The sequence below is a fragment of the Henckelia pumila genome, chromosome 4 (assembly GCF_033568475.1).
Source record: "Henckelia pumila isolate YLH828 chromosome 4, ASM3356847v2, whole genome shotgun sequence".
In the NCBI taxonomy this organism is placed as follows: domain Eukaryota; kingdom Viridiplantae; phylum Streptophyta; class Magnoliopsida; order Lamiales; family Gesneriaceae; genus Henckelia; species Henckelia pumila.
In genome coordinates this window covers 220,574,046-220,646,134 of record NC_133123.1, presented here as the reverse complement: position 1 = coordinate 220,646,134, position 72,089 = coordinate 220,574,046, and the positions used below count along the sequence as shown (strand labels likewise).

Below are 72,089 nucleotides of genomic sequence, written 5' to 3'. Positions count from 1 at the left end.
TTGCAGATAACCAATTATGAGAACAAAATCGGAATCATGCAAACCATACGTGACAAAAGAAGAATCCATAGCTTCATTGAGAAGGTAGTAATCTTTTTAATTTCTATCATTTCATTTACCTTTGTTGTATAAAATAATTCATCATACTGCATGCAGAAAGAGCAGTGGTTTTTCAAGAGGTGGGTCAAAGTACAGAGGAGTTGCTAGGTATATATAATATGGTAAACTTTACAGGATATTATTTAATTTCATACATGCAGACACCATCACAATGTAAGATTGGAAGCTAGGATTGGTAGAGTTTTGGGAAATAAGTGCCTCTACCTTGGCACTTACAGTAAGTATATGTTCTAAAACAAAATTCTCAAATTCATGAATAAAAAGAGGTGAACAAACAAGCAAATCAATCATAATTTTTTTTTCGAATGCAGACCCCTTCTTTTCTTGGGATTACTACTGCGGAATCATTTTCCACTGAAGATAATCAGATCCCGGCTTAATTCGGTTTCACTTTGTGTAGACACAATATTTTCTTAACTTATTTATAGCATTTGAAAGAAAGCTATCCAAAAGCAAATTAATATTTGTGTCTTGCAAAATAAAAAAGAACGAGAAAATTGAAACTTGTGTACCTGAAGGAGAGTTATGTAGTTTCTTAGCACGATCATTGCAACTACCCAATAGTGCAAGAGGTAGACCTTTTTTCTATATCACTCGATCCTCTTCTTCAATTACTTCAAACACACTAGCTCTCAGCTCAGCCTAACAACAAATAACAGCAGAACATTCAAAGCTTGCCTGAAAACAACCACAGTGACACTCTTTCGCCATCTCAGTAAATGCAAATTTATTTTCATGGTGCCTTTTTATTAACACTACATGTCTACAAACAGAAATTCTAGCAGCTTCAAAATTCTTTTGAGAATCTTAGGTTTATCACGCACTTATCTGCAAATTTTAGTTAATATTAATCACATTAGAAAAAAAACATAAAATTTGCAAAGCTAAGTATAATTCGAACTCATCCTGAGTTCATCCATCAAATTGGAAGCTAACATTCGAGCATGAGAACAAGAAAAACCCAAATTTCAGATAGTAAAATCACAAATCGAACATCTAGTCCACTCTCAAGGATCAAGTGCGTAAATGTAACACACTGTTGAACCAAATTATTATATATCACTATCACTTGGCCTTATTTGCTTTGACTAGTATTCTCTTCTTCCCATTCCTTCATCTCCAACGCCTTCTTCCTCCATTTCTCTCCAAAACGTGAGTTTGAAGCTTTTAAATTTCTCGGTTTGTTCGATTCGTCCGGTAGATTTCAGATTTTATCGTATATTTGCGATCACGGCTGAGAGAGCTCTGTTATACCGTAAGTTTTCCTTCGATCAACTATACTTCATTTTTGGGATGTTATTGGAATCGAATGATTTTTGGATATGTTGTTCTTGAGCTAGCATATATCGTATATTCGAAATCGGATCGGGAAAAGAACGTCGTTTGGATTTGTTATGATTTTTGGAAGCAAATTCGTAATAGGGGTTTTTAAGATGTTGTTGGATTTGAATTTTTTTGATGGATTATTGGTGTTAGAATTCGAATTGTATTGATATATTTATGTCTGTGGTTTTTCGGTTGGCCGTTTTATAGCCGTTATTCCGCCGGTTTGAGATTTTAGAATTTAGGAGTTTGATTGAGTTTTTGGGCTTGATTTGAATTGGATTGTTGATATTGAGCTCTTTGGTATCTCCGTACAGATTTGGTTGAAGATTGTTGAGTTCAGAGTTCGTGGAATCCGAATCGTCAAAGAGTTGATCGAGAATTGCTTGTCCAGATTGAAGCTTCATCGAATCAAAGAAAAGTTAATAGACGACATCGAATCGAAAAGGGACGAATATTCGAGTTTAGACTGATTCACGAGTCCCTAAATCACATACATGCATGATTACCTGTTATGATTGATTAAATGCATTGAATTGAATTACTTGAATGTATTACGATTTCATTTGGATTCATACTGAGCCAGAACGATTGATTTAAAAGGGCCGAGTCGCTCAGTCTTAATTAGACGTTTGGGGGACTATAATCGAGTGGCATTGGTCGTCGAGTTCTCCATTAGCCCGAGGCTCCTTATAGTTGCTCCAGATTCTAGAGGATTGAGATATGCATCATCCACCTCAATCGGGAGAGTCGGTGAGTTGTTGTGATATCTTGACCTCGGGATCCAAAAAGAAGAAACAAGATTATTTGATTATTCGAGTCGATAATCTTGTTTTAAAGACATGCATTGCATTTTATTGCATTTTGAATTGAGTTGTTGATATTTCAGGTTGTTGGTATACTACTTGAATTTCTTGTCTTGTTGTTACGAATATCATGAATTGATATATTACGTGGATTTACTTGTTATGTCTCTTTTACTGGGAATTATATTCTCACCTGAGTGATCTGGCTGTTGTCTTGTTTTGTATGTGTACTTGGCAACAGGAGTAGCAGGTTCGAGTCGGAGGCAGCATGAATAGATCAAGTTGGGAATGATAGAAGTGAGGACTTGGTTTAGAAGTCGATATTTGTATTGTGGAACTTGTTTGTATCATGTATTGTATTTTGAATTGTAGAACCTAGAGTTGTTGCATGTTCTACCTAGTTGATTTTCGACTTTATTATTTCATGTATTGTATCGTATTAGATTGTTTATGAAATGCATGTTTTATTTTGAGATTTGAGGATTTTGAGGTTGGATTTTGATTGCATGTTCTGCTGCCTGTGTTTTATTTTCAGAAAATTTGCAGGGCACTGACCCCGTGCATACGTTCGTGCAAGGGTTCGTGTACCTTCGCATTTTGTAAAGGTTGAAATTTGTTCATGCACGGACCCCGGACATGCCTCCGTGCATGGGTCCGTGTGAACATTGGTCGAGGCAGAGAGTTGAGTTTTTGTGAATTTTGTGCACGGACCCACTCACGGAGGTGTGCACGGGGTCCATGTATTTGTAGCCTTCGAGCTTTGGATACAGATTAATGCATGGAACCGGGCACAGAGGGTGCACGAGGTCCGTGCATGCTTTTTTTAAAATAAAATTCTTTATTAATCCCTTGACTCTCTGTCGTTGATTGTATGATTTATTCTTGATTAGATGTCTAGAACCGAGGTCCTCACAACGGCCATCTGAGTGGCTGAAAAATTTGAGTAAGCGACACCCAAACCTTTCAAGTAAAGATATATCTTATCTGTATCGTCAACAAGACATCCAATAGCGGACAATTGGTCACAAACCAGTTTAAAAGCGCGGCCAAAATCGGCAACAGACCGGTCACCTTTCTAGAGCGATTGGAGTTTGTCTTTGATACGAAATTCACGAGCCTTAGATTGGTGACTGAAATGATTCTCCAAGGCAAGCCAAACTGATTTAGCAGTGGTGCATCCAACAATGATAGACATTTCTTCTTCAGTGAGAGAGGAAAAAAAGAAGACTAACGAGCCTTTGATTGTCAACGAGCCAGGAGCGATATGCCAGATTTGGCACTGATTTTCCATTCGTGGTGATATCTGTGGGTGGTTCCGAACGAGTTCCGTCAATGAGGTTCATGAGTCGTTGACCGATTAGGAGAGGGTAAACTTGGCTTCGCCAAAGAAGATAATTGGACAAAAAAGTCTTGATGGTAAGAATGTGGATTAAGGTGGCGAAGGAAAGAGTGTTAGTGTTAGTAGATGACGATGTAGAAATTGATGCAGCCATGGAGAGGGTCGGACCGAACGTGAAAGGGGAGTGAAGAGAATTTTAAGGATTTCAGTTGCTAAGGATGATACCATGTGAATGTAAATATGATATTTTTATTTAAGATTTACACGATACAGAGTGTGATTTATACAATTTTGACTATTCTAGATAAGGAATAAACCAATTAGAGAATATATAGAATCCCTTAATTATAGGTAAATCAAAACTTAAAAGAGTAAATTATATTATGTTATCATCTAGTTTATGATTAAAACTACTTTTTGAATATTGTTCTTGTTTATTGAGTAGTTTTGTCTTCAACCATGACCATGAGATTTTGTCGAAACTAGTTTATGTTTGAGACGTGGTTTCATGTTTGATTAAATTTTGAATATTTTTAGCTATTGATTGATGTTAGATTAATATTTCATGTGAATAGCTTGATCATTTGTTTACATGTGTGTTGATTAGTCACGAATCGAAAAAGTATTGATTAAAAATAGCTTCAAATATATCATTCAACATATGGTTAAACCGACTAGAAATAATATTCGGTTTCTGTAGTGATCCGTATCCATAATTAACGATTAATGAGTATATTAATCGTGTGATCATGTTTTCAATTATTAATACGTGATTAAGTAAGTTTCTGTTGGATTAACGGACTTTAGGAATGGATTCAGAATGATCGAAAATGGCCTGAAGGGTGACCAGGAACGGAAGCAACGTTCATGGATCGGAAGCAACGTTCTGGCAGATGATGTCATCCATGATGTCAGAAAGATGACATCATTGCTTACGCACTTGATGGGACATCGGACACAATGATGGGGAGAACGGACACAACGATCGGGAACGGACACAACGATGAAAAACGGACGTTCCGTTTCGTGCCTATAAATAGAGGGTCCAAGAGATCATTTCTCGCACCTCTTTCCTCTCTTCTCTCTCGATTCCTAGGCCTTCTAACTCAGATCTAGGGAGATCTAGGCATCCTATCGGAATTTCGGAAGTGGCGCAGCGATCTAGATGTCGTAGCGGAGCTATGGCCTAGTTTTGAGGCTATCGACAGCAAAGGGCTAACGACGGAGGCAGGTATAGCTTTGGCTTCCTAAAAATATTTATGAGTATAGAATAGTTTAGTTAAGGCTTTCAGAACATAATTATTGATGCATGGGTAATTGCATTGTAGTCGCAGTAGACTGGACTAGTAGGCTTGTAGTCTAGACCAGCGGAGGTAGGTTTTGACCAGTAGTGTTAGAGGTACGTAAGTACTGATCGAGATAGCCGGCATGATATATTTGCATGTATGTTGCATGAGTATGTGCTATATGTTTTATCATGTTTTAGCATATTTTAACGCCTTAGCACATGCATGATTTTACGTGTGACTGCATCCTGAGAGATGTGAGTCATTGACAGTCTCCATAGGGAACAGTGATCTCATGTTGGACTCGAGTCAGGTATGAAAGTTTTTGTATGGGACTTGTATCCTGTTTTAGATTTGGGTCAGGATGGGGTTGGCTCAGCCCTGATATAGAATATACGTGTATCCCGCGGAGTCGCTCTCTAGCCGGTACTGTATATTCTTGGCGCCATGAGCAAGTGTTTTACCTGGGATTTTAAATCATCTGTGTGCGCATATTTGTACATATATAATTGCTTATGTATTGAGCGTTATCGCTCACGCCCCTATGTTTGGGTATTATGGTATACCTTGTGGCGAGGCTATTGGAACAGGGTCGTTCTTCGGATCGAAAAAGAAAGTGATACCCGTTGCAGCGAAAGTTTTAAAATTTTATATGGAACAATTCCATATCATGGGTATCAAATTCCTACGATTAAAATTGATAACATAAAATTTAAACAATGTATATTTTACCTTAAAATCTCGAAGCGAGATTATGAACACCAACAGATTAATCTGCTCTTGTTGTATATCTCAGGAATTGATGAACGAACATTTCTTCAATCAGGTCCACGAACGGAGATTTAATCCCTCTGATAGACTGCACTAGAAAGTCTATCAGAAGTTTCTACGAAGAGAAATTAATAGATTTGATCTGTTAAACCAGACTGCAATTTCGAAAATTACAGGCTGGATTTTCGATGATAGAGAGGGAGAGGGGCGGCGGCCACCTTGAGAGAGAACCCTAGGGTTTTCGAAAATTTTATACCTTATTGTATCAATTTTTGTACTGCAATAACTTATTTATAATGTGGGCTGCTAACAGTTTAGGGCCCATTAGTCATAAGTTCAAGCCTGACAAGCAAAGCCCGCATGTTCAGAAATTAATATAAAATTCATCGTGACTCGGATTGATAAACCAATTTCACCAATGTGCACAGAAACCATTTCTGCATCTTTTAAAGTCAAGAAAAATTTTCTGAATCCGAATTCAGTGGTTTCCAAAAATGTGCATCAATATGTCATTTTAGGAAATCTTACTCCCTCTACTTTTAAATAAAAAGTCCTACTTCTTTATCCACTAAATTTAACTCTTTAAATTTAATTATCTCAACGGGGATTAGAAATCCATTACTTGTGTGACCCTCAATGGTTCAGGGATACAGCTAGCCGTGGGCTCACAACTCCTTGTGACTCGGAACAACAATTTCCGACTTGCCCATCGAATCATGGTAAGAGCGTCTAGCAACATCGCCCCATGATTCCCTAGGTATTACTGATAGTGCCTGCAAGAACCAGTAGATTTTGGTTAGCGTACAGTACGGTCCCTTCATCCATATATCCCGATCGAATCAATAACCATTGGTACATCGAGAGTCATTCGAGATTCGATAACTATGCAATGAATCTTGAAGATCAAATAGTGACATCGCATGTGCTACTAGGAAACCAAGTAACCTAAAACACATCATGTACTCTGGCCAGAGATTCGTCACACTAATATCTCCTCAGATTGCATAGGATATCCACACTCGCAAGTGTGCGGTGAATCCTTGACAACAAAGCATCGAATCCTATATGTGTCGTAACTGTGCCCAATCCCGACACCTGATGACCCTAATAGAGTCGGTAAATGAGTCAAAGCACAGTACTAGCATATAGAGTCTCAATGATGTTTCAAGTAATAAGGACTAATGGTGTACAACCAAAACCGCGGACTATATCCACTCGATAAGTGATAACCACTTGGAAAGTCCGAATAGGGTAGTTCGATCATTCATCATATGAATATCCATTTGCATGTTTTGAACATCTCTATGTTTCATACCAATGAAACATGGTACTCGGCATCGCAAATGCTAGTCTCAATCTCGAGCGATCCTTATCCTTATTTGTGAACGGCTCAATTGACTAGGAACTGTTTAGAATATACAGTGAACATAAGATGTGTTTCATGACAGTGATCTCTCTATATTCACTATCTCATCTTACTTTAGTATATTCAAGGTCTTTATCAAAATAGAATAGTATATCAATATATAATAATAAGATAAAGTGAACGCCATTTAAAGAACGTATATTATATTAAACAAATATTGTTTACAAAAAAAGACTCTCAAAGCCCTTAGCCACAAGTTGGCTAACGGGGCATCAACTCTTTCAATCTCTCACTTGCCCTAAAGCCAACTAGTCATACTACGTAGTCCCATTGCTTCGCGATGTTTGTCAAATAATGGTCCTGACAAGGGCTTAGTAAGTGGATCAGCGATATTGTCTGCAGAGGCCACTCTCTCGACAGTGATGTCTCCTCTTTCCACGATCTCCCGGATGATGTGGTATTTCCTCAGTACGTGTTTGGATCGTTGATGAGACCTTGGTTCCTTTGCCTGAGCAACGGCACCCGTGTTGTCACAGTACACCGGGACTGGACCAACAGCTTCAGGAATAACGCCCAACTCTTGGACGAAATTCCTCATCCAAACGGCCTCTTTAGCAGCAGCTGATGCCGCAATGTATTCTACCTCAGTGGTGGAATCCACTGTGGTGTCCTGCTTGGAACTCTTCCAAGAGACAGCACCGCCATTGAGCATGAACACAAATCTAGAGGTTGACTTCGAGTCATCCACGTCACTTAGGAAGCTAGAGTCGGTATAGCCTTCCAATTTCAGATCTCTTCTTCCATAAACAATGAATACATTCTTTGTTCTTCTCAAGTACTTAAGAATATCCTTCACGGCTTTCCAATGCATTTGACCGGGATTGGCTTGATATCTGCTCGTGACACTCAGAGCAAATGCCACATCCGATCTTAGATATCATCTCATACATGATACTCCCTATGGCTGACGCATATGGTATGTGTGTCATTTTCTCTATCTCTTCGTCAGTCTTGGGACACATAGACTTGGATAGAGAGACTCCATGACACATAGGTAGATGTCCTCTCTTGGACTCATCCATTGAAAACCTTTTCAATATAGTGTCGATGTAGGTAGCTTGAGTAAGTCCTATCATTCTCTTAGATCTATCTCTATAGATCTATATCCCTAGAATATAGGACGCCTCACCCAAATCCTTCATCGAGAATCTACCTGACAGCCATATCTTTTTTGACTGCAACATCCCTACATCATTCCCAATGAGTAAGATGTCATCAACATAAAGTACTAAGAATGTCACAGCATCCTTAACTACTTTCTTGTACACGCACGGTTCCTTCGGGTTCTTGATGAAACCAAAGTCCTTTATTGTTTCATCAAATTTCTGGTTCCAACTTCTTGATGCCTGTTTGAGACCATAGATCGATCTCTGAAGCTTACATACCTTATGCTCACTTCCCATGGATGTGAATCCCTCGGGCTGCATCATATAGATTTCTTCCTTAATGTTTCCATTAAAAAATGCAGTCTTCACATCCATTTGCCATATCTCGTAGTCATACCAAGCTGCTATGGCAATAAGGATTCTTATGGACTTGAACATTGCGACTGGTGAAAAGGTTTCATCATAGTCAACTCCTTGTCTTTGAGTATAACTTTTTGCAACCAATCGTGCCTTGTAGGTCAGTACCTTACCATCAGGCCCAAACTTTCTCTTGTAGATCCATTTACACCCTATTGGAACTATTCCATCGGGAGGATCTACTAAAGACCAAACTTGGTTTGCATGCATCGTGTCTATTTCCGACTGCATAGCTTCAAGCCATAAGTTCGAATAAGCATAAAAAATCGCTTCCTTGAAGTTTTTTGAATCACATCCAATGTCGGGTTCACTTTGATCCCCTTCAAGAAGAAAACCATATCTAATAGGAGGCCTAGAAGTCCTCTCGGATCTTCTAGTAATAGGCGTGTCTTGTGATGATTCTTGAGGTATAGGATCGTTATTTTGTATCTTGGTTTCTTCTCGAATTTCTTCGAGTTCCATCATCTTGCCTTTCTTATCCAATAAGAACTCCTTCTTCAAGAAGGTGGCATTCCTTGAAACAAACACTTTTGTTTCAGTAGGATGATAGAAATAATATCCGATTGAATTCTTCGGATACCCTACAAAATAACATAAGGTGGATCGACTATCTAACTTATCTCCCACTGTCTGCTTCACGTAAGCAGGACATCCCCAAATCCTCAAGTACAAATACTTAGGAGCTTTGCCATTCCATAACTCGTATGGTTTATTGTCCACTGCTTTAGTGTGGACGTTGTTCAACAACAATACCGCCGTTTCAAGAGCATAGCCCCAAAACGAAGGTGGGAGCTCAGTGAAGCTCATCATAGATTGAACCATGTCCAACAAGGTTCGATTGCGACGCTCCAAAACACCATTCAGCTGAGGTGTCATAGGAGGAGTCCACTGAGATAGAATCTCATTCTCTTTTAGATAATCCAAGAACTCGGTACTTAAGTATTCTCCACCTCGATCTGATCGAAGTGCTTTAATACTCTTACCTAGTTTGTTTTCTACTTCAGCCTTGAATTCTTTGAACTTTTCAAATGATTCAGACTTATATTTCATCAAATATAAGTACCCATACCTAGAATAATCATCAGTAAAGGTAATGAAGTAGGTGTGACCAAATTTTGTACCAATACTAAATGGTCCGCAAACATCTGTATGGATCAAATCCAATAGATTTTGACTACGCTCAAGTTTTCCTTTGAAAGGAGATTTAGTCATTTTTCCTTTCAGGCAGGACTCATAAGTAGGTAGAGAGTTAATATCAGACATATCAAACATGCCCTCTCCCACTAGCTTGTTCATCCTCCTTGAGGAAACATGACCTAGCCTAGCATGCCAAAGGTTTGCCGGGTTTTGATTATCAATTTTCCTTTTATTTGTTGTTACCGGTTTATCAACATAATTAATTGGAACGTCTTTTAATTTTAAGTTATATAGATCGTTTTCAAGTTGTCCACATCCAATTAAACATTCATTCTTGTAAATATTGCAAATCCCATTCACAAAATTGCAAGAAAAACCATCTCTATCAAGCATAGAAATAGAAATAATGTTTTTAACCAAATCTGGCACATATAAAACATCTCTAAAAATAACTTAAAATCATTCTGCAAAATTAAACAAATGTCTCCCACAGCTTTGGCTTCAACTCGAGAACCATTTCCGAGCCTCAGCTGGGTCTCACCCATCCTAAGCTTGCGACTTCTTGTCATCACCTACAAATCATTGCAAATGTGAGATCCACATCTGGTATCCAATACCCAAGAAGTAGTATTAAGTGAAACATTTATTTCAATATAAAACATACCCTTCGCAGTTCGCAACTGCTCGAGATATTCCTTGCAGTTACGTTTCCAATAATCGGGTTTCTTGCAGTGATGGCAAACATCCTTGGATTTTTCCACGTTTGAAGCCTTTGTCTTGTTTTTCTTCTCAGGTCCGGTTTTCTTGGATAGGGCAGAACGTTTCTTACCCTTTGTACTTGGCCCCTTCTTAGCAGAAGAAGAGGAGCCCACCAAGAGAACTAGTTTATCCTTCTTTAAAGTGGCTTCATAAGTTACAAGTATATTGACCATCTCTTCAAGGGAGGCCTCTATCTTGTTCATATTGAAATTCACCACAAAACCGTCAAACGATGAAGGAAGAGAGAGAAGTAATAAGTCCACATTGAGTTCATGCTCCAATACCAATTCAAGCGTTACCAACTTCTGAATGAGCCAAATCACGCGTACCCCATGATCACGGACCGAAGTCCCTTCACGCATGCGACACGTCATTAACTCTTTTACAGTAGCGAACCTTTCAGCTCTCGATTGAGCCCCAAAAAGTTCCTTGAGTTGTACGTGAATGTCAGCAGCATTCACGGTATCCTCAAATCGCCTCTGGAGTTCATCAGACATCGAAGCTTGCATATAGCATTTGGCCTTGATATCATGGTCCCACCATTTATCAAGTTTGGCCAACTCTTCCGGACTTATATCAGCTGGTGCTTCCTTCGGAGGAGATTTTTCTAACACGTAGAACATCTTCTCCGAGTTCAAGACAATCTTCAACTTACGGAACCATTCCGTATAGTTTGCGCCAGTCAGTTTGTTTTGTTTGAGAATAGAGAATAGTGGATTGCGCAAATTCATCTTAATGAAATACTGAAAAGAAACAGACAATAATCAGTGATTGTTTAATTAATTTACTAAGACATAAAATAAGGCGAGTTTAATTTTATGAATTACACTCCCACTATTTTAACGATTCCACCACCCTCTAGTGAAAACGAGAGAATTATTTTCTTTAGTGGGAACATGGAGCCCAATTGACAAAACATGGTCCCGAATAATATCAGCCAACCATGCTCTTCAAAAGGTAGAGCCCAATTGTTTCCAAAACAATCCCCATGTTATTTACCTCATGTCCAATAAGGGCCTAATAATATGACGCCGTTTATTGTGACATGTCAAGATGACCCATCAATATTAAGTTGTGATGGACGGTCGCCATGTGGATCCCCAATAATATGAGCCAATCCCATGGGAGTTCCACCCAACTTACAACATGTGTCGATCCAATGTACAGCTTTCCGACGAACGAGCCCCCCAATAATATGAGCCGGACCATGCCCGCGGGTAGCATCTCATACATTAATCGTTGATGGAAGGAAGGAACATTTAAACAATATTTAAATTCCTTTTTGTTAATCTTGATATCAATTTTAAATAAAATTTAAAATGAGGGATTTTAATTTTGAAAAGGTTTGTCTCATCATTCAAAATTTTGTATGCTTGCGGGATTCATACAATTTAGTCTAAACATGCATACAACAATAATATCATATATTATATTTTAGGATGATCGATTCCATTACTAATCAACCCGTGGTTTCCAATCACGAGTCTAAGTCCAATCCTATGTGATATGCAAGTATGCAATGAAATCCTATTACATTGTGCTTCCAATTTACATTTCTTCAGTCTTTATCATTGCTTGCTGGGCCCACCTCCATCTTCAAAATCTCCCACTATTTCTAGTGAATTTACAATAAATTACTATGACAAATAAAGGGATACATTATAGGGGTGGGAACGGGCCATAAACCAGGCCCATTTTTATTACAAATGATAAAATCAAATTGGGCCATAAACCAGGCCTATTAATAAAACCCAACAATCAATAATAAAGCCAAATGTAAACAACCTAACATACACCTATAACATTGGTCATGGCAATCGATCATCCTTATCCAATATTTAATTCAAAATTAATTCATTGGATAACATGCAATGACAATAAATTTAAATAGATAAAATCATATTTCATACATAAAATCTTATTTTATATATAAAATCATATTTTATTATCAATTGTACCAAAATAATTAATTTAAAGATTTAATTTATTGGATTAAATTTATAATTTCCAAAATTCAAAATTTATCCAAAAATTAATTTTTTTAAAATTTTGGGCTCAAACAATTTTGACTCATTGCCTCATGTACTAATCCAAACAATTTTCAATTGGTTAAAAATTATAATTTTGAAAATTATAAAATAAAAAAAAATTTAATATAATTTTGGGGCTGCCCCGGGACAATCCTGGGCAGCCCGCCCTGCCCTGCTAGGCTGGGCCATAGCCCAGCCCAGCTTACGGCCCAGCCGAGCGCTGGGCTAGGGCAATAGTTGCCCTAGCCCAGCTGCTGGGCCACTGGGCCCTCACCTGCAGCTCAGTTGCGCGCTGGGCCGCGTAGTGATGGGCTAGGGCAACGGTTGCCCTAGCCCATCATGCTGGGCTGCCGAGTGCAGCCCAGTGCGCGCCGGGCGGCGGGCAGCCGGCAGCGCCCCCCCCCCCCACCCCCTCCCCCCCCCAAAATTTGTTTTTTTTTCAATTTTGAAAATTGAGGCATGGTACAATTTTGATAAAATTTTAATCGTATGATCCGAGAGCAACCTGGCTTTGATACCACTATTGGAACAGGGTCGTTCTCCGGATCGACAAAAAAAATGATACCCGTTGCAGCGGAAGTTTTAAAATTTTATATGGAACAATTCCATATCATGGGTATCAAATTCCTACGATTAAAATTGATAACATAAAATTTAAACAATGTAAATTTTACCTTAAAATCTCGAAGCGAGATTATGGATACCAACAGATTAATCTGCTCTTGTTGTATATCCCAGGAACTGATGAACAAACATTTCTTCAATCAGGTCTATCAGAAGTTCTACGAAGAGAAATTAACATATTTGATCTGTTAAACCAGACTGCAATTTCGAAAATTACAGGCTGGATTTTCGATGACAGAGAGGGAGAGGGGGGGCGGCCACCTAGAGAGAGAACCCTAGGGTTTTCGAAAATTTTATACCTTATTGTTTCAATTTCTGTACTGCAATAACTTATTTATAATGTGGGCTGCTAACAGCTTAGGGCCCATTAGTCATAAGTTCAAGCCTGACAAGCAAAGCCCGCATGTTTAGAAATTAATATAAAATTCATCATGACTCAGATTGATAAACCAATTTCACCAATGTGCACAGAAACCATTTCTGCATCTTTTAAAGTCAAGACAAATTTTCTGAATCCGAATTCAGTGGTTTCCAAAAATGTCCATCAATATGTCATTTTAGAAAATCTTATTCCCTCTACTTTTAAATAAGAATTCCTACTTCTTTATCCACTAAATTTAACTCTTTAAATTTAATTATCTCAACGGGGATTAGAAATCCATTATTTGTGTGACCCTCAATGGTTCAGGGATACAGCTAGCCGTGGGCTCACAACTCCTTGTGACTCGGAACAACAATTTCCGACTTGCCCATCGAATCATGGTAAGAGCATCTAGCAACATCGCCCCATGATTCCCTAGGTATCACTGATAGTGCCTGCAAGAACCAGTAGATTTTGGTTAGCGTACAGTACGGTCCCTTCATCCATATATCCCGATCGAATCAACAACCATTGGTACTTCGAGAGTCGTTCGAGATTCGATAACTATGCAATGCATCTTGAAGATCAAATAGTGACATCGCATGTGCTACTAGGAAACCAAGTAACCTAAAACACATCATGTACTCTGGCCAGAGATTTGTCACACTAATATCTCCTCAGATTGCATAGGATATCCACACTCACAAGTGTGCGGTGAATCCTTGACAACAAAGCATCGACTCCTATATGTGTCGTAACTGTACCCAATCCCAACACCTGATGACCCTAATAGAGTCGGTAAATGAGTCAAAGCACAGTACTAGCATATAGAGTCTCAATGATGTTTCAAGTAATAAGGACTAATGGTGTACAACCAAAACCGCGGACTATATCCACTCGATAAGTGATAACCACTTGGAAAGTCCGAATAGGGTAGTTCGATCATTCATCATATGAATATCCATTTGCATGCTTCGAACATCTCTATGTTCCATACCAATGAAACATGGTACTCGGCATCGCAAATGCTAGTCTCAATCTCGAGTGATCCTTATCCTTATTTGTGGACGGCTCAATTGACTAGGAACTGTTTAGAATATACAGTGAACATAAGATGTGTTTCATGACAGTGATCTCTCTATATTCACTATCTCATCTTACTTTAGTATATTCAAGGTCTTTATCAAAATAGCAATAGTATATCAATATATAATAATAAGATAAAGTGAACGTCATTTAAAGAACGTATATTATATTAAACAAAGATTGTTTACAAAAAGAGACTCTCAAAGCCCTTAGCCACAAGTTGGCTAACGGGGCATCAACTCTTTCAGAGGCAGGTTTGAGGCTGGACGGTCCAGGCGGCTCTCAGCAGGATTGAGGATCCGAGAGTGTGAGGTTTTAGAGGGTAGGGATCTGTTTACCGTGAACCTTCGATTTGGTTGTATAATGATATTTATACACTTTTGTTATCGTCGGTTGTATTCTGCCGACTGGATTTGTTGTACTTTGATTATCCGCTCTTTACACTTTTAATATTTTATTGCATGCGCTAGTTAACTCTGATTAGATAGTGGATCCGGGTAGGGTCACTACACGTTTTGGTATCAGAGCGCATTGCACTGGGAATTACGTAAAGCGGGTTAAGTGATTATCTGTTCTTATGCAACAAATGGCAGATTACGATGAGAGCCATGATAGAGGAGGCGGCGGTCGATGGGGCGATCCGAATGATCATAGACGTCGTTGAGGTCATCCTGAGGAGAGCAAAAGAGTGAGCATGCGCAGATTTAAGGAGGTTAACTCGAAGCCCTTGACAGGTGGTGTGACGCCTGAGGAGGCTGAGGATTGGCTCGAGAGGATGGAGCAGTGTTTTCAGGAGTTCCGTTGCACAGACGAGGATAGGATGGAGATTCTTGCCTTTATGTTTGAGGGTCGAGCGAGGAAGTGGTGGAGATCTACTTTCGCACCATTCATAGCAGCGAGAGGAGTAGATACGTGGGGAGAGTTCCGCACGGCTTATCAGAGACTGTATTTTCCTTCATTTCTACGATAGGCAAAAGCCAGTGAGTTACTGAGTCTGCGACAGGGTACGATGACGATCGAGGAGTACCAGCAGAAGTTCTTTGATCTGCTACCTTATTGTCCTCACATTGCTGATAGTTCTATGGCGAAGTACGACCATTTCCTTCTAGGTCTGAACCCTGAGATTCATCGGATGGTTGCTGTGGGCAGTGATATGACCAACGAGGGCTTGGTGGACCGTTGTCGCCAGGCGTAGGACACTATTCGTAGGAATAGGGGACTCTTCTCTTCTTCTTCCAAGACAGTGAGTTCTAGTCCTTTGGGTCCGAAGGGCCAGTCTTTTAAGAAGACAGGAGGTGCTTCTTCTTCTTCATCTGGATCTGGCGGAGTGCATCGTTTTGGTGGATAAAGACCGAACCGATGTAGTCAGCAGCCGCAGCAGTCTCAGCGGCAGCCTACTCAGACTCCTTCTCGGGGTCATTCTTCTTTGCGGCCACGTGCCCAGGGTCAGGTCTTTGCGCTTAACCAGGAACAGGCAGAGGCTGACAGTGATCGGATGATCGCAGGTACCTGTAGTTTGTGTGGTTTTCCTGCTTATGTTTTGATTAATACTAGTGCATCGCATTATTTTGTATCAGCACGTTTTTCTAAGAAGTATAAATTGCCATTCATTTCTTTAGACGTCTTACTGGTAGTTTCTACTCCTATGGGTAGCGAAGTTTTATCCAAGCGTCTAGTGATGAGTTATGATTTAGACTTTGAGGAGCATAAGCTTAGTGCTAACCTGATGGTTCTAGCTATGGAGGATTTTAATTGCATCATTGGGATAGATCTCTTGACTACCTACTGCGCGATAGTAGATTTCTATCAGAGATTTGTTCAGTTCCGTCCAGAGGATGGCGAGTCTTGGTAATTCTATGGTGAGGGAGCGCGACCCCCGATGCTAGTGGTTTTTGCTCTGAAGGCCCGACGTGCTTTAGAGTCTAGCGGGGAAGTCTACCTTATCTACGCCATTGACGAATCCTTAAGGGAATCAGATATCCGGGAGATACCAATGGTTCGTGATTTTCTAGATGTGTTTCGGAGGAGATTCCAGGCTTACCACCAGTGAGGGAGATCGAGTTTGGCATTGAGTTACTATCAGGAACTGCACCGATTTCCAGAGCTCCTTATCATTTAGAACCATCAGAGATGAAAGAGCTGCAGAAGAAATTGCAAGATCTTCTTGATAAAGGCTATATTTGACCCAGTATTTTTCCATGGGGAGCCCCAGTGCTGTTTATCAAGAAGAAGGATGGTTCGATGCGGTTGTGTATCGATTACCGTTAGTTGAATCAAGTGAGAGTGAAGAATAAGTATCATATTCCATGGATAGATGATCTCTTTGATCAGTTGCAGGGTACTTCTGTCTATTCAAAGATTGATCTTCGGTCTGGGTATCATCAGTTGCAAGTGCGGCAGGAGGATGTTCCTAAGACAGCGTTTCGTACACGGTATGGACACTATGAGTTTCTAGTGATGCCGTTTGGTCTGACGAATGCTCCAGCTGTTTTTATGGATCTGATGAACTGGGTGTTCCGTGACTTTCAGGATAAGTTTGTGGTAGTGTTCATCGATGATATCTTGGTTTATTCTCACAGCATGGATGAACATGCCTATAATCTATACATTTTACTCCAAGTTTTGAGAGAGAGGCAGTTGTATGTAAAGTTGAGCAAGTGTGACTTCTGGATCGATCGAGTTGTATTCCTTGGTCACGTCATTCCTCAAGAGGGCGTATTTGTTGACCCTAATAAGACCGATGCCATTCTGAATTGGTCGCGTCCGACTACAGCTTCTGAGATTCATAGTTTCCTTGGTTTGGCAGGATACTACAGGCATTTTGTGGAGAACTTCTCTCAGATAGCTAGGCCGTTGACACAGCTGACAAAGAAAGATGATTCTTTCGTGTGGTCTGATGCTTGTGAAGAAAGTTTTTGTGAGTTGAGATGTCGTTTGATGACAGCTTCAGTTCTAGCTTTGCCGTCTGGATCAGGTGGGTTTGTAGTCTACACTGGTGCTTCTCTCCAGGGTTTGGGGTGCGTGTTGACTCAGAATGGCCACGTGATCGCATATGCTTCCAGACAGTTGAAAACTCACAAGGAGAACTATCCCGTACATGATCTAGAGCTAGCAGTCATTGTCTTTGCTCTGAAGATATGGCGTCACTATTTGTACGGAGAAAGATTCGAGATATTCACCGATCATAAGAGTTTGAAGTATCTGTTCACTCAGGTTGAGTTTAACATGCGATAGCATCGTTGGATGGATATGTTGAAGGATTATGATTATGAGATCAAGTACGTACCATCCAGGTTCATCGAACCCTGTTGCTGATGCGCTTAGTCGCAAAGTCTATGTGAGTTCCCTTCGTATCAGTTCGGTTTCAAAGGCAGTGGAGGAGTGTTGTTCTTTGGGATTCACATTCCGTCATAAGAAAGAACAGCAAGGGATTCGTGTTTCTTCTATGCTTGCAGAGCCAGCATTGTATCGACGAATCCGGGAAGCTCAGAATTCTGATCTGAAGACTCAGAAGTTATCCCGTTTGGCTGAGGATGATAATACTTCTGGTTTTCATCTGCAATGAGACGGTCTGTTGTGTCTTTTTGGTCGAGTTGTAGTACCCGAGGATTCTGCTTTGAGGGATGAGATCTTATCACAAGCTCACTGTAGTCGATTCTCTGTACATCCTGGCAGCATGAAGATGTATAAGGATCTTCACACACGATTTTGGTGGAAAGGGATGAAGCGCAGTATTTATCAGTTTGTATCCCGATGTCTTGTGTGTCAACAGATCAAGGAAAAGTTTAGACGACCCGGAGGGTTACTTCACAGCTTAGAGATTCCTGAGTGGAAGTGGGAGCATGTAATGATGGATTTTGTCACCCACTTGCCCATGTCTTCCAGGAATTGTGATGCTATTTGGGTTGTTGTGGATCGATTATCTAAGTCAGCGCATTTTCTTCCCTACAACCGCGATTATACCTTTGATAGGATGGCGCAATTGTATGTGCGGGAGATCGTTCGATTGCATGGAATTCCGCTGAGCATTGTCAGTGATAGGGATCCGAGATTCACCTCGAGATTTTGGGATAGTTTCCAACGAGCCCTTGGTACTACTTTGAGCTTGAGTACGGCTTATCATCCAAAGACAGACGGACAGTCCGAGCGTACTATTCGCACTTTAGAGGATATGCTTCGTGCAGCAGTGATGGATTTTGGTCCAGCGTGGCATGATCATTTACCTTTGGTGGAATTCGCTTACAACAATAGTTTTCATCGCAGCATTGGCATGACACCATTTGAGGCTCTTTATGGACGTCATTGTCGTACACCTCTGTTTTGGGATGAAGTTGGCGAGCATCAGGTTGAGGGTCCTCAGATGATTCAGCAGATGACTGATGCAGTGGAGTTGATCCGACGTAGGATTAAGGCGGCCCAGGATCGACAAGCTAGCTATGCGAACACTCACCGGAGGCCGTTACACTTTGAGTTAGAAGAGCAAGTATTCTTGCGTGTGTCACCTTTTCGGAAGGTGATGAGGTTTGGTCGCAAGGGTAAGCTGACACCGAGATTTATTAGTTCTTTTGAGATTCTCGAGAAGGTTTGGGACGTGGCTTATCGTCTAGAATTGCCACCAGATCTTTCGGGGATCCATGATGTATTTCACGTGTCCTTGTTGAGACAGTACATAGCGAATGAGTCGCATATTTTGCATCCGACCTATGTGCAATTAGATCAGGATCTGTCATATGTGGAGAGACCCCTACGGATTCTAGACAGGAAGGACAAGGTACTTCGTAACAAGCGTATACCATTGGTGATGGTACAGTGGCAGCGTAGAGGTACAGAGGAAGCTACTTGGGAGTTAGAGAGCCGGATGCGAGCCGAGCACCCCGAGTTATTTTGAGATTGTGTACTTCTTTGTATCGAATGTGTACTTGTTCAGTTGTAATAAAAAACATTTGATTGACTATTCATGTTTTTCCTCTAGACTTAAATTTTGAGGACGAAATTTTTTAAGTGGGGGAGAATGTAGTGACCCATATCCATAATTAACGATTAATGAGTATATTAATCGTGTGATCATGTTTTGAATTATTAATACATGATTAAGTAAGTTTTTGTTGGATTGACGGACTTCAAAAATGGATTCAGAATGATCGAAAATGGCCCGAAGAGTGACCAAGAACGGAAGCAACGTTCATGGATCGGAAGCAACGTTCTGGCAGCTGATGTCATCCGTGACATCAGCAATATGACGTCATTTCGTACGCACTTGATGGGACATCGAACGCAACGATGGGGAGAACGGACGCAAAGATCGGGAACAGACGCAACGATGGAGAACGGACGTTCCGTTCCGTGTCTATAAATAGAGGGTCCGAGAGCTCATTTCTCGCACCTCTTTCCTCTCTTCTCTCTCGATTCCTAGGCTTTCTAACTCAGATCTAGGGAGATCTAGGCGTCCTATCGGAATTCCGGAAGTGGCGCAGCAATCTAGACGTCGTAGCGGAGCTATGGCCTAGTTTTGAGGCTATCGACAGCAAAGGGCTAACAACGGACGCAGGTATAGCTTTGGATTCCTAAAAATATTTAGGAGTATAGAATAGTTTAGTTAAGGCTTTTAGAACTTAATTATTGATGCATGGATAATTGCATTGTAGTAGCAGTAGACTTAACTAGTAGGCTTGGAGTCTAGACCAGCGGAGCTAGGTTTTGACCAGCAGTGTTAGAGGTACGTAAGTACTGATCGAGATAGCCGATATGATATATTTGCATGTATGTTGCATGAGTATGTGCTATATGTTTTATCATGTTTTAGCATGTTTTAACGTCTTAGCACATGCATGATTTTACGTGTGACTGCATCCTGAGAGATGTGAGTCATTGACAGTGTCCATAGGGAACAGTGATCTCATGTTGGACTCGAGTCAGGTATGACAGTTTCCATATGGGACTTGTATCCTGTTTTGGATTCGGGTCAGGATGGGGTTGGCTCAGCCCTGATATAGAATATACGAGTACCCCGCGGAGTCGCTCTCTAGCCGGTACTGTATATTCCAGGCGCCATGAGAAAGTGTTTTACCTGGGATTTTAAATCATCTGTGTGCGCATATTTGTACATATATCATTGTTTATGTATTGAGCGTTGTCGCTCACACCCCTATGTTTGGGTATTGTGGTATACCTTGTGGCAAGGCAGGTTTGAGGCTGGACGGTCCAGACAGCTCTCAGCAGGATTAAGGATCCGAGAGTGTGAGGTTTTAGAGGGTAGGGATCTGTTTACCCTGAACCTTCGATTTGGTTGTATAAAGATATTTATACACTTTTGTTATCGTCGGTTGTATTCTGCTGACTGGATTTGTTGTACTTTGATTATCCGCTCTTTACGCTTTTAATATTTTATTGCATGCGCTAATTAATTCTGATTAGATAGTGGATTCGGGTAGGGTCACTACAGTTTCAGTATGCGATTTTATAAATATTGAATGCGTTTGAGTTTTATTAGAATTAATTAGAAATAATTAATCCTTTCAACTTGATTAAGTTTAGCAATTCTAGAAATATATTATTGAATAAGATAGGAAAATTCACCATGATTGGAATAAACATGATTTTCAGTCTGTGTCATGTGGATGCATAAATTAGTTTGATACCTTCGTGTGTCTTGGTTATTTCGTTTTAATTAAATTTATCCTTCAACTATTGTAATTCTTATTTTCTTAGTAATTTAATTTTTATTTAACTCATTGCACCCTTTTTATTATATTTGTCTAGATTAATTTAAATAATTAAATCTTGAGAATTAACTACAGTCTCTGTGGGATCGATACTTGGACTCATTGTCCATATACTATAACTTTACCAAGAGCACTTGCTAGTTCCAACCGAATTTTACTGTCAAGATTTAAACTAAAAATACATACATAAAAAATACTCATATTCAAACATATTTTCTCAAAAATCTTTAACATCTTTCTCAAAACTCTTTACCCAAAACATCAAGAACGATTCACGTTTCACAGTTCTATATGATGCTCTCTTCAAAATATCTTAAAATCATGTAATATACATTACATACACATCAACATACATCTTTTTGATATTAAGATACATATATTCTCGATTGGTGGTTTTAAAAGATTTTAAAACTTACCTTTTTCTTGCTTGGTATGAAAATCCGGACTCCGAAAACACGATCCTAGCCTTCTCACGATCAAACGATGCGAGAATCCTTGAAAACTTGAGAGAGAGAATTTCTAAAATATACGATGGGGTGAGGCGGCTACTAGAGAAGGGGTAGGGGGAGAGGCGGCGTAAAACAGAGATGTTTTGGGGAAGAAAACTTGACACACAAATCTATAGAAAGTTCTTGGGTCTAAAGTTGGCCTGACAACTTAAAAATTCAAGTTTTTAAAATATCTCTCCATAAAATCTTAAAATTAAATGTCAATCTCATCTTTTAAATAAAAAGCTGCACAAATACATATTTAAACTTAAAAATAAATATCAGTGTAAAACACGCTTAACTTCAAATTTATTAAACTTTGTTCATAGGCTAGTCTCGATTCCCTTCGTCACCAGAATTAAACCCATACCTGTAAAACATCAAAAGCTAAATTGCAACCGTTAAACATCAGACAAATTACATAACATTAAGTTATTTAACACAATATTTAAACATATATTTTAACACCTAAAATCTCAACTTTGAAACATAAAATCTCACGTAAAATAAATAGCATGAAATATTTTAAACACAACTTTTAAATCATTAATATATCACATAAAATCATTTAATTAAACATAAATTTTAAATCATAATTAAATAAAATCATTTAAAATTCATTTAAAACCCTTTTATTACTCGATAGTGGATTTATGAATTTTTCAGGCGTTACATGACGAGAATAATGTTTTTTCACAAAGAAAAAAAAACGAATGACAAATAAAAAAATCGCGAAAGAGACAATGTTCATAATATAGAAGAAGAAAAAATTTGATGCAGTAATTTTTATTTAAGGTTTAGAATATATGCATTATCTATATTATATATGCTTTATTTTCATAAATCAATAGTGCTAAAACAAGTGATCTAACACCGTGGATTATACTTTTTTTGCTCTCTTAAATTTTATTTTAATAAATCTATAATGATATCAATTATATAGTATATTTTTCCCAGTGTCTCATTTATACAAAATTATAACTTTGATTACTAATATATTTTCCACAATTAGAATTTCATTTAATTTGTAACACATAAATTTGAATAATGATAATTTGCATGCATTTTATAATATATGTTGTACAAATTATGTTATATTGAATTTACAATTGAATAAATAGAATGAAAATCATCAATTTATAAAAAATTAATTTCTTCTTGACTTATTTATTTTAGCAACTCTTATCGACAACATAAACTTGTTCCCACATACATGGTAAGCATCTTTTTATAATATAATTTATTATATATAAATTAAATATAGATAAAAGTACTTGCATATTATGTGGATGTGTCCACCCACCTCTAATGGAAAATAAAGTCTGTGTGTCACCTTATCTGTTTTTTTCACTTGCCGTCTTAATTCAAGGGCATAATTTTTGGTATATTCTATTATGTATTGTTTAATTTGTGATTTTTGTAGAAAGGTTTCTCTAGATGATTTGTTTTTAAAATTTAAATTTGTTTCTCATTTTTTAAAAAAATATCAATTTGGGGATCATTACTTAGTTTTCTTGAATTTTCTTAATTAATTCAATACAGATAAATCACATACAACCTCCTTTGAAATCTCAAAACAACTAAAAATCACTGTGAAATTATATAAATAGGCACATAAGTACTCCTGTTATTTTTTTTAAAAAAAAGGCTTAAATAACATATATTTGATAATTTTATGTGTACGCGCTTTTATTACATTCGAAAATGTGTAATTAATATTTTATGTATTTGAATATACGAAAATTTTCATTAAAATCATACAAAAATATTTTGACAGTGAAAATGCTATTATTTTTGCAACGTGAAATTATTAAATGGTCGAAGAAAAACAAAAAATAATTTGTAATGTTTATATTTTGAATTATACACAGAAAATACGAAAAATAACAAAAAATTATTAGTTCTTTTGAAACTTAAGAAAGAGTCGTATTTTTTAAAAAACTTTAAAACGTAATATTTTATAAGGGAAAAAAAACTAAAAATATGTATGGATAAAAATTTATAAATTTTTTTGAAAAATATTTTTTAAAAAGTGTTATCTAAGTATATTTTTTTAGAGGATCTAAGTATAGTTTTTAAAGAACATTTGAAACATGTTTTTAGATGTTTTTATAATGGAACTATGAAAGACAAAGATCAATAACGTTATTTTTGTGATGTTATAGAATAGTTGTCAAAACACATATTTATTTTTAAAAAAAAATTTAAATTTTTTTAATTATAAATATTTTAAAAAAAACATTTTTATAAAAACGATTTATAAGAACATGTTCAAACTAAACATCATTTCTAATTTGTTTTATCATCATCATCAATTTGTTACTAGACCAAGTTGATTTTTTAGATAAGTGTGCATTCAATGCATTTTCAACTGTACGAATGATAACCTCCATTGCGCAAACTGTACATAGTCTTGTTTGGTCTTTTAGGAGATAATTTGGAAATTTAGAGAGAATATATTATTTACCACCTGAATATTAGAGGATAATATGGAATTAAACCTAAGCTTTGGTCATTTTAGAAGAGAATTTGGAAATTTTCGAATTTCAAAATTTCCACCGTTTTGATTTATCCCAATTAAACTAATATAGTTAACTATTTATATAATTATTTTATTATATTAAAATTTTTATTAAATAACTGAAAAATGATCATATTTCAGCTGCACTTCTCATTAATATTCTCAATGTTCTAAAAAGAGTTAGGCGGTAAGCGGGCGGTGAACCACCGCCTAGTGCCTAGCCTAGGCGGTTTTTTTTAAAACCTAAATAATAAATAATTTGGAATATTCATGAGTTTTACCATAAAATATAATTTTTATGTCTTATATTTTTCAGTTTTTGTACGAAACTCTTATAAAATTTTAATAATAACAATAATAATAATAACAACAACAACAACATAAATATTAATAGATATCAAGTCTTCATGCATAATATTAGATTTAATTTTTTGCTTGACTTTATTTTCTGCGCTTCTTCTTTCTTTCTGTGTTTGTTTCTCGCTTCGCGTTTCTCTTTTAATTTTTGATTTTTAAATTTTTTTAATAAAAAATAATAACCGCGGATTTCTGCCAGCCTAGGCGGCTTGGGCACCGCCTAGGCGAGAAATTAGGCGGACAACGCCTAGATACATAGTCTAGCAGAAAAGCGAGACGGTGGACAATACCTAGGCGACGTTTAGTCGAATCTAGGCGGCGCCTTTTAGAACACTAAATATTCTTGTAGCTTAGGTTTTTAATTCAGTTCCGTTTGTTCTACGAAAAATTTAATCGGCTCACCTGCTAAGAAAAAAATTTTATTTCATAAAATTTGATTCGGTCAATAACCAAGCCAAAATTAACCAGATGCATATAGCATGAGCCGATGACATGCATACAACCCATATGGTATTTGATGAATCTCGTGTTCAAGATCCAATTCCCAATTTTAAAAAAAAAAATGCAACCATGCGATAAAAAATCATGATGTATAATATACAAACTTAACTCCCATTTTATCCAATTACTCCATCTGTTTCACTCATTGAAGCTACATTTTTTTTTTCATCTTATCAAATTATGTATTCTACTTTTCATATATTATCTTTCCTAGTCTTTTAATAATCCACCCTATCAAATTAATATAATTATTTTATTCTATGAAAATATTTAATAAATAAAGAAAAGATGAAAAATTACTTTACAAAGTTTACTTTTCCAAATACTTTTTTAATTTGATATGAAAACATAAACAAACCTAAATAAACGAGAACGAGCGAATATATATATTTATTATGAAAACAATGGCCTTCTTATCTCTAAAGTTGTATTTATTGACTCCAAATTTCCTTCAACGTTTAAGACAAAGATGAGGGATGGTGGACTGTGTGGCTTTCAAGGTTTGAAACTTGGCCTCATCGGATTTGTCCATTTAAATAAGGATTCTCTATTATCTTTCTGCCACATTTATTACCTCTCCGCCAAACATTTAATACAATTAAAGTCCAATCCGTGTCCAAAACGCATTATGCATGTTTCTATAAAATAAAACGTTACAACAAAAAAATTTAAGACAACATATATATATATATAAAAATTATTACCCTTTCTGATTTTATTATCTGAGGTGGGGTTTGTTCGCTATGACTTGATATCAAATTCAGATTATTTTTTTCTTTTCAAAGAGAATTTATATCGTTAAACCATTTTCAGCATAATACTGAGCCACAATTTTCCTATTGTAATACCTTTATTAATATTGATTAACAAATAGAGATACACGAGAAACTATAGATGTAAATACACTTAAAATCATGTAAAATTTATGTAAAAGATTAAGCATACAATTTAATGATTTTATACAATAAGATTAGAGATCATTTTCTAAACTCATTGTCAGAAATGATAAACAACACGTGGAACGAACATAGATATATTTTAACAAATTAATAATGTTATATTTTAAATTGTAATATATACTTTTAATTTGTTTGGTATTTTTAATAAATATATATGCTTTAAAGATCATGGATTTATAAATGGATATTAAAAGTAATAATAATAAACTAAGAAGGTTGAATAATAAACAATGATGAAGTTTTTTTCTTAATTCTCAACTGTTTTTTTTTTCACACATTCAACTTTAATATATATTTAAATTTATAAATTATACTTAAATTTAATATTTTATAATTGTAAAAAAAAAAAAGAAATTCATGTTATGAAATTTCATTTCATATTTAAAAATTTTAAAACTTTTAAAGCAAATATATATATTGTGTGCTGGGTGGCTAATATTAATTAAATTTAAGTAATTATAATTAACTCAGTATCTATTTACACCTTACAAAAAGTAAAGTATGCATTGAAAATGAATAAAAAGAATGGTTCTTGAAATTCAACTCTCTTGAATTGAATGCAACATTGTTGTAGTAGAATCTTCATCGATGTCGAAACAGACGTACACCGTGTGTTTGTGCTTCCGGCGGAGGTTCCACCAGGCGGCGTCGGAAGCACCGGCGGACATTAAGGAGATGTTCAACCAGTATTCGGACAACGGCGTGATGGGTCTGGAGCATCTGCGGCGGTTCTTGGTGGAAGTGCAGAGGGAGGAGAATGCCACACTGGAGGATGCTCAGGCTGTAATGGACGGCCTCAAGGAGCTCAAGCACATCAACATATTCCATCGCAGGGGGCTGAATCTTGACGGATTCTTTAAGTACTTGATTGGGGATGGGAATCCGCCGCTTAATCCAAAGCTCGGGGTAATGGATCATGATCGTGATTTCTGGGTTTTTTTTTATTTTTTATTTTGTGTTGATTAGATTTGTTTTTAGCTGTGGTTGAAAATGACTGGACTTTGACTGTTTGCTTGCCAAATAGAGATTAGACTGTGACAGCTTCGTGTTGGGATGCATGATTTTGATGCTTGAAATTTGTTTGATCAAACCAGACAAAGATCACAATTAGAAACAATGATCAGTGATATGAAACCTGGAAAAATCTTGTCTGTATTTTAACATAGTTTAGTTCTTTGTTGATTAGGTTGGTCCAAACCAGCTAGTGTTTCTGAGACTTTTCTTCTAGCGACTGAAGGTTCATTCTGAGGGAGTAAGCATGGGTGGGAGTGGGGCAGATGCAATTGATTTTGGGAGTCGAATCTTGATTGTTAATTAACTTACATTTGAAATTTCGAGAAATTTTCCTGCAATGTCACTCCATCTGGATAATGCTTCTAGTACTATTAGGAAAAGTTTAGTGTTATTTGAATGATGATGTTCACCAGACATGCACCTTTTTTATCGATAATGTGGAGGACTTTCGGATAGAATGAAGGGTTTTGGAAAAATTTTATGTGAAGAAACAAAGTCAACAATGAGTTGGTGGTTTGAATTTAGAGTGGAACTCAGTTAATGTACCATTTTAGCGAAATGCCATAGCTGAATTGTATTTCCAGGTTCAGCGAAAGTAAGGAAATCGATCTGAGACCACACGAATGATCACATTGAGCAATACTACAAAATTAGGAGTCAGATATCACTATCCATTCCTAGCTCACTCTCTTCATTTATATTGCTCGAGACCTTTTTTTTTTCTAAAAAAAAAAATCTGCTCTAGTTTTAGCTGCTAGTGGCCTGCGTCTCTTTTTTTTTTTTTTGTTACTTTTTATTTTTAAATAAATTGTTCCACTGGTCATTTTCTTGCATTAACCTCGCACAACCTTATGATTCTACCTTTTCAGGTCCACCATGATATGAATGATCCGCTCTCTCACTATTTCGTATACACTGGCCACAATTCTTATTTAACTGGGAATCAGCTAAGTAGTGATTGCAGTGATGTTCCTATCATAAGCGCACTGAATAAAGGTGTACGTGTTATTGAATTAGATATATGGCCGAATTCCACGAAAGACGATGTTAATGTTCTACATGGGAGGTATGCTTTTGAATGTTCTTTAAAATCGACTCTTCGTACTGACTTGAAGTGTGATCATTTTTGGTACAATTCCTTATAGCTCTTAACATTTGTTGATAACAGATGGTAACAAAACATGCAAGTAATGGAACTCGCAATAGCATACATGGGACTAACAAAAGAAGTGCATTCTTTGTAGAGACATGAATAATATGTGATATGGTGATTTCTATGATGATTTCCATTAGTAGTATACCTGTACTTAATGTCCATTAGGCTATGGTGAGTTGGCCCCAAGGAAGGTAGGTAAATATAAATCAGTAATGAATACACAGTTTGCTGCAAAAAACTTATGGAAACAGATGCATAAAGATAAGGTAACGCATGTACCATATTCTGGTTGCGAGTTATATTTCTTGGAACAAACATAACAAATTTTTAAACAGAAATGGATGTTTAAGTATTGATTCGGATACTTCCAATGGCTATCGTGTTATCATGTTTCACTGTCTTTCAATATACGACAGCAAACACATTTATCTTTAGAAAGAAAGAATGTGGAAGTCCTTCAAGTCAGTACTGATGCTTGTGTAGGTGTTTGCTAATCTGAACTGTTCATTATTTCCATTTGTTCTCTTCTGATTGTTTTTCTTTCTTTCTTTACTTGCATGTAGGACTCTGACCACTCCTGTTCTACTTATAAAATGTTTGAGATCAATCAAAGAACATGCTTTTATTGCATCTGAATATCCTGTTGTGATAACACTCGAGGATCATCTTACACCGGATCTCCAGGCTAAGGTGGCTGAGGTATGCCTATGGAGTTTATAAAGTTAGTGCAACACTTCCATTTCTTTATGTCCAGTTTCTTATGACTGTCTAAATCTAGATGATAACTCAAACATTTGGAGACATGTTGTTTTCTCCCGGTTCTGAATGCTTGGGAGAGTTTCCCTCCCCAGAATCCCTGAAGAGAAGGGTAATTATATCAACCAAGCCACCCAAGGAATACTTAAAGGCCGAGGATGTAAAAGTAAATGAGAGTGCATCACAGAAGGAAAAGAATTCCACTAAAGAAGAAGCATGGGGAAGTGAAGTTAAAAGTTTTAAAGCCAACCTCGATGATGATAAGGTGTATTTTTTATTCTCCCTTAGAAATGAATTATTCACTTAATCAGCTAAAGTTCTTCGTTTATCTTGATTTCCTGTTCTAGGAGGATGATTTAAATGGAAATAGTGATGAAAGTGATGAATTGGATGAAGAGGATCCTAAGTCGCAGCAAAATGCAGCACCAGAATATAGGCGTTTGATCGCTATTCAAGCTGGAAAGGGGAAAGGCGGAATGCTGGATTGGCTTAGGGTTGATCCAGATAAAGTCAGGCGTCTCAGCCTGAGTGAACAAGAGCTGGAAAAGGCCGTTGTAACTTATGGACAGGATATAGTGAGGTAATTTTTTCACATTCTCAAGTCTCAACTCTGGAGCATTATTTTTCTACCTTTCCATGTTTGAGGGATGGACTTAGCAGTGTTTGCTTTGCAGTTTGATTTGGAATTTTAACCCCAAGAATTCAAAATTATTTGTTAGACCAATAGGTAATACTTCATAGCTTCATACCAAAGAGAAATTGAAATAATGATGCGTACATGGGGATCATGACTAGCATATAATAGGTTCATACCAAACAAATATGTTTGCATGGTTACCACTATGTAAAAACTAAGCAAATGTTAATAGAGGACTGCAATTTCTTGCGAGTTTCTCAGAGATGGAACAATATAGCTGTTGCAATTACCCAACCGCTGTCAGTTATTTATGTGCAGCAATTATCTCAAATCACGGCAAGTACTAGTTAGGTCTTATGGTTGTGGATACTTTAAGATGTGAAATTTCTAATCTTCACAAGGACTCTGTGCATTCTCTATTCCTTGACATTCTCATTCTTGCTACTTTCAGATTCACAGGAAGGAACTTGTTGAGAGTATACCCAAAAGGAATACGCTTTGACTCATCCAATTACAATCCCCTCGTTGGATGGATGCATGGAGCTCAAATGGTTGCATTCAACATGCAGGTTTGTGCATCTGAGGAACTTAAAGCATATAAAATTTGTTAATGAAAATGTTTCTTTTATATTTTGACTTCAAATACTAAATCATGTGTACTGAATTATTGCCTGCACAAGCCACTTTAGAACTATCTTTTGAGGAGGCCCTCCAGCTGAATATGAAAGCTAATGTTGTTATAGTTACGGCTGTTGTTAATTTTCGCTTCACTCACTGACTCCCCTATCAGTAGGTCGCAAAATTTCCTTGGAAAATAACGAATAATTGCATACCAAAGTGACAATTATACTTGCACTAATATTAAATCTGTATAGTCAGAGTTGTCCTTTCTTCCCCAGAAGGGAATGTGTGATAAGATTCTCAAGCAATTTGTTAACATTTTTTTATATGAATAGTATATGCATTGAACACTACTTTCACCTCATTTTTACTATGGCTAAATAAATATCAAGACCAAAAGCTATTTAATTGCAGTTGAATAATATTATATGTGTCACGCCTCAAACCCAAAGCATGGCATCAGTGATTTCTGGTTCATCAAAATTTTTGGTTCAAACATATATATCATGTTAGGCTTCATAGCTTGGTGTGTTGGAATTAGCGCGGGGCAAATAAGCCAGTTTTATGATGTTGCAACAGGGTTACGGAAGATCACTTTGGTTGATGCACGGCATGTTCAGGGCCAATGGTGGCTGTGGATATGTTAAAAAACCCGATTTTTTGTTAAAGGCTGGTCCGAATGGTGAAGTATTCAACCCTAAAGCAACATTACCTGTCAAAGTTACTTTGAAGGCAAGCTGAAACTTTTGATGTTTTCATGTTCTTTTTGTATTCTTGATCTGGGGATTTCCTTATATCTGCTGAAGCTTTGTAAGTTTTCGACTCTCATGTATGTGCTTTCCGCTGAACAGGTGACTATCTATATGGGCGAAGGATGGTATTACGACTTCAATCACACACATTTCGATACTTATTCTCCTCCGGATTTCTATGCAAGGGTAAGTTAGTATTTTATGGCCTTATTTTGATTGCTGCCTGCTTGTTGATTATGTGTTCAGTTTTGGCTCTCAAGGTGTTAGTATTCTCAATTGTCATCACATACTGTACCACTTTGAGGATTTTCGATTGTGCCGTGTCCAGCTAAATTTGAGCAGTTCAAGATTTAGCATTAAATTTGATATATTTAGCAGCACGATTTTGAAGTCCAAATCTTGTAACCGAAGGAAGCTGGATAGCTTGAAGGTCATGGGATATTGGAAGTCCCTTTTGATTCTTTTCATAATAGTCACAGGAGCCTACTAAGTGGCGAGTATTTGTCTGAACTCAGGTGGGAATTGCTGGTGTGCCCGCTGATGTTGTGATGAAGAAAACAAAAACTCTTGAAGATAATTGGATTCCAACTTGGGACGAGGAGTTCGAGTTCCCGTTAACAGTCCCTGAACTAGCTCTACTTCGGATTGAAGTACATGAGGATGACATGTCTGGAAAGGATGACTTTGGAGGCCAAACATGTCTACCGGTGTCGGAGCTCAGAAAAGGAATCCGAGCAGTTCCGCTACACTCACAAAAGGGGGATAAGTACAAATCTGTCAAGCTTCTCATGCGATTCGAGTTTGTTTGATCCGGGGACTCAATTATTATTTTTTTAATTATTATTATTATTTTCTAAATTTGATCTTGCCTGTGTTTGAGATGAACCAATGATGTAGATAAGAGTAACTTCATTGCGTTGTTTTGTGTTGAGCTGTGTGATAAATAATTAAATTGGTCACTGGGTTTTATGGAATTATTTTGATTTGTATATTTTATTATCATATTTTTACTCTCAAAAGCCAATTTACTGGAGAGTTGACCAAAAAACCTCAGGAATCCTCTTTCAGAGTAATTCTTGTCCTTCCACGCAAGTTCTTTCCAAAATGACAACTACCAAATCTTCTTAAAGAAACAGAAAAAAGTCACATTAAATTTGATCATTTGAACCATATATGTTCTTTTCCATTTTACTCTTCCCTATCAATTAGGGATATCTGTTAACGATGTTCAATTGATAATTATCATTGACTATATTATTTATCAATCATATTATCGATTACATGACTTGTTTAAATCATTTGGGGAATTATCTTTGTTGGTTTATATTTGAATTTATTTGCATAAAAATTATGATCTCACGATAAATATAACGATCAAAGAAACTTCTATAGCAACTCAAGCGTGTTGCCTCCCAAGGTATTCACGCTCTCTCTATTTAATTTTGATAGTGATTTTTGACGTATTATTTTGATGGCCAATATCTACATCAACTGTTTTTATATAAAGAACTAATAGAGAGATAATGCGTGGGATCCTTGGAGATTTTAAATTTCAAAAGGATACTAATATGTCAATATCCGTGATTACCATAATCACTTTTCTAATTTCCATATTTAGATACATATTTAGATCGCAATTATATCAATCAACATAATGCATATTTAATTTGAAATTCAAAACAAATAATAATTAATTCTCTTTCCATACAAAGTTGCAATCTCATCCTTCCAAAAATACTATATTCCATATTGGTTAATTGTCAAAATAATTAACCATCGATAATCATGATTTCCATATCTGAATTGGACTCCAAAATTTGAAATATTAATTTACATACATTTGCACATACGAAATAATATAAAATGGTACCGGTCGGTTTTCTTGGATTCCCTATTGAGCATTTATATAATTTAATTTTTCATGTGCACGACCCAATAAATCTGTATGTAGATTTTATTCAGCATCAACAATTGATATATTAAAATCGTGCATATTCAAATTAAAATATACATAAATTTCTCAGGTCTAAGGATAAAAAAGAATTTGTGAAAGAATATATTTTGCAATAAAATTTATATATATTCTTAAATTGATCCCGTTCAGTGCATGTACTACTTACAATACACCTACTTGTTTGCTTAAGGTCACTACCTCAATGATGGAGTAAATCATTCTATCTTATAGCAGCACAACAAGTATATGTTATTTTGTAACCTAGAACGACTTTGATGATTATAATTAAATTATTACTCCCCACTGATGATTCTTTAATCATAAGAATAATTTAATAAAATACATGTCCAAGTAAAATATCCAATTGGTGTAACTACCAATAAAAATATACCCAATAAGGTTCAATATGCATATAAAATATTAAGTCAATTGTTTTGAGGGCATATAAATTCAACAATCTCCCACTTGCACTCAAAACCAATCATACATGTATTTCACCCCATAGAATCAATGTGTTTCTCAAACACCTTTTGAAAAAGCGATTTGGTGAACGGATCTGCAACATTATCAGTGGTAGCAATTTTTGCTATTGCAATGTCTCCTCTATGTATGATATCACGTATTAAGTGAAATCTACGCTCGATGTGTTTGGATTTTTGATGAGCTCTTGACTTTTTTGCTTGTGCAATTGCACCATTGTTGTCACAATAAACAGTGATAGGTGACTCAATGGAAGGAACAATGCCAAGTTCTTGAACAAACTTGCGAATCCAAATGGCTTCTTTTGCAGCTTCACTTGCAGCCACATATTCAGCCTCAGTTGTGGAGTCAGCTGTAGTATCTTGCTTGCGACTTCTCCAACTTACGGCTCCCTTTCCAAGATTTAATACAAACCCAGATGTTGATTTTCTATCATCAATATCAGATTGAAAATCTGAGTCTGTATAACCATAGATTGTCAAGTCCTCTCCTCCAAACACTAAACAATAGTGTTTTGTCCTATTCAAATATTTGAGGATGTGCTTCACTGCAGTCCAATGTTCTGGACCTGGATTAGATTGGTATCTACTCGCAATACTAATTGCATGACTACTGTCTGATCTAGTACAAAGCATTGCATACATGAGACTTTCTACAGTCGAATCATAAGGACATGTTCTCATTTTCTCTCTTTCATCTTGCGTTTTTGGACACATTTGATTAGAGAGTTTAATTCACTACAACAAAAACGGCAAACGACAACGGATAAAATTCGTTGTCGTATGGGTCTCAAAACCGTTGTACTTTTGGGTGTTTTCAAAAGTATAAGCAACGATAACTGATAAACCGTTGCCGTAGCTTTCAAAAGACAACGGATAAAATGACAACGATTTTTATCCGTTGTCGTATATCGAATTTTTAACAACACCGAAAATTACAACAGTTTTAAAATGACAAAGACAACGGATTTTATCCGTTGTGGTTGCTCAAATAAAAAACAAAAAAAAATTTAATTTTAATATACAAATTTTCATATTATAAATAAAAAATTTAAAATTTCTAAAATATTTAATATACAATTTTTCAATATTAAAAAAATAAATATTCTAATTCTAAATCAATCTATACAAGAAAATATATAGATCGAGTTATGAACTAATTTATATAAATTAACTTGGAACACTCCTTCAATAGATCAAGTTATCCATCATTATCTCCTGCAACAATTCAAAATAATATCTAAAGGTTGAAAAGGTTTGAAGAGATTAGCAAAAAACCACCACGTGCTATGCAAAAAAATCTAAATGTTGAAAAGGTTTGAAGAGATTAACTTCAAATATGTCTTTCTCGGCGTAATAAAAACCATGCTGTGTAACAAAATCTATAAGTAGAAAAAGAATAAATTTCACAATATACACAAAAAAACAATGTGTCACGAGTTTTATAGCAGGAGGAAATTAAAAATTCAAATCTTATGATTTAAAGATTATATTGATCATCTGTCATACCCACTGTGTACCAGATGCATATGTATTTTGGCAAAGGCATAAGCCGCACTTGTGAGGATTGCCTCAACTTCTTCATCATTGAACTGTAAATCAGAAACTTGCCCATTTTAATTATAAATTACTGAGTTATACTAGATCACTCATGGGATGAATTCAAATCTGGTAGTGGCCCAATATCAGAAATACGGTATTTTTAAAAATTAAAACTAAATTAAATGCTATAGCATATGACAGTAACTACTGAATTTTTTATGCCCACACGTGATGTTGCATCTATAATCCATGTAATGTAAATGTAAAATACTCGTAAATTTTTTTCTATTAAAATAGAATTGATAGAATCCCTTTTAGGGCCAAGATTCTACTGCTCCATCGTAATGTATCACTCTATGCTTCATGTATTAAATGGTTGACACTTGTACTTTGATTAATTTCATATAATTTTATTTGAGGAATATTTTTACTTCCTATTTTTTAGCAAACAAAATCTTAATAAATTTTCCACCCATTTATTCTCACATATTTACCAAATCAATCAAAACAAATTCATCTTTTGCCATTTTTGAAATATTTCTACGACAACTGAACAACTTTAAAACATAATAATTATAAATTTAAATATATATATATATACACACATTGATTTATGAATTATGCCTATAAATCTTTCGAAAAGATAGTACAATTTTTTTAGAAATTTAAATATTAATTTTATTTTTTATCCTATCAAAGAATTTAACTCTTTATCGAATGTACAAAACATATGAGCAAATATAAAAAAAATTTGATGGAATAAAATCATATAATAATAGCGATATAAAGTAAATCAAAATAATAAATACAACATCAAATGTTTAATTTCTTGAATCAAACTAAAAAAATAATATAAAGAATCAAAAACATTATATGCATGCTCTAGTATTTTAACACATGAGTTGTTCATCACTTTTTAGGTGAGTTTTGGGCTTCGTCTGGTATATAGCATTTTAGTGGCTTTTAATTGCTACAACATTCAAATCAAATAATGCAGAACTTCATCGCTGCAATTATGAATATCATAAAAATAAGTATGTGATATATTAATTTAATTTAAAAAACTAGTACCCATAAATAAATGAATTACGTACCTGAAAGGGCTGTGCCAAGTATCCGGCAGATGTACTCCAAACACAAGAGGAAGTTTGAGGATGCTGATGTTTTGAAAAAGAAAATGTATTGATAAAGATAAAAGCTAGCTGCATGAATTGAACAAAAATAATTAAATTAATATATTTGTTATTTAAAAATATTACCTGATCAATATTTCTAACACATTCATTCACAAAAGGTGTAGTATTTGAAGCTAACTCTTTGTTAGGATTTGACTTTTTCTGTCTTTTGGTCTTTTTCAAAGCACATTTCGGTCGTTTTTCAGATTTCACCCTTGAATTTTGTTTCACTTTAAAGCCTTTCACTGTAATTTCACCGAAATCATCCTTTAAAATTTTTTTTTCTAGTTCTTACGTTGTGACACAAAGTTTGCTTTGATGTGCCTCTGTTTGCCAAACTTATATCAACTTCCTCAATTCCCTTATGCATAAGACCTCTTACAATTTCATGTATCTTCTGTCAATGCAACACGTGTAATTGATTATGCACCCGAGATAGCTCCTTAATGCACCCCAATCTTTACCTTTTCATCTTCTTCCTTTATAACATCCAAAGATTCCTTTATCCTTTCAGAAGTTTCAGCAACCCATTTTTTAGCATGTTTAGTCCACCTTTTTTTAACATATGACTCAGGAATTCTCACAACATTTTTAAAAGTGACCACTTTGAGAGCGTGTGAATATAGAATTCCTGCAAACTCAAATTTTTTGCAACTACAAGAAACCTTATCATCAGAAGAATCATATGCAACTACATAAATATGTGATTTATAGTTTTATAAAATAAAAGATAGTAAAATAACATACCTCGATCACGGAAAAAAAAACGACTTTTCTTGGTTTTTTAGGGGGAGAAGAATAAAAATATAGAGGTAGGGTTTTGTTTCAGTAATTCGTTTAATAAGTTTTTATTATATTATATTATATATATATTTCGTTTATTTGATGAGATTGAATATATTTTATTCGGAAAAATTCAATTTTTTGATATTTTATGCTAATTGTTAATTATCATGTATTTTTTTAATATTGTGGTGGTTGTACGGAAACATTTCAAAGAGAAGGATGAACATTTTAAAAAAAAAATGATTTGGTAAATAGAGGGAAGCGTCTTTGATAAAATAAAAAATAAAATTAATATTTAAATTTCTAAAAAAAATGTACTATCTTTTCGAAAGATTTATAGGCATAATTCATAAATCAATGTGTGTATATATATATATTTAAATTTATAATTATTATGGTTTAAACTTGTTCAGTTGTCGTAGAAATATTTCAAAGATGACAAAAGATGAATTTGTTTTGATTGATTTAGTAAATATGTGAGAGAATAAATGGGTGGAGAATTTATTAAGATTTTGTTTGCTAGAAAATAGGAAGTAAAAATATTCCTAAAATAAAATTCTATGAAATCAATCAAAATACACGTGTCAACCATTTAGCACATGGAGCATAGAGTGATGCATCAAGATGGAGCACATGAATCTTGGCCCCCTTTTAGGGTCATAATCTATAATCCATGTAAATATAGAATACGAATAAATCTTTTTGTAACCTGAAAATATGGCCGGACGTGAGAAGATGGTTCCAAGCAAGAAAATCCACCAATCAAGGGAATCTGAAAAAAAAAGGAAAAAACTGAATTATACTAATAAAAAATCCTGAAAGAATTGAAAGAGTGGGTGCCATGTTAGTCAACTTGTGGCTAATGGCCTTTATGACTCTATTTGTAAAAAATTTTTGTTTAATATAATTTACACTTTATATTGACATTTACTTTATCTTTTATCATATTATTATGTTGTGACGTACTATACGATGTTTAGATAAAGACCTTGAATATACTAGAGTGCATGCAAGATGTGATAGTAGATTTGGATAACTATCATGAAACACATCATGTAAGCACTATATGTTCTAAACAGTTCCTAGTCAATTGAGTCGTCCGCAAATAAGGATAAGGATCGCTCGAGATTGAGACTAGCATTTGCGATGCCAAGTACCACGTATCATTGGTATGGAACATAGAGATGTTCGAAGCATGCAAATGGATATTCATTTGATGGATGATCGAACTAGCCTATTCGGACTTTCCAAGTGGTTTTCACTAATTGAGTGGATAAGTCCGCGGTTTTGGTTGTACACCATTAGTCCTTACTACTTGAAACATCATGGAGACTATATATGCTAGTACTGTACTTTGACTCCTTTACCGACACTATGAGGGTCAACAGGTGTCGAGATTGGGTACAGTTACGACACATATAGTAGTCGATGCTTTGTTGTCAAGGATTCACCACACGCTTGCGAGTGTGGATATCTTATGCGATTTGAGGAGATATTAGTATGACAAATCTCTGGCCAGAGTACATGATGTGCTTTAGGTTACTTGGTTTCCTAGTTGCACATGCGATGTCACTATTTGATCTTCAAAATGTATTGCATAGTTATCGAATCTCGAACGACTCTCAATATACCAATGATTGTTGATTCGATCGGGATATATGGATGAAGGGACCATACTGTACGCTAACCAAAACCTACTGGTTCTTGCTGACACTGTCAGTGATACCTAGGGAATCATGGGCCGATATTGCTAGGCGCTCTTATCATGATTCGGTGGGTAAGTCGGAAATTATTGTTCCGAGTCACAAGGAGTTGTGGGCCCACGGCTAGCTGTATCCCTGAACCATTGAGGGTTACACAAGTAATAGATTTCTAATCCCCGTTGAGATAATTAAATTTAATGAGTTAAATTTAGCAAATGAGAAGTAGGACTTCTTATTAAAGAGTAGAGGGAGTGAGATTTCCTAAAATGACATAGGGATGCCATTTTTAGAAATCACTGAATTCGGATTCATAAAATTTATCTTGACTTTAAAATATGCAGAAAAGGTTTCTGTACACATTGGTGAAATTGGTTTATCAATTTGAGTCACGATGAATTTTATATTAATTTCTGAACATGCGGGCTTTGCTTGTCAGACTTGAACTTATGACTAATGTGCCCTAAGCTGTTAGCAGCCCACATTATAAATAAGTTATTGCAGTACAGAAATTAGACAGAACAGCTCATAATTTTTGAAACCTAGAGAGCTTTCACTCCCTAGGGTTCGGCCGCCCCTTCCTCTTCTGTGTTCGAAAATCCAGTCAGCAATTTTCAAAAATTGCAGTCTGGTTTAACAGATCAGATCTGTTAAATTCTCTTCTTAGAAACTTCTGATAGACTTTCTAGTGCAGTCTATCAGAGGGATTAAGAATTCTGTTCGTGGACCTGTTTCAGGAGTTGATCGATCGAGTCATCAGTTCCTGGGATATACAAGAAGAGCAAAATTTTTTGTTGGAGTCCATAACCTCAAGTTGAGACCTGAGAGGTAAAATTTAATTCTGTTTTATTTTACATGTTTGTTTTAATCGTTAGGATTTGATACCCATGATCTGGAATCGTTCCAGATCAGAAAATAAAAATTTTAAACTTTCGCTGCTACGGGTATCACATCTGACTGATCCGAGAACATGTTCCAACAGTGGTATCAGAGCCAGGTTGTCTCAGATCAAACGATTAAAATTTTTCGATTGTACAAAGCCTCGATTTTTCAGAAAAATAAAACAAAAAATTTTTTTTTTTCGGGAGGCTGCCCGCTGCACGAAAGGGCAGCGGGCAGCTGCTGCCCTGCGCGCAGATTGTCTGCGCGCAGCAAGGCCACGAGCGCGGCCCAGCAGCCCAGCGTGCTGGGCTAGGGCAAACGTTGTCCTAGCCCGACGCCCAGCTGGGCCGCGCTCGGCGGCCCAGCGACGGGTCTGGGCCCCCAGCCCGACAGTCGGGGACTGCCCAGGATTGTCCCGGGCAGCCCAGAAAAATTAAAATTTGATTTTTTTGAAATTTTGGATTTCGGCCCGTTAATTGTTGTTGGGCCCAGTTTTTGGCCCGATTGAAAAATTGTTTCAGTTGGTCCACGAGACAATGGGTAAAAATTGTTTTGAGCCCAAAATTTTAAGAAAATTAATTTTTGGATAAATTTTGGAAATTTATAATTTAATCCAATAAATTAAAATTTTTAAAATTAATCAATTTGGTACAATTGATTATAAAATATGATTTTATATATGAAATTAGATTTTATATATAAAATATGATTTTATGGATAAACTAGATAAAATATGATTTTATATATAAAATAAGATTTTATGTATGAAATATGATTTTATCTATTTACAATTATTGTCACTTTGAATTGCATGTTATCCAATCATTTAATTGAATTAAATAATTGGATAAAAGGATGATCGATTGCCATGGACAATTTTTTAGTGTATGTTAGGTTGTTTACATTTGATTTTTATTATTACTGTTGGGTTTTATGAATGAGCTTGGTTTATGGCCCAATTTGATTTGTCATTTGTAATAAAAGTGGGCCTGGTTTATGGCCCGTTCCCACCCTTAAATATGTATCCCCTACTTTTTATCGAAATTTATTAGACTTAGTGGGAGATAAAGATTTGAAGACAATGGTGGGCCCAACAGACAATAAAGACCGAAGAAATGTAAAGTGGAAGCTCAATGTAATAGGATTGCATTGCATACTTGCATATCACCTAGGATTGGACTTAGACTCGTGATTGACAACCACGGGTCGAGTAGATCTAGGCATCGATCATCCTTTATATAATATTTGATATTATTGTTGTATGCATGTTTAGACTAAATTGCATGAATCCCACAAGCATACAAATTTTTAAATAATGAGACAAATTTTTCAAAATTAAAATCCCTCATTTTAAATATGATTTAAAATTGATATCAAGATTAACAAAAGGGAATTTAAATATTGTTTAAATGTTCCTACCTTCCATCAACGATCAATGTATGAGATGCTACCCGCGGGCATGGTCCGTCTCATATTATTGGGGGGCCCGTTCGTCGAAAAGCTGTACATTGGATCGACACATGTTGTAAGTTGGATGGAACTCCCGTGAGATTGACTCATATTATTGGGGGATCCATACGGAGACCGTCCATCACAACTTAATATTGGTGGGTCATCTTGACATGTCACAATAAACGACGTCATATTATTGGGCTCTTATTGGACATGAGGTAAAAACATGGGGGTTGTTTTGGAAGAAATTAGGCTCTACCTTTTGAAAATTATGGTTGGCTGATATTATTCGGGACTATGATTTGTCAATTGAACTCCATGTTCCCACTAAGAAAACCAGTTTCTCGTTTTCACTAGAGGGTGGTGAAATCGTTAAAATAGTGGGAGTGTAATTCATAAAAATAATATCGTCTTATTTTATGTCTTAGTAAATTAATTAGACATCACTGATTATTGTCTGTTTCTTTTCAGTATTTCATTATGATGAATTCGCGCAATCCGCTATTTTCTATTCTCGAACAAAACAAACTGACTGGCGCTAACTATACGGAATGGTTCCGTAAGTTAAAGATTGTTCTAAGTTCGGAAAAGGTTTTCTACGTGTTAGAAAAGTCTCCTTCGAAGAAAGCCCCGGCTAATGTGAGTCCGGAAGAGTTGGCCAAACTTGATAAATGGTGGGACCATAATATCAAGGCCAAATGCTACATGCAGGCTTCGATGTCTGATGAACTTTAGAGGCGATTTGAGGATGCAGTGAATGCTGCTGACATTCACAAGACCCTCAAGAAACTTTTTGGAGCTCAGTCGAGATCCGAGAGGTATGCCACTGTCAAAGAGCTCATGACATGTCGCATGCGAGATGGGACTTCGGTCCGTGAGCATGTGGTACACATGATTGGGCTCATTGAAAAGTTGGTAACACTCGATTTGACATTGGAGCACGAACTAAATGCGGACTTATTACTTCTCTCTCTTTCTTCGTCGTTTGATGGTTTTGTGATGAACTTCAATATGAACAAGATAGAGGCCACCCTTGAAGAGATAGTCAATATGCTTGTCACTTATGAGGTCACATTAAAGAAGGATAAACCAGTACTCTTGGTAGGCTCCTCTTCTAACTCTAAGAAGGGACCAAGTGCAAAGGGTAAGAAACGTTCTCCCCCAACCAAGAAAACTGGACCCAAGAAGAAGAACAAGTCAAAGGCTTCAAATGTGAACAAATATGAAGATGTTTGCCATCACTGTAAGAAACCCGGCCATTGGAAACGTAACTGCAAAGAATATCTCGAGCAGTTGCGAACTGCAAAGGGTATGTTTTATATTGAAATAAATGTTTCACTTAATACTACTTCTTGGGTATTGGATACCGGATGTGGATCTCACATTTGCAATGACTTGCAGGTGATGACAAGAAGTTGTAAGCTTAGGATGGGTGAGACCCAGTTGAGGCTCGGAAATGGTTCTAGAGTTGAAGCCAAAGCTGTGGGAGACGTTTATTTAATTTTGCAGAACAATTTTAAGTTATTTTTGAGAGATGTTTTATTTGTGCCAGATTTGGTTAAAAATATTATTTCTATTTCTATGCTTGATAGATATGGTTTTTCTTGCAATTTTGTGAATGAGATTTGCAATATTTACAAGAATGAATGTTTAATTGGATGTGGACAACTTGAAAACGATCTATATAACTTAAAATTGAAAGACGTACCAGTTAATTATGTTGATAAATCGGCAACAACAATTAAAAGGAAAAACGATAGTCAAAACCCGGCAAACCTTTGGCATGCTAGGCTAGGTCATATTTCCTCACGAAGGATGAACAAGCTAGTGGGAGAGGGAATGTTTGATTCGTCAGATATAAACTCTCTACCTACTTGTGAGTCTTGTCTAAAAGGAAAAATGACTAAAACACCTTTTAAGGGAAAACCTGAGCGTAGTCAAAATCTATTGGATTTGATCCATACAGATGTTTATGGCCCATTTAGTATTTGTACTAAATATGGTCACACCTACTTCATTACCTTTAATGATGATTATTCTAGGTATTTGTATTTATATTTAATGAAATATAAATCTGAATCGTTTGAAAGGTTCAAAGAATTCAAGAATGAAGTAGACAACCAGCTAGAAAAAAGTATTAAAGAACTTCGATCTGATCAAGGCGGTGAATACTTGAGTACCGAGTTTTTGAACTATCTGAAAGAAAATGGAATTCTTTCTCAGTGGACTCCTCCTGCCACACCTCAGCTTAATGGTGTAGCAGAGCGTCGTAATCGAACTCTATTGGACATGGTTCGATCTATGATGAGCTTCACTGAGCTCCCACCCTCGTTTTGGGGCTATGCACTTGAAACGGCGGTATTGTTGTTGAACAATGTCCACACTAAAGCAGTGAACAAAATACCATATGAATTATGGACTGACAAAACTCCTAAGTACTCGTACTTGAGGATTTGGGGATGTCCTGCTTACGTGAAGCAGACAGTGGGAGATAAGTTGGATAGTCGACCCACTTTATGTTATTTTGTAGGGTATCCGAAGAATTCGATCGGATATTATTTCTATCATCCTACTGAAACAAAAGTGTTTGTTTCTAGGAATGCCACCTTCCTTGAGAAGGAATTCTTACTTGAAAGAAAAGGCAAAATGATGGAATTCGAAGAAGTTCGAGAAGAACCCGAGATACAAAATAGCAACCCTACACCCCAGGAACCAATAATTGACACGCCACCTCTTAGAAGATCCGAAAGGACTTCTAGACCTCCTGATCGACTTAATCTCCTACTTGAAGGGGATCAAAGTGAGCCCATCGTTGGATGTGATCCAAGAAACTTCAAGGAGGCAATTTCTGATGCCAATTCAAATTTATGGCTTGAAGCCATGCAGTCTGAAATAGACTCCATGCATGCAAACCAAGTTTGGTATTTAGTAGATCCTCTCGATGGAATTGTTCCTATAGGGTGTAAATGGATCTACAAGAGAAAACTTGGGCCTGATGGTAAGGTGCTGACCTACAAGGCACGATTGGTCGCAAAAGGTTATACTCAAAGACAAGGTGTTGACTATGATGAACTTTTTCACCAGTCGCAATGTTCAAGTCCATAAGAATCCTAATTGCCATAGCAGCTTGGTATGACTATGAGATATGACAAATGGATGTGAAGACTGCATTTCTTAATGAAAACATTAAGGAAGAAATCTATATGATGCAGCCCGAGGGATTCACATCCATGGGAAGAGAGCATAAGGTATGCAAGCTTCAGAGATCAATTTATGGTCTCAAACATGCATCAAGAAGTTGGAACTAGAAATTTGATGAAACAATAAAGGACTTTGGTTTCATCAAGAACCCAGAGGAACCTTGCGTGTACAAGAAAGTGGTTAAGGATGCTGTGACATTCTTAGTGCTTTATGTTGATGACATACTACTCATTGGAAATGATGTAGGGATGTTGCAGTCAACAAAGATATGGTTGTCAGGTAGATTCTCGATGAAGGACTTGGGTGAGGCGTCCTATATTTTAGGAATATAGATCTATAGATATAGATCTAAGAGAATGATAGGACTCACTCAAGCAACCTACATTGACACCATATTGAAAAGGTTTTCTATGGATGAGTCCAAGAGAGGACATCTACCTATGTGCCATGGAGTTTCTCTATCCAAGTCAATGTCTCCCAAGACTGACGAAGAAATAGAGAAAATGACACACGTACCATATGCGTCAGCCATAGGAAGTATCATGTATGGGATGATATCTACCAGACCAGATGTAGTGACCCTGCATGGAATCACCTACTAACTGGCAACTAATAGCATGCATTAAGCAAAATACTTAACAGAGTAAAAACGTGCGGAAACTTAACCATAATTTACATATCAGCTTAGTAATATAATTCAGGCTTAAATCTGTAGTGATACAACCATATCGAAATTCTTAAAATTAAACATTATACAGCTAATAAATCATGCTGTATAAAAATTTTCAAAACTCCTGCTCCCTAGTCCTGCCTTGAACTACCAGCTCCGTCCATCCTATGACCTGCCCCATGGAATAGGGTGTCCAAGATAACAACTAGGACGTGAGCGCTACGCCCAGTACATAAACATGAGTAAACATATGTATATAATGCATGCAACATGATGACTGGTACAGGGTCTTCTGAAAAGTCATGCTCAGAACCGGCGCCATATGAGTGCTGCCACCGCACGGATCAACCTCTGGGTGCAACCACACTCATCTAGTACACCAGAGTAGATAGACATAAATGCCCCCACCGTCGCGGTACTCTCAGTGACAGACTATCGAGTATAGAGCTGAGCGGCTCTATAATCAGGTATAACAAGGTATAGGCTCAACGTGTATATGCACATGACATATGAGTATAGAAGACGGTAAAGCATACATCATGCCATATAATAATGCCAAATAAATGCAACATATAAACATGTATACTCGCTGGCAATCTCAGTCAATGTGTACGTACCTTTAGGCTAGTTCAAGTATAATAGGATCCTAGGTTCCAAGCCTATATTCAAAAGTTCATCGTATCACTACACAAGTTCTATAAGCCTTAACTAAGCTAATAAGTACTCCCAAAACTTAAATAGATTCCCGGACCATACCTTAGTCCGTAGTTAGCCCTTTGGAGTCGCTAGTCCCGGATGACTATAACCACACCTTGGTTATTCCAGAACCTCTATTATAACCGATAGGGCCCTCAAGTGTATATCTCACACTATATAACTGAAGAAGGAAACTCGGGAATTCGTAATTGAAAATGAACTCCGAACGGCCCTATTTATAGCCAAATTTGTGGCAGCTGGGGATCGGAACTTCCGTTCCAGGATCGGAGCTTCCGTTCCGATCGGAGCTTACTATCCGGGATCGGAGCTTACTATCCGGGATCGGAACTTACTATCCGGCCCAAAATTAAAAAGCTCAAATTTTACTTCTGAAGTCCAATAACACTCCAAAATTGGTTAAATATCAACCCTTAATCATGTTTAACATATTATTATCTTAAAATGGTATCTGGGTTACTACATTCTCCCCACCTTTAGATATTTCGTCCGCGAAATAACATCTAAAGACATATCAAGATAACAATATGAAACATCAAACCATGTCTTATTACAACAACGGTAATTACATCTTACATGGTAATAAAAAATACAAAGCAAACAACTCAGGATATTCTGCTCGCATACGACTCTCAGTTTCCCAAGTTGCTTCTTCAACGCCTCGGCGCTGCCACTGTACCATCACAAGTGGTATAGTCTTGTTCTGAAGAACTTTCTCCTTCCTGTCTAGGATACAGATTGGTCGTTCAACAAAAAACAGATCTGGCTCTAGCTGAATATCAGTAGACTGAATCACATGAGATTCATCAGCTATGTACTGTCGAAGCAACGACACATGAAAAACATTGTGTATACTGGAAAGAGATGGCGGTAAAGCCAAACGATAAGCAACATCTCCGATCTTCTCCAGTATCTGGAAAGCCCAATGAAACGAGGAGACAACTTGCCTTTCACACCGAATCTCATCACCTTCCTGAAAGGTGATACTCGCAGAAAAACATATTCACCAGGCTCAAACTGAAGTGGCCTGCGGCGAATATTCGCATAACTGGCTTGTCTATCTTGAGCAACTTTGATCCTATGCTTGATCAAATCTACCTTGTCTACAATCTGCTGCACCAATTCAGGACCCTCGACTTGCCGTTCCCCGACTTCATCCCAGAATAACGGAGTACGACACCGTCGACCATACAATGCCTCGAAAGGTTCCATATCAATACTACGATGATAACTGTTATTGTAGGCAAATTCAATCAAAGGTAACTGATCCTGCCAAGATAAACCAAAGTCCATGACAGAAGAACGTAGCATATACTCCAGCGTCCGAATAGTGTGCTCTGACTGCCCATCAGTCTCCGGATGATACGCAGTGCTCAAACTCAGAGTGGTACCCAACGCCTGCTGAAAACTACCCAAAAAACGTGAAGTAAATCGCGGATCTCTATCACTGACAATACTCACTGGAATCCCATGTAATCGCACAATCTCCTGGATATATAAGCGTGCCATGCGATCATAAGAATACTCCCGGTTATAAGGAATGAAATGTGCTGATTTTGTCAAACGGTCAACGACAACCCAGATAGCATCACACTGACGTGAAGTCATAGGCAAGTGGGTAACAAAATCCATAGTCACGTGCTCCCACTTCCATTTAGGAATCTCAAGATTCTGCAGTAATCCACCTGGTCGTCGATGTTCAGCCTTGACCTGTTGACAAACCAAACATCTCGAAACAAATTGATACACACTTCGCTTCATCCCCTTCCACCAGAATCTAGTTCGCAAGTCCTTATACATTTTCATACTTCCAGGATGAACTGATAATCGACTCCTGTGAGCTTGAGATAGAATATCATTCCTAAGCTCCGCAACATTAGGTACAACCACTCTATTGGATAGGCACAATAAACTATCTGCCTGAAAATGGAATCCAGATGTATTAACTCCATTGGCTAGACGTGCCAATCGCTGAGTCTTAACATCAGATATCTGAGCATCTCTGATCCGAGAATACAATACTGGCTCAGATAGAATAGTATACAAACAAATCCCATTCCTCCCTTTCTTGTGCTTGAGAGTAAAACTCAATGAACAACACTCTTGAATCATATGAGATATTTCATTAGTCTGAAGTGTAGACAGTCTCACCTGCCGACTCAAGGCATCAGCAGTAAGACTAGCAGAACCTGGATGATATTTGATTTCACAATCATAATCCTTCAGGAGATCCATCCAGCGTCTCTGTCGCATATTCAACTCTGCCTGAGTGAATAAATACTTCAAACTCTTGTGATCCGTAAATATCTCAAATTTCTTGCCATAAAGATAATGTCTCCAAATCTTGAGCGCAAATACAATGGCGGCTAACTCGAGATCATGCACTGGATAGTTATTCTCATGCGTCTTCAGCTGTCGAGAAGCATAGGAAATAACATGTCCATGCTTTGTTAAAAAACATCCTAACCCCTGACCAGAGGCATCAGTATAGACAACATAACCTCCTGATCCAGAAGGTAGAGCTAGCACAGGTGCAGTAGTAAGACGTCTACGCAGCTCGTGAAATGACTCCTCACAATCCGAGGACCAAATGAAGGTAACATCTTTCCGTGTAAGCTGAGTCAAAGGCCTTGCCAACTGTGCAAAATTCTCGATGAACCGACGGTAATATCCAGCTAGACCCAAGAAACTACGAATCTCAGCAACCGTTATTGGTCGAGACCAGTTCAGCACTGCCTCTATCTTACTAGGATCAACAGATATTCCTTCATTAGAAATCACATGACCGAGAAATACTACCCGATCAAGCCAGAATTCACCCTTGCTCAATTTCGCATATAGCTGCTTATCTCGTAACGTCTGTAGAACAATCCTCAAATGTTGTGCATGCTCATTCTTGTCATGAGAATAGACAAGAATATCATCTATGAAGACGATGACAAATCTATCCAGATATTCTCGAAATACTTGATTCATCAGATTCATAAAGACTGCCGGTGCATTCGTCAAACCGAATGACATCACCAGAAACTCATAATGCCCGTATCTAGTCCTGAAAGCAGTCGTAGATATATCTGAGTCTCGTACCCGCATTTGATGGTATCCAGATCTCAGATCTATCTTCGAATAGACAGAAGTACCCTGTAGTTGATCGAACAGATCATCAATCCGCGGCAAAGGATACTTATTCTTGATGGTGACACGATTCAACTGCCTGTAATCAATACATAATCGCATCGATCCATCCTTTTTCTTGACAAACAAAACAGGTGCTCCCCACGGAGAAACACTCGGACGAATATATCCCTTATCAAGCAGATCTTGCAACTGCTGTTTCAATTCCCTCATCTCTGACGGTGCCAGACGATAAGGTGCTCGGGATATAGGCGTAGTTCCTGGTACTAGATCAATACCAAATTCAAACTCTCGAACCGGAGAAAAACCAGGAATCTCATCAGGGAATACGTCAAGAAACTCGCTGACAACCGGTAGCTGATCAATACCCGTACTACTCATGGACATATCAACTGCATAGATGAGGTAGCCCTCCCCACTTGACTCCAAGACATGACATGCCTTCAAAGCCGAAACAAGTGGCATTGGAGGTCGCACACCCTCACCATAAAAGTACCAGCTATCACCCTCAACGGGATGAAACTGTACCAGACGCTGATAACAATCCACAGTAGCGTGATACAAAGTCAGCATATCTATTCCCAAAATACAATCAAAATCCGTCATCGCTAATATCATCAAATTAGCCGATAACACATTACCCTCAAATTCCAGAAGGCAACCCATCACTAGACGCTTAGTTACTACCTCCTGCTCCAACGGAGTAGATACAACTAAATCCATATCTAATGATATGTAAGGTAATCTATGTCTCTTAACGAAGCGACTAGAAATAAAGGAATGCGATGCTCCAATATCAATTAATACAAGTGCAGGAATACCACATAACAAGAAGTTACCTGCCAACATGCGATTGCTTTCCTCTGTAGCCTGCTCTTGAGACAGAGCAAACACCTGCCCTTGAGTCTGGGGACGATAACCAGAAGAACTCTGTGGTGCTGGCTGCTGACGTGGAACAATAGAAGCCTGAGATCCAACATGGGATCCCGATCCACTAGCAGAACCCATACGCTGAGGACAATCTCTCCGCAGATGTCCCTGCTGACCACAAATATAACACGCCCCAGTAGCTCTCCGACATGAAGCTGCAGGATGCTTCCCACCACAGTGGCTACAAAACTCCTCCTTCTTTTTCTTCTTCCCAAAGCGAAAAGTACCTCGTGAACCACGAGAACCAGACGAAGTAGTAGGAGTAGAAGAAGACGTAGGTACAGATGGCACAACAGATTGAGCTCGAGGCTCAATAAATCCACTAGGCTGTGCTGGCATCATCAACTGTCCACGCCTGTTGCTGGTCTCCACAAGACGGCAACGGTTCACCAAAGTCTCATAAGACACCGGGTCATCACAGACGACAACCTGAGAGTAGATATCTTGGTTCAAACCTTGTAAAAAGATATCATATTTCGACGCATCACTCTCATTGATATGGGGACTGAAAGGTAGCAGATCAAGAAATCGCTGCTGATACTGATCAATAGTCATTGATCCTTGCCTCAAAGTAAGAAACTCCATAGATCGTGCTTGGCGAACAGCCGGAGGAAAATATAATTTCTGAAACTCCCGACAGAAATCCCCCCAAGTCACCTGTCCTCTCTCAGTACGTGCCTGAGCAACCTTGGCATCCCACCAAAAACGTGCTCTATCCTCTAGAACGAATTCTAGAACTTCCAGTTTCTGCTCCTCAGTACACTCGAAAGCTCGGAACGTGCTCTCAAGTTTAGACATCCAGCTTCTAGCTTGTTCAGGATTCTCGCCTCCCACTAAGGGTTTCGGTCCTACCTGCATGAATTTATTAATAGTATAGCGACGTCGACCCTCATGAGGACGATGATCATCTTGATGATGATGGCGACGATGATGATGACCACGTCCCTGGCCAACACTACCGTGACTCTCGTCAGCCATATCCTGAAAAAAAATTGCACATTAAAATCCCAAATGCGCAAGAATTACTCAAGACTAAACTAAATCCCAAGTACTAATCCCAAAATCTATGCATGCTCTGATACCAAAAATGTAGTGACCCTGCATGGAATCACCTACTAACTGGCAACTAATAGCATGCATTAAGCAAAATACTTAACAGAGTAAAAACGTGCGAAAACTTAACCATAATTTACATATCAGCTTAGTAATATAATTCAGGCTTAAATCTGTAGTGATACAACCATATCGAAATTCTTAAAATTAAACATTATACAGCTAATAAATCATGCTGTATAAAAACTTTCAAAACTCCTGCTCCCTAGTCCTGCCTTGAACTACCAGCTCCGTCCATCCTGTGACCTGCCCCATGGAATAGGGTGTCCAAGATAACAATTAGGACGTGAGCGCTACGCCCAGTACATAAACATGAGTAAACATATGTATATAATGCATGCAACATGATGACTGGTACAGGGTCTTCTGAAAAGTCATGCTCAGAACCGGCGCCATATGAGTGCTGCCACCGCACGGATCAACCTCTGGGTGCAACCACACTCGTCTAGTACACCAGAGTAGACAGACATAAATGCCCCCGCCGTCGCGGTACTCTCAGTGACAGACTATCGAGTATAGAGCTGAGCGGCTCTATAATCAGGTATAACAAGGTATAGGCTCAACGTGTATATGCACATGACATATGAGTATAGAAGACGGTAAAGCATACATCATGCCATATAATAATGCCAAATAAATGCAACATATAAACATGTATACTCGCTGGCAATCTCAGTCAATGTGTACGTACCTCTAGGCTAGTTCAAGTATAATAGGATCCTAGGTTCCAAGCCTATATTCAAAAGTTCACCGTATCACTACACAAGTTCTATAAGCCTTAACTAAGCTAATAAGTACTCCCAAAACTTAAATAGATTCCCGGACCATACCTTTGTCCGTAGTTAGTGTAAGAGTGGGTGCCCAGTGAGCCAACTGTGTGGCTATGGGCTTTGATGACTCTTTGTATAAACAATCTTTTGTTTAATATTATTTACACTTTTATTAATGGCAATGACTTTATATTACTTCATATTGTTATATTATGATATACTATTGTTGTTTTGATAAAGACCTTGAATATACCATAGTGTATGTAAGATGTGGTAGAACATGGAGATGTCTATCATGAAATACATCTTATAGTCACTGTATATTCTAAACTGTTCCTAGTCGATTGAGCCGTCCGATAATAAGGATAAGGATCGCTCGAGCTTGAGACTAGCATTTGCGATGCGGAGTACCACGTTTCATTGGTAGGGAACATGGAGATGTTCGAAGCATGCAAATGGATATTCATAGGATGAATAATCGAACTACCCTATCCGGACTTTCCAAGTGGTTATCAATTATCGAGTGGATGAAGTCCGCGGTTTTGGTTGTACACCATTAGTCCTTACGACTTGAAACATCATGGAGACTCTATATGCTAGTGCTGTGTTTTGACTCGTTTACCGACTCTATGGGGGTCATCAGGTGTCGAGATTGGGTACAGTTACGACACATATAGGAGTCGATGCATTGTTGTCAAGGATTCACCACATACTTGCGAGTGTGGATATCCTATGCGATCTGAGGAGATATTAGTGTGACAAATCTCTGGCCAGAGTACTTGATGTGATTTAAGAAATGGTTTCTTAGTAGCACATGCGATGTCACTAATTTGATCTTCAAGATGTATTGCATAGTTATCGAATCTTGAGCGACTCTCGATATACCAATGGTTGTTGATTCGATCGGGATATATGGATGAAGGGACCGTACTGTACGCTAACCAAAATCTACTGGTTCTTGTAGGCACTATCAGTGATACCTAGGGAATCATGGGGCGATGTTGCTAGGCGCTTTACCATGATTCGTTGGGCAAGTCGGAAAGTGTTGTTCCGAGTCACAAGGAGTTGTGAGCCCACGGCTAGCTGTATCCCTGAACCATTGAGGGTCACACAGTGTAATGGAGTTTTAATCCCCGTTGAGATAGTTAAATTTAAAGAGTTAAATTTAATGAACTAAGGAGTTGGACTTCTTAAATAAGAGTAAGGGAGTAGGATTTCCTAAAATGACATAGGGATGGACATTTTTGGAAACCACTGAATTCGGATTCAGGAAAATTTATTTTGACTTTAAAATGTGCAGAAATGGTTTCTGTGCACATTGGTGAAATCGGTTCATCAATCGGAGTCACGATGAATTTTATATTAATTTCTGAACGTGCGGGCTTTGCTTGTCGGGCCCTAGCTTATGACTAATGGGCCCTAAGGTGTTAGTGGCCTGCATTATAAATAAGTTATTGCAGTACAGAAATTACACACAACAGCTCATAATTTTTGAGACAGAAAATCGAAACCCTCCTCTCTCTCAAAAGTTTTCGGCCGTCCCCTCCCTGTTCTCTGCCCGAGAAATTTCGGTCTGTGATTTTGAATCGCAGTCAGGAATAACGAATCAGATTCGTTTAATCTCTTCGCAGAAAAACTTCTGATAGATTTTCTAGTGCAATCTATCAGAGGGATTTAAACCCCATTCGTGGACCTGATTGAAGGAGTTCATCAGTTCCTGGGAGATACAAGAAGCGCAGAGAAATCTGTGTGGTGTCCAATAATCTCGCTTCGAGATTGAAGGTAAAATTTAATTAATTGTTATTTAAATTTTACACACACTTATAATTTAATCGTTGAATGGTTGATACCCACACCATGGAATTGTTCCATGATAAAATTTTAAACTTCCGCTGCACCGGGTATCAATCGTGATTGATCTGACCGCCAGTTATCCAACAATGGTATCAAAGCCAGGTTGCTCAGATCAAACGATTGAATTAATCAATTGTACAAAATTTTTGAGTCTCGGTTTTTGAAACAAAATAAATATTTTTAAATAAAATTTTTTTTTTCCGGGGCAAAACCCGGGCAGCGATTGGATCGCTGCCCAGAGGGGGCGGCGATGGTCGCTGCCCCCGGGGGAGGCGCACGGCGCCGCCCAGGGCGGCGACCGTCGCCGCCTAAAGGGGGCGCACGGCGCCGCCCAGGGCGACGCACGGAGCCGCCCAGCGGCGGCGCCAGGCGCCGCCAGGGCAGCAATTGTTGCTGCCCTAAGGGGGCAGCCGGGCTGCCCCGGCCCGCGCCCGGGTGCGGGCCGGCCCGGGAGTGTCCCGGGCGGCCCGCGGGAAAAAATTAAATTTTTATTTAAAATTAATTTTAATGTGATAAAATTTTATTTTTGGTCCGGTCAAAAATTGTTTTTGATTGGTTCACGAGATTTCGGATCGAATTGTTCGAGTCCGTAAATTTTAAAATTGATTTTTTGGATAAATTTGAATTTTTGGAAAATTTTAATGTTTTATCCGTAAATTGAATTTTGAAATCAATTATTTTGGTACAATTGATGATAAGATATGATCTTATGATATATTGAGTAAAATATGATTTTATTTGTAAAATTGGATTTTATAGATAAAATATGATTTTATTTGATATAGAGATAAAATATGATTTTATATGTGAAATGAGATTTTATATATAAAATATGATTTTATCTTGTTTAAATTTGAATTGCCACTGCATGTTATCCAATAAATTAATTTTGAATTAAATGTTATTGGATAAGGATGATCGATTGCCATGACCAATTTTGTAGGTGTATGTTAGGAATTTACATTTTGTTTTTATTGTTGTTGGTTTTATTAATGGGCCTGGTTTATGGCCCGATATGAATGTCATATGTAATAAAAGTGGGCTTGGTTTATAGCCCGTTCCCACCCCTAAAAATGTATCCCCTACTTGTCATTGTTATTTATTATAAATGCATTAGATTTAGTGGGAGATCAAGATTTGAAGATGGTGGGCCCAGCAGACAATAAAGACTGAAGAAATGTAAATTGGAAGCACATGTAATAGGATTGCATTGCATACTGCATATTACCTAGGATTGGACTAAGACCCGTGATTGGCAACCACGGGTCAATTAGAAATGGAATCGATCATCCTATATAATATTTGATATTATGATTGTATGCATGTTTAGACATAAATTGCGTGAATCCGGCAAGCATGCAATAAAATGAATATGATGAGACAAATATTTTTATAATTAAAAATCCCTCATTTTAAATATGATTTAAAATTTATATCAAGATAAATAAAGGAAATTTAAATTTGTTTAAATGTTCCCACCTTCCATCAACGGTCAATGTATGTGATGCTACCCGCGGATACGGTCCGGCTCATATTATTGGGGGGCCCGTCCGTCGGAAAGCTGTACATTGGATCGACAAATGTTGTAAGTTGGGTGGAACTCCCATGGGATCGGCTCATATTATTGGGGGATCCACATGGCGACCGTCCATCACAACTTAATATTGATGGGTCATCTTGACATGTCACTTTAAACGGCGTCATATTATTGGGCCCTTATTGGACATGAGGTAAACACATGGGGGTTGCTTTGGAAGCAATTGGGCTCTACCTTTTGAGAATTATGGTTGGCTGATATTATTCGGGACCATAAGTTTGTCAATTGGACTCCATGTTCTCACTAAGGAAAAAGTTTCCCGTTTTCACTAGAGGGTGGTGAAATCGTTAAAATAGTGGGAGTGAGATTCATAAAATTAAATTCGCCTATTTTATGTCTTAGTAAATTGTTAAACAATCATTGATATATGTCTGTTTTTCTTTTCAGTATTTCATACAATGAATTCGCGAAATCCATTATTCTCGATCCTCGAACAAAACAAGTTGACTGGCGCCAACTATACGGAATGGTTCCGGAAGTTGAAGATTGTCTTAACTTCGGAAAAAATGCTCTACGTGTTAGAGAAAGCACCTCCGAAGGAAGCACCAGCTGACATAAGTCCGGAGGAATTGGCCAAGCTTGATGCATGGTGTGACCATGACATCAAGACCAAATGCTATATGCAAGCCTCGATGTCTGATGAACTCCAGAGGCGATTTGAGGACACGGTGAATGCTGCTGACATTCACGCGCAACTCAAGGAACTTTTTGGGGCTCAGTCGAGGGCTGAAAGGTTCGCTACTGTTAAGGAGTTGATGACGTGCCGCATGCGTGAAGGGACTTCGGTCCGTGATCATGGGGTACGAGTGATTTGGCTCATACAGAAGTTGGCGACCCTAGATTTGGTGTTGGAGCATGAACTCAATGTGGATTTATTGCTTCTGTCTCTTCCTTCTTCATTTGATGGATTTGTGATAAATTTTAATATGAACAAGATAGAGGCCACCCTAGAAGAGATGGTCAATATGCTCGTTACATATGAATCCACACTTAAGAAGGATAAGCCAGCTTTCTTGGTGGGCTCCTCATCTTCTGCTAAAAAGGGGCCAAGTATGAAGGGCAAGAAACGTTCTGCCCCACCCAAGAAAGTCGAGCCCGAGAAGAAGCAAAAGACAAAGGCTTCAAACAATGGAAAATCCAAGGATGTTTGCCATTACTGCAAGAAGCCGGGTCATTGGAAGCGCAACTGCAAGGAATATCTTGAGCAGTTGGGAACTGCAAAGGGTATGTTCTATATTGAAATAAACATGTCACTTAATACAACTTCTTGGGTATTGGATACCGGATGTGGATCTCACATTTGCAATGATTTGCAGGTGATGACAAGAAGTCGCAGGCTTAGAATGGGTGAGACCCAGCTGAGGCTCGGGAATGGTTCCAGAGTTGAAGCTACGGCCATTGGAGATGTTTGTCTAACTTTGCAGAACGGTTTTAAGTTATTATTAAGAGATGTTTTATTTGTTCCAGATTTAATTAAAAACATTATTTCTATTTCTATGCTTGATAGAGATGGTTATTCTTGCAATTTTTTGAATGGGATTTGCAATATTTACAAGAATGAATGTTTGATTGGAAATGGACAACTTGAAAACGATCTATACAACTTAAAACTAAAAGACGTTCCAATAAATTATATTGATAAACCGGCGACAACAAACAAAAGGAAAATCGATAGTCAAAACCCAGCAAACCTTTGGCACGCTAGGCTAGACCATATTTCCTCAAGGAGAATGAACAAGCTAGTGGGAGAGGGCATGTTTGATATGTCTGATATTAACTCTCTACCTACTTGTGAATCCTGCCTAAAAGGAAAAATGACTAAATCTCCTTTTAAGGGAAAACCTGAGCGTAGTCAAAATCTGTTGGATTTGATCCATACAGATGTTTGTGGACCATTTAGAGTTGGGACTCAATATGGCCACACCTACTTCATTACCTTTACTGACGATTATTCAAGGTATGGGTATTTATATTTAATGAAATATAAGTCTGAAGCATTTGAAAAGTTCAAAGAATTCAAGGCTGAAGTAGAAAACAAGCTAGGTAAAAGTATTAAAGCACTTCGATCGGATCGAGGTGGAGAATACTTGAGTACCGAGTTTTTGCACTATCTAAAAGAGAATGAGATTCTCTCTCAGTGGACTCCTCCTATGACACCACAGCTTAATGGTGTATCGGAGCGTCGTAATCGAACTCTGTTGGACATGGTTCGATCTATGATGAGCTTCACTGAGCTTCCACCTTCGTTTTGGGGCTATGCGCTTGAAACGGCGGTATTGTTGTTGAACAACGTCCACACTAAAGCAGTGGACAAAACACCATACGAGTTATGGAATGGCAAAGCTCCTAAGTATTCGTACTTGAGGATTTGGGGATGTCCTGCTTACGTGAAGCAGACAGTGGGAGATAAGTTGGATAGTCGATCCAGCTTATGTTATTTTGTAGGGTATCCGAAGAATTCAATCGGATATTATTTCTATTATCCTGCTGAAACAAAGGTGTTTGTTTCTAGGAATGCCACCTTCTTGGAGAAGGAGTTCTTATTGGATAAGAAAGGCGAGATGATGGAACTCGAAGAAGTTCGAGAAGAACCCGAAATACAAAATAACGATGCTACACCTCAGGAACCATTGCTGGACACGCCTGCACCTAGAAGATCCGAAAGGACTTCTAGACCTCCAGTTCGATATGGTCTTCTTCTTGAAGGGGATCAAGATGAACCCGACATTGGATGTGATCCAAGAAACTTCAAGGAAGCAATTACTGATGCGGATTCGAATTTATGGCTTGAAGCTATGCAGTCAGAATTGGATTCGATGCATACAAACCAAGTTTGGTCTTTAGTAGATCCTCCCGATGGAATTGTTCCAATAGGGTGTAAATGGATCTACAAGAGAAAGCTTGGGCCTGATGGTAAGGTATTGACCTACAAGGCGCGATTGGTGGCGAAAGGTTATACTCAAAGGCAAGGAGTTGACTATGATGAAACCTTTTCACCAGTTGCAATGTTCAAGTCCATAAGAATCCTGATTGCCATAGCTGCATGGTATGACTATGAGATATGGCAAATGGATGTGAAGACTGCTTTTCTTAATGGAGACATTAAGGAAGAAATCTATATGAAGCAGCCTGAGGGGTACACATCCATGGGAAGCGAGCATAAGGTATGCAAGCTTCAGAGATCAATTTATGGTCTAAAACAAGCATCAAGAAGTTGGAACCAGAAATTTGATGAAACAATAAAAGATTTTGGTTTCATCAAGAACCCGGAGGAACCTTGCGTGTACAAGAAAGTAGTTAAGGATGCGGTGACATTCTTAGTACTTTATGTTGATGACATCCTACTCATTGGGAATGATGATGTAGGGATGTTGCAGTCAACAAAGATATGGTTATCAGGTAGATTTTCGATGAAGGATTTGGGAGAGGCATCCTACATTCTTGGGATACAGATCTATAGAGATAGGTCTAAGAGAATGATAGGACTCACTCAATCAACCTACATCGATACCATATTGAAACGGTTTTCAATGGATGAGTCCAAAAGAGGACATCTACCCATATGTCATGGAGTTTCTCTATCCAAGTCTATGTGTCCCAAGACTGATGCAGAGATAGAGAATATGACACATGTACCATATGCGTCAGCTATAGGTAGTATCATGTATGGGATGATATCTACCAGACCGGATGTAGCATTTGCTCTGAGTGTCACGAGCAGATATCAGTCTAATCCTGGTCAAATGCATTGGAAAGCCGTGAAGGACATTCTTAAGTACTTGCGAAGGACTAAGAATATGTTCATGGTGTATGGAGGACGAGATCTCAAATTGGAAGGCTATACCGACTCTAGCTTCCAAAGTGATGTGGATGACTCGAAGTCAACCTCTGGATTTGTGTTCATGCTCAATGGCGGTGCTGTCTCTTGGAAGAGTTCCAAGCAGGACACCACAGCGGATTCCACCACTGAGGCTGAATACATTGCAGCATCAGCTGCTGCTAAAGAGGCCGTTTGGATGAGGAAGTTCGTCCAAGAGTTGGGCGTTATTCCTGAATTTGTTGGTCCAGTCCCGGTGTACTGTGACAACACGGGTGCCGTTGCTCAAGCAAAGGAACCAAGGTCTCATCAAAGATCCAAACACGTACTGAGGAAATACCACATAATCCGGGAGATTGTGGAAAGAGGAGACATCATTGTCGAACGAGTGGCCTCTGCAGACAATATCGCTGATCCGCTTACTAAGCCCTTGCCAGGACCATTGTTTGACAAACATCGCGAAGCAATGGGTCTACGTAGTATGACTAGTTGGCTATAGGGCAAGTGGGAGATTGTAAGAGTGGGTGCCCAGTGAGCCAACTGTGTGGCTATGGGCTTTGATGACTCTTTGTATAAACAATCTTTTGTTTAATATTATTTACACTTTTATTAATGGCAATGACTTTATATTACTTCATATTGTTATATTATGATATACTATTGTTGTTTTGATAAAGACCTTGAATATACCATAGTGTATGTAAGATGTGGTAGAACATGGAGATGTCTATCATGAAATACATCTTATAGTCACTGTATATTCTAAACTGTTCCTAGTCGATTGAGCCGTCCGATAATAAGGATAAGGATCGCTCGAGCTTGAGACTAGCATTTGCGATGCGGAGTACCACGTTTCATTGGTAGGGAACATGGAGATGTTCGAAGCATGCAAATGGATATTCATAGGATGAATAATCGAACTACCCTATCCGGACTTTCCAAGTGGTTATCAATTATCGAGTGGATGAAGTCCGCGGTTTTGGTTGTACACCATTAGTCCTTACGACTTGAAACATCATGGAGACTCTATATGCTAGTGCTGTGTTTTGACTCGTTTACCGACTCTATGGGGGTCATCAGGTGTCGAGATTGGGTACAGTTACGACACATATAGGAGTCGATGCATTGTTGTCAAGGATTCACCACATACTTGCGAGTGTGGATATCCTATGCGATCTGAGGAGATATTAGTGTGACAAATCTCTGGCCAGAGTACTTGATGTGATTTAAGAAATGGTTTCTTAGTAGCACATGCGATGTCACTAATTTGATCTTCAAGATGTATTGCATAGTTATCGAATCTTGAGCGACTCTCGATATACCAATGGTTGTTGATTCGATCGGGATATATGGATGAAGGGACCGTACTGTACGCTAACCAAAATCTACTGGTTCTTGTAGGCACTATCAGTGATACCTAGGGAATCATGGGGCGATGTTGCTAGGCGCTTTACCATGATTCGTTGGGCAAGTCGGAAAGTGTTGTTCCGAGTCACAAGGAGTTGTGAGCCCACGGCTAGCTGTATCCCTGAACCATTGAGGGTCACACAGTGTAATGGAGTTTTAATCCCCGTTGAGATAGTTAAATTTAAAGAGTTAAATTTAATGAACTAAGGAGTTGGACTTCTTAAATAAGAGTAAGGGAGTAGGATTTCCTAAAATGACATAGGGATGGACATTTTTGGAAACCACTGAATTCGGATTCAGGAAAATTTATTTTGACTTTAAAATGTGCAGAAATGGTTTCTGTGCACATTGGTGAAATCGGTTCATCAATCGGAGTCACGATGAATTTTATATTAATTTCTGAACGTGCGGGCTTTGCTTGTCGGGCCCTAGCTTATGACTAATGGGCCCTAAGGTGTTAGTGGCCTGCATTATAAATAAGTTATTGCAGTACAGAAATTACACACAACAGCTCATAATTTTTGAGACAGAAAATCGAAACCCTCCTCTCTCTCAAAAGTTTTCGGCCGTCCCCTCCCTGTTCTCTGCCCGAGAAATTTCGGTCTGTGATTTTGAATCGCAGTCAGGAATAACGAATCAGATTCGTTTAATCTCTTCGCAGAAAAACTTCTGATAGATTTTCTAGTGCAATCTATCAGAGGGATTTAAACCCCATTCGTGGACCTGATTGAAGGAGTTCATCAGTTTCTGGGAGATACAAGAAGCGCAGAGAAATCTGTGTGGTGTCCAATAATCTCGCTTCGAGATTGAAGGTAAAATTTAATTAATTGTTATTTAAATTTTACACACACTTATAATTTAATCGTTGAATGGTTGATACCCACACCATGGAATTGTTCCATGATAAAATTTTAAACTTCCGCTGCACCGGGTATCAATCGTGATTGATCTGACCGCCAGTTATCCAACAGTTAGCCCTTTGGAGTCGCTAGTCCCGGATGACTATAACCACACCTTGGTTATTCCAGAACCTCTATTATAACCGATAGGGCCCTCAAGTGTATATCTCACACTATATAACTGAAGAAAGAAACTCGGGAATTCGTAATTGAAAATGAACTCCGAACGACCCTATTTATAGCCAAATTTCTCGGCTAGGATCGGAACTTCCGATTTCGGGATCGGAGCTTCCGATCCAGCTCATTGCGTGCATGTCTGCCACGCTAGGATCGGAACTTCCGATCTACGATCGGAGCTTCCGATCTGCTCTATGATCGACACTTGTCAAAACTCGCGACTGAGTCATCGATCATTTCTGGCAGCTGGGGATCGGAACTTCCGTCCCAGGATCGGAGCTTCCGTTCCGATCGGAGCTTACTATCCGGGATCGGAGCTTACTATCCAGGATCGGAGCTTACTATCCGGGATCGGAACTTACTATCCGGCGCAAAATTAAAAAGCTCAAATTTTACTTCTGAAGTCCAATAACACTACGAAATTGGTTAAATACCAACCCTTAATCATGTTTAACATATTATTATCTTAAAATGGTATCTGGGTTACTACACCAGATGTAGCCTTTGCTCTGAGTGTCACGAGCAGATATCAAGCGAATCCTGGTCAAATGCATTGAAAAGCTGCTAAGGATATTCTTAAGTACTTAAGAAGAACTAAGAATGTATTCATGGTTTATGGGGGAAGAGAATTGAAATTGGAAGGCTATACCGACTCTAGCTTCCAAAGCGACGTGGATGACTCGAAATCAACCTCTGGATTTGTATTCATGCTCAATGGCAGTGCTGTCTCTTGGAAGAGTTCCAAGCAGGACACCACATCGGATTCCACCACTGAGGCAGAATACATTGCAGCATCAGCTGCTGCTAAAGAGGCCGTTTGGATGAGGAATTTCGTCCAAGAGTTGGGGGTCATTCCTGAAGCTGTTGGTCCAGTCCCGGTGTACTGTGACAACACTGGTGCCATTGCTCAGGCAAAGAAACCAAGGTCTCATCAAAGATCCAAACACATACTGAGAAAATACCACATCATCCGGGAGATCGTGGAAAGAGGAGACATCACTGTCGAGAAAGTGATCTCTGCAGACAATATCGCTGATCCACTTATTAAGCCCTTTCCAGGACCATTATTTGACAAACATTGCGAAGCAATGGGACTACGTAGTATGACTAGTTGACTTTAGGGCAAGTGGGAGATTGAAAGAGTGGGTGCCCTGTTAGCCAACTTGTGGCTAAGGGCCTTTATGACTCTATTTGTAAACAATCTTTGTTTAATATAATTTACACTTTATATTGGCATTTACTTTATCTTTTATCATATTATTATGTTGTGACGTACTATACGATGTTTAGATAAAGACCTTGAATATACTAGAGTGCATGCAAGATGTGATAGTAGATTTGGATGACTATCATGAAACACATCATGTAAGAACTGTATGTTCTAAACAGTTCCTAGTCAATTGAGCCGTCTGCAAATAAGGATAAGGATCGCTCGAGATTGAGACTAGCATTTGCGATGCCAAGTACCACGTTTCATTGGTATGGAACATAGAGATGTTCGAAGCATGCAAATGGATATTCATTTGATGGATGATCGAACTACCCTATTTGGACTTTCCAAGTGGTTTTCACTAATTGAGTGGATAAGTCTGCGGTTTTGGTTGTACACCATTAGTCCTTACTACTTGAAACATCATGGAGACTTTATATGCTAGTACTGTACTTTGACTCATTTACCGACTCTATGAGGGTCAACAGGTGTCGAGATTGGGTACAGTTACGACACATATAGGAGTCGATGCTTTGTTGTCAAGGATTCACCACACGCTTGCGAGTGTGGATATCCTATGCGATCTGAGGAGATATTAGTATGACAAATCTCTGGCCAGAGTACATGATGTGCTTTAGGTTACTTGGTTTCCTAGTTGTACATGCGATGTCACTATTTGATCTTCAAGATGTATTGTATAGTTATCGAATCTCGAATGACTCTCAATATACCAATGGTTGTTGATTCGATCGGGATATATGGATGAAGGGACCATACTGTACGATAACCAAAACCTACTGGTTCTTGCAGGCACTATTAGTGATACCTAGGGAATCATGGGGCGATGTTGCTTGGCGCTCTTACCATGATTCGATGGGTAAGTCGGAAATTGTTGTTCCGAGTCACAAGAAGTTGTGGGCCCACGGCTAGCTGTATCCCTGAACCATTGAGGGTTACACAAGTAATAGATTTCTAATCCCCGTTGAGATAATTAAATTTAATGAGTTAAATTTAGCAAATGAGAAGTAGGACTTCTTATTAAAGAGTAGAGGGAGTGAGATTTCCTAAAATGACATAGGGATGCCATTTTTGGAAATCACTGAATTCGGATTCATAAAATTTATCTTGAATTTAAAATATGCAGAAAAGGTTTCTGTACACATTGGTGAAATTGGTTTATCAATTTGAGTCACGATGAATTTTATATTAATTTCTGAACATGCAGGCTTTGCTTGTCAGGCTTGAACTTATGACTAATGAGCCCTAAGCTATTAGCAGCCCATATTATAAATAAGTTATTGCAGTACAGAAATTAGACAGAACAACTCATAATTTTTGAGACCTAGAGAGCTTTCTCTCCCTAGGGTTCGGCCGCCCCTTCCTCTTCTGTGTTCGAAAATCCAGTCTGCAATTTTCGAAAATTGCACTCTGGTTTAACAGATCAGATCTGTTAAATTCTCTTTGTAGAAACTTCTGATAGACTTTCTAGTGCAGTCTATCAAAGGGATTAAGAATTCTGTTCGTTGACCTGATTCAGGAGTTGATCGATTGAGTCATCAGTTCCTGGGATATACAAGAAGAGCAGAATTTTCTGTTGGAGTCCATAACCTCAAGTTGAGACTTGAGAGGTAAAATTTAATTATGTTTTATTTTACTTGTTTGTTTTAATCGTTAGGATTTGATACCCATGATCTGGAATCGTTCCAGATCAGAAAAATAAAAATTTTAAACTTCCGCTGCTATGGGTATCACATCTGACTGATCCGAGAACGTGTTCCAACAGGAATTTCCCAATCTTTTAATAGTCAAGTATCTAGTTTGTATTCATCACTCATTTTATATCTTTATATACATGATGCATCACCTCTCTCCTCCAACTGGATCATATACAAGAAATACATAATTGAATGTAACATAATATTTTGGCGATTGAAAGCCTCAGAGGAAAACAAATAATCTTACATTTTCTTCTCTAGCTGTTTTATAATGAAATCCTTCGTGTGGGTAGTAACTTTATCAACCTTAGTTGCACAGAAATAGTAATGGAGTCTTTTTCTTGATAACAGTTGTCTTGGTCAAAATCTCATGTAGGTACCTTAGCAGTAACAGATAATAACTTTAGACATTAAGATTCAACTTTTTAAGTGGTTCACATTCACGAGGTTGTGTATGCATGAGTACACAAACAAATAAAACTGTTGCATACTCCAAAGCAGCACAGATATTAGGCAAGAAATCGACAACATCCACCACAAATACTACACTAGCTGCCTGAGGCAAGAACTCATCTAATTTGGGTTGAAGCCGTGAATGGCCAGGAACATCAACAACATGAATAAGCTTTATTTTTCCTTTATGCCGAGGAGCTGAAATAAGTTTCAGAGGGATTAAATATCTCAGTTTTACAGGAAAAAGCATGATGACAAATCCACACTCCAATTACATTATCCAAACAGTAAGTTCACAGAATATTAGTATTACCTTATTTCATATTAAGAATCAAAATTACTATATATTTAAACACCTTATATTTACAAATATTAAATAGTATTTACCTTATTCACCTATGAATGTAGAACAAAAGTTCCTTCATTTTGGTTCTAGCAAATCTATACAATCAACTATTCCAAGAAAAGATAAAAATCCCCTGTGAGCACATTGGAAATTTCATCCGAAGGTTTTCGAAAATATTGTTCGAAACACACAAAAATCACTTCTTGCTGTGTTACCAATTGTCCATGTAGTTTATTTTGAACCTAACTTGACAAAAATAAATACAAAATTCCATGTTTTATCATATACATGGGGTGAATGCCCACACAGACATGACATTACTATCATATGTGAAGTATACTCTCAACCCTCTGCCTTTGACGCTCTTGTTATTTCAAGTGCTTTATGTCACAGTACTGTACAATCATGGACATAGTACCAACCTAAAAAAGGTAGCTTTAACCAGAAACTATGGATTACAACATAATACAATGTCAAAAAAATAAAAATTAAGCGCGGTTAGAAAAAAAACTTATGAAAAATTATCATCGTTTGAACCATCGAAACATCATTTATAATTTGATGCTGAAATATAAGCAAGCATTGTGCATATTGTACTCACATGCTCTATCATAAGACCTTCAACTAAGCACAGTTTTTCAACTATATTAGTTGCTAAGCTGGAAAGTAAACCATGTACCTGAAATTTTATCGACAAGTGAACGAGATTTTTCAGCAAGCTTTAGCACAATATGTGTACCTCTCCAAGCATTATATCGATTTTCATCCTATGTATGAAATACATGTAAGTAATGAACCAACATTCAGACATAAAAGATGCATTATAAAACCGACCCTATTATATTCCTCCAGCAAGCAATTCCTCATCCCAAGCAGCCAACCATTTTTAAGTCTTTTAAAGTATCTATCTTCTATTGAAAGCTTCCTCTTTGAAGCATTCCAACCAGCCGGAGTGTAGTAACCCAGAATCCATTTTAAGATAATAAATATATTAAACATGATTAAAGGTTATTAATTAACCAATTCCGAGGCTTAATCGAACTTCAAACCAAAGAATTGGACTTTCAATATTTGAGCCAGTTCGGACGGTCCGAAGAGGACTTCGTACGGTCCGAACTCAGCAGTTCGGGAGCTCCAATTGTGGGCTTGTTGACTTCGGAGTTAAGGCACATTCGGACGGTCCAAAGTAGGATCGGACGGCCCAAACTTGTCCTGTGCCAAGTAGGCAGGATTACTCAGCCATGTTTTTTGACAAGTGTCGGATTTAGGACACTTCGAACGACCCAAAGTAGCGATCGAACGGTCCAAACTCGACGTGTCTCGCATGCAGGCAGTGAGTTGGATCGGATGATCCGAACCCGTGTTCGGAGGGTCCGAACTTGACTGGAAAATTTCCTATAAATAGTGGTCTCCGGAGTTCGTTTTGAATTACGAATTCCAGAGTTTCCTTCTTCAGTTATATATTGTGAGATATACACTTGAGGGTCCTATTGATAATAGTGAGATTCTGGAATAACAAAGAAGTTGTTATAGTCATCCGGAGTCAGCGACTTCAAAGGGATAACTACGGACGAAGGTATGGTCCGGGAATCTATTTAAGTTTTGGGAGTACTTATTAGCTTAGTTAAGGCTTATAGAACTTGTGTAGTGATACGGTGAACTTTTGAATATAGGCTTGGAAACTAGGATCCTACTATACTTGATCTAGCCTAGAGGTACTTACACATTGAATGAGATTGCCAGTAACTATACATGTTTATATGCTGCATTTATTTGGCATTATTATATGGCATGATATATGATTTACCTTATTCTATACTTATATGTCATGTGCATATACACGTTGAGCCTATACCTTATTATACCTGATTATAGAGCCGCTCAGCTCTATACTTGATAGTCTGTCATTGAGAGTACCGCGATGGCGGGGATATGTATGTCTGACTACTCTGGTGTACTAGACGAGTGTGGTTGCACCCAGAGGTTGATCCGTGCGGTGGAAGCACTCATGTGGCGCCGGTACTGAGCATGAATTTTCAGATTACCCTTTACCAGTCATCATATTGCATGCATTATATACATATGTTTAGTCATGTTTATGTACTGGGCGTTAGCGCTCACGTCCTAGTTATTATCTTGGACACCCCATTCCACGGGGCAGGTCGCAGGATGGACGAAGCTGGTAGTTCAAGGCAGGACTAGGGAGCAGGAGCCTACAGGGGATATTTTATACAGCAGGATTCGATATAGCTGTATAATGTTTACTTTGTAGATTGTTTCGATATGGTTGTATCACTATAGTATTAATCCTGGATTTTTTTTACTAAGCTGATATGTAATTATGGATTATGTTTCCGCAAGTTTTTACTCTGTTAAGTATTTTGCTGTATTATGTTTAATACATGCTATTAGTTGCCAGTTAGTAGGTGATTTCATGCAGGGTCACTACATTTTTGGTATCAGAGCATGCATAGATTTTGGGATTAGTACTTGGGATTTAGTCTAGTCTTGAATTTTGCGTATTTTGGGATTTTAATGTGCAATTCTTTTCAGGATATGGCTGACGAAAGTCACGGTAGTGTTGGCCAGGGAGGTGGTCATCATCGTCACCATCACCATCATGATGATCGTCATCCTCCTCATGAGGGTAGATGTCGCTACTCTATTAATAAGTTCATGCAAGTAGGACCAAAACCCTTGGTGGGAGGCGAAAATCCTGAACAAGCGAGAGGATGGATGTCCGAACTCGAGAGTGCTTTCCGAGCTTTCGAGTGTGCTGAAGAGCAGAAACTGGAAGTTCTAGAATTTGTTCTAGAAGATCGAGCATGCTTATGGTGGGATTCCAAGGATACTCAGGCACGTAGTGAGAGGACATGTGACTTGGGGGGATTTCTGTCAGCAGTTTCAGAAACTGTATTTTACTCTTGCAGTTCGACAGTCACGATCTATGGAGTTGCTGACTCTGAGGCAAGGATCAATGACTATTGATCAATATCAGCAACGATTTGATCTGTTACCTTTCAGTCCTCATATCAATGAAAGTGATGCGTCCAAGTATGATATCTTTCTGCAAGGCTTGAATCAAGATATCTATTCACAAGTTGTCGTCTGTGATGATCCGACATCATACTACTACTACTACTACTACTACTACTACTACTACTACTACTACTACTACTACTACTACTACTACTACTACTACTACTACTACTACTACTACGATCCTCATATCAATGAAAGTGATGCGTCCAAGTATGATATCTTTCTGCAAGGCTTGAATCAAGATATCTATTCACAAGTTGTCGTCTGTGATGATCCGACATCATACTACTACTACTACTACTACCACTACTACTACGACACCACTACTACTACTACTACTACTACTACTACTACTACTACTACTACTAGCTACTACTACTACTACTACTACTACTACTACTACTACGACTACCACTACTACCACTACTACTAACTACTACTACTACTACTACTACCACTACCACTACTACGACTACCACTACCACTACCACTACTACTACCACCACTACCACTACTACTACTACCACTACTACTACCACCACTACCACTACTACTACTAGCACTACTACTACTACTACCACTACTACTACAAACTACAACCACTACTACTACTACCACTATTGAGACCTTGTGAGACCTTGATTCTAATCATCTAATCAAGAATTAATCCTATCGATAAACATCAAAAGATCCAAGAGATAAAGCAAAATTTTTTTTTTCGTGGATAGTGCTCCGATCGATCGACAAGATCTTACCGATCGATCGGGCAAGTTTTCAGAAAAACAAAAACTTGGCTAAAACTCACTCGCTCGATCGGTAACATCTTACCGATTGATCGGTGACAGTTCTGAACTAAAAATACAGCAAAAAACTTGTCCAAACTCAATCCAAATCATGCATAAACCAATACATAATTCATCCAAACATCATACATAGGTCCAAACAAGATAGTTCTAAAGTTATCCGTCCATTCCAAACTATTAGAACATGCCTTCAATCTAAGTTTACAATCCAAAATACAAATCGAGTTGAAATTACAATTCGACTTCTAAAACACCAAGGCCTCACTTCTATCCATTCGACCACCTAGCCATGCGATCTCTAACTTGGTCCTGCCCCACCTGTTGCCAAGCACACATACAGACAAAGACAACAGCTAGATAAATCCGGTGAGAATTGATATTCCCAATAAAAGATACTGACAAGTAATATCATGTAACAATTCAAAACATGATATAAATATCAAATTTCCTACCATATATCCAATACAGATATATATCAAATAATCCATTCAAGTGCGGAAATAAAATGATATGCATGACTTTAAAATCTCTGGATTATCAAACTCAGATAATCAATGCAATTCTTCTCTTCTTTTCTTCTATTTTGGGATCCCGAGGTTAAAATATCCAACAATCACACCGAATTTCCCTTTCGAGGTGGACGAGGTATATTTTAATCCTCTAGACTCCAGAGCATTATAGTGAGTTAATCGACACTTGTAGTAATTCGCCTACCAAGGCCACTCAGCTATAATCTCCAGATCGTCTAATACAAAATGAATAATCAACCATCTCAATATGAATGCATATGTAATCTCATGCATTCAAATATAAATTCAATCATAACTTCAATTAAGCATTTAAACATGCAAGTATGTGATTTTCTTCCAGGACACTCGAACCAATCCGGATTCGAGTTAATCGTCCTATTCCATTCCAAAGTCATCTTTTACCTTTCTCGATTCGAAGTAGCTTCCAATCTCGATCAAGCTACAATATCAAGAATTACAATCAAAATCCAATCGAGTATCATTCCAACAAAACTATCTTCGAATAAAGAACCATACTATCAATCCTCCAAAAATCTAAACTCCAAAATCCTCTGAGCTTATCGACCTTCAATCTATCTGTAAAGAAGTAGTCAAAGCTCGAGATTAACATACAACTCAATCAAAGACTCGCCTCAAACAATTCAAACCGATTGAAAATCCAAAACTCAAACTGGTGGCATAACGGTTGTATTCTGATCAAACCGGAAACACAGACATCAATATATCGAACTAAACAACTCCAAACAACCATAATTCATCCATTTCCATCCAATTCCATCAAATACCAAAACACCATTTTCGAAATATATTTCCAAAAATCATAACAAATTCAAACGACGCTCTTTTTCAATTTTGTCTGAGCATAAACGATCTATCTTAGCTCAAGAACAACATATCCGAATTTTATTCGATTCTAACAACATCCAAAAATTGAAGTATAACTGATCGAAGAAATACTTACAATAAAACAAAGCCCTCGTCGTCGGGATCGTTAATCTACCTTCAAATTAAATTTATACCGGATGGATCGAGCTCGAGATGAAATCTAGAAGCTCAAACTCACGTTTGGAGCTTCTTCAATGGAGGGAGGAGGCATGTGAGGGAAGAGGGATGAGAGGAAAATGAAGACCAAGTCAAAGCTATCAATATATAAAATCTCATTTTTACACTTTGGTCCCTGAATTTTTCAAAAATTGCAAAATAGTCCCTGATAAATATCAAAAAGGTCCTCAAATTCTGAAAACTCTGATTATCTCAAATAAGTTAATTTAAGATAATTTCAGGGCGTTACAATTCTACCCCTCTAAGAATAGATTTCGTCCTCGAAATCGAATACAGTTCAATCTCATAGGTAAGGGATAAAAACCTAAAACTGCAAGAGAATCCATCTCTTAGAAAAATTCCAGAAAATGTTGTTTCCAATCGAACTCTAATTCCTAAATCTCTTCTTCAAATTCGTAGCAACTTCACTGCACTAACACAAACTGAATCGGTTTGTCTCAGAACTGCTTCTAATTCAGGTCGAAACTCCGAATCAGTTGTCTCAAGCAATTCGTCATCTCAACAAATCCGGTCTCATCAGCTAAAGAGAAAGAGAAATTTTTTTGATCTGGTAATCCAGCAACAAGGATCTAGTGATCATCCGCATCAAAAGACGGAAAAACACCTCAGGACAATCAGAAAAAGACGGAATAAAACAAGTCCGTAGGCAAGATCGTCAATCATCTCCAGACTCTCGTGAGATTAAAACAATCTAAAAAAAGATTCCTCTCTCTTCTCTGAAGGTGATCGGTTAACTCGTGCCCGGAAACGCATCGGATATTTTAAAAATTTAACAAAAAGAGATCCGAGCACTTGTGTAGTATTCAAAAATTAAACAACCATAGGGTGTTTAGAATTTTACCTATCAATCTCAAAGATTGATTTATGGCTCCAACCAAGTTGATAAACAACTAGGCTCTTGAAGTGGTAGACACTATCTACAAGCTTCCAAGAGCACACCTTGCTCAAAATGGATTCAACACTTCAAGCTTCCGAATTAGGTCTACGGCTAGACGATCTAGATCCGCTCTAAATATGCACTAGAATATTTAGAGAATTTTGCATTGAGATTTTCCTTTTCTTCTTCCACAAAAATTGAAAGAAAACTTGGAGGAATATCCAATGGAGTGTTCGGCCACTTCCTTTTAAAATGGAATGAATTGTAATGTGTGTATATATTATTCATAATAATATATTAATGGTCAAGGATTAATGGATACAATTAAACATGCATGGAAAAATTCAAGACTTGCATGAAAAATTGTAAACCATCTTCCAACCCTTCAAATTCCATCACAAACACACACACATATATATATGTATATATCATATATATATATATATACACGTTTATATATACATATATAAATATATATTTAAATGGTATTTGAACTTATTTTAATTAAATTATTAAACCTAAACCCATTTAAGTTTAATCAATTAATTAAATTCAACTTGAACTCATTCAAGTACACTAGTAACAATAATTATATAACACTATTTTATTTGAGCTCTACAAGACTCAATAGTGTTTAATTATTTGTACATTAAAATGTCAACTAGTGTTAAATTAATTCAACACTTGAATTAATTAACTAAGTTCAAAATAATAGTTTAGAA

General features: G+C 37.7%; 2 protein-coding genes and 1 long non-coding RNA gene across 3 annotated transcripts in view; 1 reads left to right on the top strand and 2 right to left on the bottom strand.

Moving 5' to 3' along the window:
• LOC140866926 (uncharacterized) overlaps window positions 1–1,157 on the bottom strand; it is a 2,117-nt gene extending 960 nt beyond the window's left edge. The window contains exon 1 of the long non-coding RNA XR_012144996.1: window positions 633–1,157. This is a non-coding gene — a long non-coding RNA (uncharacterized lncRNA). The remainder of the gene's footprint in view (window positions 1–632) is intronic.
• Window positions 1,158–26,620: 25,463 nt separating this feature from the next.
• On the top strand, window positions 26,621–32,071 carry LOC140894628 (phosphoinositide phospholipase C 2-like). The gene is made up of 9 exons (XM_073303188.1): window positions 26,621–27,045; window positions 28,023–28,219; window positions 28,873–29,008; window positions 29,088–29,330; window positions 29,413–29,645; window positions 30,154–30,271; window positions 30,903–31,055; window positions 31,175–31,261; window positions 31,591–32,071. Exons 1-9 carry the CDS (start codon window positions 26,728–26,730, stop codon window positions 31,882–31,884), a joined length of 1,779 nt encoding a protein of 592 aa, XP_073159289.1. The 5' UTR covers window positions 26,621–26,727; the 3' UTR covers window positions 31,885–32,071.
• A 1,452-nt stretch (window positions 32,072–33,523) lies between these two features.
• LOC140862786 (secreted RxLR effector protein 161-like) lies at window positions 33,524–34,225 on the bottom strand. The gene has a single exon (XM_073265818.1). It carries the CDS (start codon window positions 34,223–34,225, stop codon window positions 33,524–33,526), a length of 702 nt encoding a protein of 233 aa, XP_073121919.1.
• Window positions 34,226–72,089: the final 37,864 nt, after the last annotated feature.

Excerpts from the sequence above, each read along its gene's own strand:
- LOC140894628 (XM_073303188.1), top strand. The coding sequence starts at position 26,728 with ATGTCGAAACAGACGTACACCGTGTGTTTGTGCTTCCGGCGGAGGTTC. Across the intron at positions 29,646-30,153 it reads TATGGACAGGATATAGTGAG|ATTCACAGGAAGGAACTTGT; the intron begins GTAATTTTTTCA and ends TGCTACTTTCAG. Across the intron at positions 31,056-31,174 it reads CTGTCAAAGTTACTTTGAAG|GTGACTATCTATATGGGCGA; the intron begins GCAAGCTGAAAC and ends TCCGCTGAACAG.
- LOC140862786 (XM_073265818.1), bottom strand. The coding sequence starts at position 34,225 with ATGTGTCCAAAAACGCAAGATGAAAGAGAGAAAATGAGAACATGTCCT.